General features: G+C 34.4%; 5 protein-coding genes across 10 annotated transcripts; 2 read left to right on the forward strand and 3 right to left on the reverse strand.

The window, feature by feature from the left end:
• Positions 1-6,334: 6,334 nt before the first annotated feature.
• LOC115991862 (pentatricopeptide repeat-containing protein At3g26782, mitochondrial-like) lies at positions 6,335-16,418 on the reverse strand. 3 transcript variants are annotated; one of them, XM_031115814.1, is made up of 7 exons: positions 16,211-16,418; positions 16,085-16,128; positions 13,570-13,614; positions 11,841-11,919; positions 8,986-11,195; positions 6,724-8,880; positions 6,335-6,630 (listed from the first exon to the last, which is right to left on the reverse strand). In XM_031115814.1, exons 4-5 carry the CDS (start codon positions 11,856-11,858, stop codon positions 9,093-9,095), a joined length of 2,121 nt encoding a protein of 706 aa, XP_030971674.1. In that variant the 5' UTR covers positions 11,859-11,919; positions 13,570-13,614; positions 16,085-16,128; positions 16,211-16,418; the 3' UTR covers positions 6,335-6,630; positions 6,724-8,880; positions 8,986-9,092. The 3 variants fall into 3 exon arrangements, with proteins under 3 accessions (XP_030971674.1, XP_030971673.1, XP_030971675.1); XM_031115813.1 differs by having other exon boundaries at positions 6,724-11,195; XM_031115815.1 differs by lacking the exon at positions 16,085-16,128 and having other exon boundaries at positions 6,724-11,195.
• Positions 16,419-31,747: 15,329 nt separating this feature from the next.
• On the forward strand, positions 31,748-45,907 carry LOC115991818 (pyrophosphate-energized vacuolar membrane proton pump). Of its 2 annotated transcripts, XM_031115759.1 has the most exons (9): positions 31,748-32,146; positions 34,391-34,965; positions 35,054-35,433; positions 36,255-36,341; positions 36,425-36,755; positions 37,149-37,559; positions 37,753-37,812; positions 37,923-37,992; positions 45,670-45,907. In XM_031115759.1, exons 1-9 carry the CDS (start codon positions 31,897-31,899, stop codon positions 45,852-45,854), a joined length of 2,349 nt encoding a protein of 782 aa, XP_030971619.1. In that variant the 5' UTR covers positions 31,748-31,896; the 3' UTR covers positions 45,855-45,907. The 2 variants fall into 2 exon arrangements, with proteins under 2 accessions (XP_030971619.1, XP_030971620.1); XM_031115760.1 differs by lacking the exon at positions 45,670-45,907 and having other exon boundaries at positions 31,749-32,146; positions 37,923-38,380.
• LOC115991819 (protein SRG1-like) lies at positions 39,406-42,487 on the reverse strand. Its single transcript, XM_031115761.1, has 4 exons — positions 41,980-42,487; positions 41,253-41,500; positions 40,400-40,724; positions 39,406-39,906 (listed from the first exon to the last, which is right to left on the reverse strand). The coding sequence occupies exons 1-4, from the start codon at positions 42,226-42,228 to the stop codon at positions 39,670-39,672; spliced, it is 1,059 nt and encodes a 352-aa protein (XP_030971621.1). The 5' UTR covers positions 42,229-42,487; the 3' UTR covers positions 39,406-39,669.
• On the reverse strand, positions 45,878-48,042 carry LOC115991820 (codeine O-demethylase-like). Of its 2 annotated transcripts, XM_031115763.1 has the most exons (4): positions 47,764-48,042; positions 46,857-47,181; positions 46,192-46,470; positions 45,878-45,967 (listed from the first exon to the last, which is right to left on the reverse strand). In XM_031115763.1, exons 1-3 carry the CDS (start codon positions 47,934-47,936, stop codon positions 46,234-46,236), a joined length of 735 nt encoding a protein of 244 aa, XP_030971623.1. In that variant the 5' UTR covers positions 47,937-48,042; the 3' UTR covers positions 45,878-45,967; positions 46,192-46,233. The 2 variants fall into 2 exon arrangements, with proteins under 2 accessions (XP_030971623.1, XP_030971622.1); XM_031115762.1 differs by lacking the exon at positions 45,878-45,967 and having other exon boundaries at positions 46,030-46,470.
• An 8,835-nt stretch (positions 48,043-56,877) lies between these two features.
• Positions 56,878-63,267, forward strand: LOC115988528 (calcineurin subunit B-like). Of its 2 annotated transcripts, none has more exons than XM_031112098.1 (7): positions 56,878-57,101; positions 57,474-57,563; positions 57,660-57,784; positions 57,912-58,008; positions 58,798-58,907; positions 60,744-60,818; positions 62,975-63,267. In XM_031112098.1, exons 2-7 carry the CDS (start codon positions 57,494-57,496, stop codon positions 63,023-63,025), a joined length of 528 nt encoding a protein of 175 aa, XP_030967958.1. In that variant the 5' UTR covers positions 56,878-57,101; positions 57,474-57,493; the 3' UTR covers positions 63,026-63,267. The 2 variants fall into 2 exon arrangements, with proteins under 2 accessions (XP_030967958.1, XP_030967957.1); XM_031112097.1 differs by having other exon boundaries at positions 57,483-57,563.
• The last annotated feature ends 8,603 nt before the right edge of the window (positions 63,268-71,870 follow it).

The following is a 71,870-nucleotide window of genomic DNA, read 5'->3' on the forward strand; positions in this document are numbered from 1 at the left end:
ATTAATTTATAATGTAACATCACTCTTAAATTTTTTTTTTTTTAATATAGACTTACAATTATTTTTAGTTTAATATTATCCTTAAGCACCTAAAACAAAATATTCTAAAAATATAAATACCTAAAACAAAACAAAACAAAAAATGAAACAAAATGTTTGAAATTGTGGAAAGATACCACTAGATGAAAATTGTCAAGTTTAAGAGAGGTTGATGGCTCTGTAGCCTTCAATGCTTGGATTATATAAGGTTTTTATTAAAATAATTAGGAAGCTTCTAATATCAATAATTATTTTATACATTTACTGTATACTGTACATCCTTCTTTTTATAGTACATGGATGTCATGGTCATGTGAAAACCTCTTCTAAGATTGATTTGAAACAGCTCCGTGAAGAATGCACTTTGGGCTTCTTGATAAATTGGGTATAGGCCCAGGATATAACATATATAGAGAATTCAAACTGAACTTACCCTGATTTCTAACGCCAATACTCTTTGATCGAAGTTCTATATGGATAGACACTCTCCACAACACCAAAAAAGAAAAGGAGTTCTATACAGATTATAGATAGATCTTCAGCAACAGAAAATTGTTTTGCGCAATTTATTCTTCAAGCCACTTGAAAGCTTAACCAAAAATGATAAAAATCTATGCTTCAAACTATATATCACTCTATTCAAATTTTTAAACCACAGAATTATTAATAGGAATTGAGTCAAACCTGTACAGAACCAGGTTAATTTAATTGAATTGTGATGCTGCTCTCTGGAAAGTAAATTCAGTTATAATTGTAGTGGCTAGAGATTGGAGAGGAACGCTTGGTGTTTGTTTTCAGCTGGTTGGATAGGCTGAGTCTCTACTTTTTGTTGTTATAATAAAATTATTCCTTTCATAATAATAATAATAATAATTTATCAAAATTCTTCTAACTATTATCATTATAACTATTGAATTCAAAATTATTGATAATAATTTTGATACATTATTGATAATAATGTGGTGAGTGATTATTGATACTACCGCTACAAACTATTTTACAACATTTTTACAACTGTTGATGTAGCTAATTTCTTATTGGTTTTCTTCTAGACTCACCATTAACATTACTTTTTTTATTTATCAATAATCACTCACCACATCGGCAATTTGTAAAAAAATTTGTATCTCTAGCATTAGTCTTCCCCCTAATGTCAGTGGAAACTTCAAGATTATTTTTTATGGGGATCAATAAAAAACACAAATTATACAAAATTTAAAACAAAAGAGAACTTGAATATATCGATGTAGGGACTGGGTTTGGGCACTTTCCTAAGGGACAAGTGAATTGAAGCCCAGCAAGCCCGTAGAGAGTGGATGGAAGAACTGGGTTATAATGAGTGTAACAATAATTAGAGATGATTTAAAGGATGAATAGGTAAAACAAATATGGGATTAAACAAGCAATTCAATCCTCGACACTGATCCGAGGAGCTTCAACTTATATATTTCTTGAGTGACAATGGTAATGGTTACAAAGTTAGTTCAGATCGCTACAATGTATCTTCTGGTCAAAAATCTAATCCCTTTCCTCAGTGCTCCTTCTTCCTTATATACTACTTTCCTTCCTTATCTTCACCGTACACGTGCAGGTCGGATCTGATGTTGTTGGTCTTTGTCACATCAACCTCCTCCCAAAGCTCTTAGGTAGTAGCTGTGAGTCTGAAAAGCCACTGCTCAGGTATCATTTCTACATTAATGCGGCCAGCGTGTTAGTTGTGGAGCATTTAATGTGGAGGCAGCAGCTTTTCCTAGAATTGCTCTACCGCCATGCTCCAATGTGCTTACTTTCTGTACTTATCTTTTCCTTGAGATGCTCTGGAAGATTGTCTTTGTCGGTAAATCAATTTTCTTCTACATCAACTTTTGCTAGCCGAGGACAGCATTGTCTTTGGCACAGTTTTCTAAGTCGTAATGATTACCACTGTCTTCTTCATACACGATTCTGGACCTCGGCATGGGCCTCAGGCCCAGTACGAAAGGTGGATGTGTGTCACTGGGCTTTATGACCCCACAATCGACATCACAAAAAAACAAAAAACTAAAATATAAAGCTAAAAACACATTGCTTTCTACAATGTTTCATATTTTGAAATCGTTGCATGACGTCTTCATTATTAATCCTATGAGTTATATCTCTTTCAATGTACACAGCTAAGTAATCATTCATTCATTCATTGATCTCTCATTTGATTGATTTATTTCAAATTTATTAAGATGTAAATGTGCTTTTTCTAAGGTTTAAGATTAGCAAATTTCCACTTTTGCTGTTAGGCTTATTAATTTTTTTAAAAGATTTTAGATCAAATTGGTTTGTTATTGGCCTTTTTTTGTGTTTAAAAAGACTAAGATATTGTTATGAGGATCATATTCAAACTTATTTTAACTAGGTTTAAAAAAAAAAAAATTAGGGTCAATGTATTCAAATTTTAATTTTAGGGGGTCAAAACCAACAAAAAAAAAAAAAAAAAGTAAAACATATTAGGATAAACTACAAATTTTTTCCCTATTCTTTTAGCTAAATGTCAATTTAGTCCTTAACCTTTTGTTATTGGGTCAAATTAGTCCTTACAATTAAGTTATAGATGAGAAATACTGACGTGGCTAATAGTTAAAATGAAAAATAATTTTTATGATAACTCAAATGCCAAGTATGCTTATTAAACTTTAAAAAATGAAAATAAAAACTAAAAGGTCTCACATTTGGATCAAAATCCCTAAATCAATCACGCTCCCAAACCCAATCTGTTTCACCCACACCAACAGTACCCATACCTTGTAGATAAAAATCCCATAAGGGCAAACATTTGAGTTGGAGATAAAAGAGTTTAATAGAGGGCTCTGATCATAACCATCCAAAGAAGTCATTTGCAACTTAATTCCCTTCTTTCATGTCCTAAATCTCTCCAAGCGTGAGCTTGTCTGGCATTGTTTGAGCATATCTACTAAATGTGTTTTCAAGATTCACGTTCTCCTCTCTGAACCAAAACGTGTAGCAAATTGGGGATGGGGTCATGGGCGTGATTGATTTAGGAATTTTGATCCCAACATGAAACCTTTATTAAGCTGGTTTTTTATATATATAAAAATAATAATAATAATCTTAGTAAGTCATACACGTGACAATCTGATTTGGCAAAAATTATTTTTTATTTTGGTTGTTAGCCATGTCAGCATTTTTCATCCATCACTTAACAATAGGAACCAATTTGACCCAATAACAAAATGTTAGAAACTAAATTCACACATTTGAAACATTAGGGAACAAATTGACATTTAGAGTGCGTTTAAGATTTTTTTTTTTTTTTTTTTTCAGCGAATGAACAGTAAAAGTACTGTTTATACACTGTGCGGGAGACAAATTTTACTGTTCATATATTGTTTTGCACACTGTTCATGGGACCCACAATCACTTTATTCAGAAAAAAAATATTAAAAATGGGTCCCACAGTACTATTTACACATTTAAAAATTATTTTGCTACAGTGTTTTTCAGTTTTCAGTTTCAGTTTTCAGTTTTCAGCTGTATCCAAACGGACCCTTAGTGAAAATGATAAGTACTAAACTTGAAATTTACCCAACATATTGAATATTAAAAAAAAAAGGGGGACAGTTCAGGAGGTTCATTTGAACCCCCTAGACTCCAAGTGGAGCCACTCTTGCCTAAAGTGGGTATCCAAAACTCTTCGAGAATTTTTTCAAGAATGTGTAGTCCTTTTGCCCAATATACATCAAATAGTTACATGGAGTGACCTCAAAATGCTAATTAAGAGTCCATTTAGAAACCACTAATTTAGTTAAAACTAAAAACTTTTTGTTGAAAGTACTGTAGAAAAACAAGCTAAAAGCTAGCTAATTGTTTTTTTGCTGGAAGTACTATAGAAAAAACAAATTATGTGTAATTTTAACCCTATTGTAATGCTTGGATATGCAAAATGACTTCCAAACATGAAAAATAAATATTTAACAACAACAATAATAATAATAACTTCTTTTTTTTTGGCTTAGCTATAATTTACTATCAAGTTTGTTATATCATAATTAAGATACATATTTTATCAAAATCATCAATTAGAGCTACCATAAAAATACCATAATGTTAATGGTAATTATAACAAGAAGTTTTTAGATTTTGACAAAAAAATAGCATAATATGAACAAAAATGAAGCTGGCTTTTTACACAATTCACGGGCCAACACTAACAGTGCAATGGGACTTATTTTAGGAGAAAAATAAGTTAAAAAATAAAATAAGTTAGCTTTTCATCAAATCTCAAACACAACCTACAACCTAAGACTTTAGATTTTTGAATCCAAACTCTCATTGGTCCTTGGTAACCATTAGACGAATCTCTTGGGGTTATTATTATTTTTTGTAAAATACTTGTTAAAGATAGGTGACAGAACACATGGATAATATTAAAATTGAAGGTACCACAGACGGTACCACATGCGTATCGCTCTTTAAAGGGAATTATACTTAGTTGCATGAAACACATGCCAAATATTTTAAGTTATCGTTTGAAAAGCCTTTTGGAGCAAATTTGGCCTGCTTGAATGAGCCTTCCCTAGTGGACAAGAAATACAAATTTAAGTTGTTGAAATGATAACTTCATCTTAACTAAAAAAATAAGATTGAGAAAGGTAAAATCAATATATCCTAATAGCTAGGGTCTTTTTTTCTGAATCAAAAAGTATCTACAAGTGGTCAAGTATAGATGCATGTTTCTTTCAGAGGATTTTCTTAATTTCTTAGTCAAGTACAGATGGTGGAGGGGACTTTGTGGATTGTGGATTCCAGTGTCTTTGGTCTCCTCAGCTCGGTTGTAGGACTCGTGGAGAATGGAGAGAGAGCAAGAGATAGATGAGAAGAGAGTGGTCCAGGAGTTGTATATCAAGTCTGCTTGGAAGAGTATGTATTAGTTTTGTGGGATTTGGTATGAGAGAATAGGCTTCTTCACTGCCCTCATCCTCCTCCTCTATATCTGGTGGTGGGGATGGATGGTCGGTGGTGATGGAAAAGAGTGGTAGATTCATGTAAAAGTGCTTCTCCACCACTCAACAAATTGTAACAAAAGTTGTGTCCATAAAAGAATTGTTTTACAGTATGCTCAAGCTTGAACTACTAGTACTCCTTTGGTGCTCTCAGCAAGAAAATCCCAAAAATGAATATAGTTTCTCCCCCAAAGATGAGGTGTTTTTTCCCCCAGGATCTATCAATTGGAGGAGCACAACCTGATTCAAACCCCAAATACAAGAGATGAGTAGCAAGGTATTATTCAGATAATTAGATATCACTTCAACCTTAGACTTATAAGTTCATGCCACAATTTGAAAAAGATCAAATGTGTGTTTGAATACTGCTTATTTTGCTGAAAACTGAAAACTTATTGCTGAAAACAATAAAAACAATAATTTCTAGGTTATCGTTCACTGCTAAAAACAGTATAACTTTGCCTTAATGCATTATTCATGTCCCATGCATGGTGCAAGAGGCGCTTGTCAAAAAAAAAAAAAAGGCAAAAAGGCTAAAACGCAGACGTGATCTAAATGGACACCAAAACTCCAATTTCTTAAGCACCCTAAAAATAAGAACATAAACAATGAAAATAGTACTTCTCGAAGATTTATGGACGAGCTTTCATGTAAGAAAAGGCATATGCCTGACATTTACTTGCTCAAAGATATGAAATATATATAAATTAAACAGACCCCTAATTCTTCTTTAAACAACATAATTTCCACGTAATGTCTTCAAGGGAATTACCATTCTGGCTTCCCTTCACACATGGAAGAAATATCTCGTACACATTGAGACCTGCTATATATGGCTGATGCATAATAGAATTATTGATTCACATTACAGAGTTGCAGTAATAGATCCTCAGCAAAGCAAGAATGAGTTCACGTATCAGAAATTCCATTAGGAACAGGAAGAAAAAAAATGATCTTGTTTAGGACCACATCACTGAACCAGTTCCTGTGCAAGCTGAACTAAAAATTTTTGATATTCCAATATAGTAGCTTATTAAGAAGGAAAAAATCATAGTTGTCAAATCGTGAATCGTATCGTGAATCGTTTTTTCATTTTTATGTATCGTGTATCGTATCGTATCGTGTATCGTAAGATACACAAACACTATATAAAATTTATAAAACATTATACATATACATATATTTATTATAAAATTGAAACATATGCAAATGATGACTACTTTAATTATCACTTATGTTAAAGTATTTGACTAAGCTAACCAAATAAACCAAATGGAAATATATTTTTAACATCCATATTCAAAAGATAAAAATATCCATATCCAAATTCATTAGAGTTCAAAGTCACTACATATTATATTAGTCAAAATATTTTTTTTCCTAATCATATTCATCACTACCTAATCAAAATCATCAAAATCATCTCCATAGTCCAAGTCAATGAAGTTATCATCTTCATCATCTTGCAAAATCATTTCATCATTGGCATCTTCTTGTACATATTCTTCATCATCTCCAACATCCACTATCTCTTCTGGTTCTTCAACTTCAAAAACTTTTTCTTTACTTTTCTTTTTGGCATTCAAATTTCTTGGACCTATAAAAATAATAACAAAAAATATATATTGTCAAAATTAGCATTTTATTCATAATATAGAAAAGAAAATTTCAATTTAATATAAATTTATACCTCCCTTTCTTTTTCTACTACATCCTTCCTCATTAACTTCAAAGCATTCATGAATGTCCATCCATGAAGTATCTTCTGGCAAGCAAGGTTCTTCCTTTTCGGTAATCCATTCATCATCAGATTCCATATCCGATAGACAAATTGGATAATATGAGTCACCATTCTCTTCTCTCTTTATTTGTCTCAACTCCAAATTAATATTATAGTTTACAAACACCAAAGCATTCACTCTTTATTGCTCAAGACGATTTCTTTTTTTAGTGTGTGCATGATCAAAAGTACTCCAATTTCTTTCACATCCCGTTGCACTACAAGTTAGGCTTAAGACACGTATAGCTAAGTTTTGAAACTCTTTGCAATGTATTCCATAACTTTCCCACCACAATGCTATATTACCAACAAAAGAAATTGTAAAGGGCTACAATATAATTATGATAACAACAAATAAAAAGCTACATTAAGATGATAATGATAATAACAATAGCACATACCTGGCTTTTGTATTAAGGCTAAAAAATAAAAAATAAAAAATAAATTAAGAAGGCTTTTGTATTGGACCAAACTACCAAAATAGCCCAACTTGCTTTTAAAAAAATGGAAAAACGTTTTGGGCTAAATTTGGGCTGAAATTTTGGTTAAAAAAGCCTATTTAAGCCAATTGTTTATGTATCGTCCGATACAACCAATACGTACGATACGTACGATACATACAACTGTATCGTCCGATTCATATGCACCTACGATACGTATCAACGATACAACACTTTTTTCAAACGATACGATACGTATCGTACGATACGTATCGCGTATCGTACGATACTGACAACTATGGAAAAAATTATCTGAGACCTTCAGGATAGTATCTTAAACCGACAGTTTATAAAATAAATAAATAATGGAAAATGTTAACAAATGGCTTAAAAACATTGGTTTAGAAACTATTTTTAGAAATATATTATGAAAAAATGATAAAGCAATTAATTTTTTTTGACAACTTTTTATACTTCCCATGAAAGTGGTCTTAAAACTTTCCTAATATAATTTATTAACAATTGTCCCAAGGGCACCCCGTTAACATGACCCATAAAAAATTTAATAGTTGGGAGTGGGGGTATTTGAACCCTAGACATCTCAATTGGAAACATCGGGAAGTACTAGTTGAGTTACAAGGCTTTTAGTTACAAAAACAAATGGTCAAATTCAGTCTATTTCAAGAAAATATCAAGCCATACAGCCCATACCTAATCAATTTAATTTTCTAATTTAGACTGTTTCAACTAAGAAATCCACTCAGTTATGCAGTTAGATCTTTTCCCTTAAAGTCTACCCAGGTTGGCCTTGATGACTTGAGTATATGCAAGAGAATCACCCAATACCAAACCACAACTAAAAGATCAAGCTTTTGGTAAAATATCCAGCATAATTCACTAGAAAATTTTATTATTTAGACATAGATCGGGCTTAAATAAAACATCTGGAGTATTTCACAAGATAATTTTTATTTCAAACAACGGTTTAAACAAGTGGGGTCACTTTCCCCTTTTTCTGAGAAGAGCTTAAAATAGATCATGGAGATTATGAACAAATCCATGATAAAAGACAGGTGCCTTGCATTTTTGTCTATACCTTGCTTCTTCTCCTTTTTTTCTTTTTTAATTCTTTTCAGTCTATACCTTGCTCCTACAACATAGTAAGAAGTGTTAAATGTCCTGACTCAAAAAGGAGGTCTAAAGAACCCACATGTACTATTCCAATTCCAAACATTATTGGGAAACAACAGGAGCAATCATATATTATATAACATTAATTAAAAGGAGGGGGAGTGGGGGACTTGTAGTACATAAGGAATACGTATAAGATATTGTTCTAAAACTGAGGTTGTTAGATACAAAAGATCTATAATTCAACTCAAGGGCAATCAAGCATTATCCCAACATGACCAACATCTCCTGGCATGAACGGAGATAAAAAAATAATTGATAATAATACCAACAAATTTGCAACTTTTTATGGAGTACGTATAAAAAAATTTATTTTAGTTAGCCCACGGAAAAAAATCTCTTAATAAGTGGTCATGTTAAACCTACATCATCACATCTTTAACATGGAGAATCCTGACCAGCCAGCATCCTAGGAAAGATGAGAGCTCTCTCTTTTCTGTTTTGAAAAATAAGGTATTTTATTCAAAAGAAGGAGAGCTCAAAATGGTAAGCTTCCTAAAGAATGTAACAAAAAGAGGGATGAGAGCTTTCTCAAAATTACCTAACATATTTATTGGTCATGCTTGTTTGAGTTCTCGCCTAATCTTAGCAGCATTTCTCATCTTCATTACAAAAAAATCCATCACTAGAAATCAGACTGAAATATCATCACCAATAATCTCCACAAGAGCATGCTCCTTCCTTAAAATGGTGAAATCGATGAGCATCTCTAACAATGATTTCCCTTTCTGTAACCTTAGAGATAAACTTGGTAGCCGTATGACAGTCCCCACAAACTCTAAGATTCTTCTTTATTCTAATGACACTATCAGGTCTTGTATTTAATAGCCCAAAAACAATTGCCAGCTTCTCACTATGCACATTTAACATCTTCTCCTTCATCTCTTCCTCCACATCGTGCAATACAAAGTTCAGATCAGGCATGTACCCAACTTCTCGAATTCTATTTATCATCTTCTCCAACTCTGTATAGATCAAACTAGTTTGGGGGTTTGACTGATCCCCAGCCACAAAAGTATAGACCTTGTTTTCAATCTCTATAATTGTATGGCCAGCAATTTTCCTCACCCCTCTTCGTTTCATTAGAGCTCTAACCCTATCAGCATCATTTCTTTTGCCTGATGATGAGTAAATATTGGACAAGAGAACATACCGACCAGGGTTATCTGCATCTAACTCAAATAAATATTTTGCAGCAACTTCAGCTAGTTCTACATTTAAATGAATTCTACATGCCCCAAGCAAGGCTCCCCAGACACCAGCATCTGGCCTTGTAGGCATTCTCTCAATAAAATCACGGGCTTCATTTAGTCGACCAGCTCGACCCAAGAGGTCAACCATACAGGCATAATGTTCAGGTCTTGGTGTAACCTGAAAATCTCTACTCATGGAATTGAAGCATTCCCATCCTTCGACAATCAATCCACCATGACTGCAAGCAGACAAGACCGACAAAAATGCAACATGGTCTGGCTTTATTGAGGCCTTCATCTGATCAAATAGGTAGAGCGCTTCTCTACCATTGCCATGTATTCCATATCCTGAAATTAACGTACTCCATGAGACTATATTTCTTTCCTGCATCTTATCAAAATATTTTCTAGCATATACCAAACTTCCACATTTTACATAGAGATCGATTAGAGAAGTTTCAAGTGCTATTTGGTTTTTGTAAAATCTACGAGTAATGATCCCATGAACGCAGCGTGCATGCTGGAAAAATGCTAAATTTGAACAAGCATGAATCACACTCAAAAGGGTCACCGAATCAAGTAAAATTCTTTGTAATATCATCTGTTTAAAGAGCTTTAAGGCTTCAAGAGACAAATCAGCTTGAGCATAAGCTTCAATCATGGATGCCCAAGACACCAAATCCTTCTCAAGGATTCCATCAAAGAATCTTCGAGCAATGTCAATTCTCCCACATCGTGCATACATTACCATTGCTGCATTTTGGACAGATCGATCAAAATCAAGTCCATTATCTATCACAACTCTACATATATCATCAGCCTCATTTCCTCTATTTACACATGCCATAACATTTAATATAACAGCCCTGTTTGGTCTGATTCCTCCACCCAACATCTGTGAGAACAGCAACACTCCTTCTTCATAATGCCCATTTTGCACATATGCACCAATCATTGAACTCCAAGAGACTATATTTTTTTGGGGCATTTTGTCAAAAACTAGCCGAGAAGTATCAAGATGCTCACACTTACCATACATGGAAATGAGTGAATTACCAACATAAACATCTGATACATAGCCAAATTCCATCACGTTGCCATGAACTATAACCCCAAATTTGACATCCTTAACACATCCACACGCCTTGAGAACAAAAGGAAAAGTAAAATTGTCAGGTTGAATTCCCAGTTCTCGCATTTGGCTGTATAGAAGCATGGAACGGTAATATAGGCCATTGTCAACAAAGCCTTGGATCATTACATTCCAAAGGAAGACATCATTGGATTGGAAGGTTGAGAAAAGGGTGTAGGCATGAGACATGGATCCTAGAGAGGAATATTGGGCAATGAGGTTGGTTGAAAAAAAGAGGTTTAGGTGAAGATGTGATTTGAGCATGGAAGTGTGGACAGATTGCAAAGATCGAAAGGTCCTGCATTGCTTGATCAATGAGACACATGTGTCCGGCTCAATTGGTTGGAGAAGGAACTTGGTTTGTGCTTCTGCATGGTAGAAGACAAAACGTAACTGACAGTGTGGAGGATTCAATGCAGCTAGCTTCTGCATAAAAATAAGGTCCTTAGGATCAATGATTTATATGTTCCTGTTATTTCTCCAGCATTAAGACTATCATATTCATTTATATTTTATTATCTTCACTTTAAAATTATCTTTAAGAGAACAAGATAATAATAGGGTTTTAGAAGGACGATGAAGCTTGCTAACAAAATAACAAGCATTGCTTTTCTTTCAGTGATCATGTTCAAGATTCAAATTGTGTATTAGGGACTTTCAATTAAGCACCATTTGTTCACGTGTTTTTCCAGAACTACTATCAATTTTTTTCTGAATTCATTACTTTATCTACTTTAATTAATTACTCAACTCCTGTATGACTTATTCATCCTTTCACTGCCCCAAGAGAAGGAATTGAAAGAACTGTGTTAAGGGATGCATTTGTCGAAAACCCAGACTATTTTATCCAATCTACCAAAACATTTTTTTTTTTTTTTTTGATAAGTAAGAATCTACCAAAACATTTATGCTATGATAATAATAGATTGGTGAGAGATGTGGGAATTATATGCCTTAGTAAATTTACAACTGCTCACCAATAGGCTTCATATACAACATGAGACTTATTGGCATAAGAAAGATACATAAAAGAGCAATTATACTATTAGTGTGCTCAAGAACCTCCCATACCTTTACACAAATTCGCATATAGAATTCTGGAAATGGTGGTCTATGCAGAAAATCCGCAATGTTAACACCAAAACATCCCCTAAAGACAAAGGAAGAAAAACATTTAAGACAATAAATATGTAACCACTCAGTCCCAAATTTAGGAAAGCAGTTGATCAATTATCTCACAATTCACTTTTAATTGGTGAGTAAGCTAATTCTATTGTCATAAAAACATGACTTTAAGCCCTATACACTTCTTTTTTCTTTTTCTTTTTTGAGAAGGAAGCCCTATGCACTTTAGTAAATACAACAGAACTAGCACCAAACCTCATAAACTATATAGATCACACCCAAACATGACATGAAAGACAAACAAATTCTTTTTTTGTTGCAATCCTTCTTATTAGAATTCTTTTTATTTTTAAAATCCTTATTACACTATCATTTCATTACTTAAATTATTCTCTTTTCTAGCTTCTTCTTTTTCTTCAACTTCATAAGTCATTGGAATCCAGTTCTTTTCTCTCCTCGTATTCAGTTTTTTCAAAGGTCATACCCTGTGCACAACACTCCTGCTTATGCCAAGTCTAGAAGAGGTGATTGGTATGCAGCCTTACCCTCAACTTTTAGAGAGGCTAATTCCCAAACTTGAGTCAGTACTTATATCTTGGTCCAAATTAGTAGCACTATAGCTAACTCATGATTAAGAATTATCACTCAACTTAAATTTTGAGGGAAGAAACTAATTAGTTTCAATATATCAAATTGTGAAAAAAAATAAATAAATAAAAAACAATAAATAAAAACCTCCATGCATTCCAATGCATCATTGAGCTTAGGTATTGGGGAAATAACACCTTGGGAAGCCTCAAACATATATGGACACCACCTTTGAGTTTGGGCCCAATTATGCTACATTAATCATTCACTCTTGTTATTCTTGTTCAATGTGAGACTTCACTCACACATGTATTCTCAACATTAGGTTATAATGAACATCTCAAGAACTTCTTGCACCACATCACCCTACAAATCAGCATGAATCCATGTTTTACTTCCCACTCTTCATGCAAGCTAAAGATAATACCCCCCCCCCCCAACAAGACAAAATACTCCATACAAGCAGACAATTGAAAAATGAGAACACATTAATTTCATTAACTACATAAATAAATAAAATTTAACAGAAACACAGAAATAATTAGACTTCCCAGTAATGGATACAAACAAAATTCAAATTTTAATAATTCATTTATTTCTTCTCTTTTTCCCCTCTTTTTGTTTTTCTAGGGAAAGTAACACAAATCATGGGCAACATATGTAAATAACTTAAACAAACACAAACAACTAGAAGAAAATTCAAAGGTTGAACTTTTCCTTTTTTTTTCTTATTCACTCCATTTGTTTTGATGTAAAATATTTGCAAAGGTAAAATATTTTACATGTAAAATATTTGCAGGAAAATATTTTCATTTTACAGTGTATGGTAGTGTATATGAAAATGTTGTATAAAATATTTTCCAGTGTTTGGCACAACGTAAAATAGAAATAAAAAAAACTAGTAAAACTTTAAAATTGTATTGAGACATCACCACCAATGGCTAAGGTTGAATCTACTTATACAAGTTCAAAATAATGAATAACATTGATTATGATCATTTAAGGGATACTATGATAAATTGTACTGAGACATCACCAATGGTTAAAAAGGTTAATCTACTTATAGTACCACTTCTTTGAGCTTTACCTGAAGCTTGTAAATCATCTTGTAAACTTCTTTTGTTGTAGAAAGCTGTGTAGAGAAAATGTGTAATTAGCTAGTGCACAGAATTTTGTGCAATAAGCAATTGACCAAAACAAGGAGACAAGCATACAATTATATTAAGCATATCACTAATTAAACTTTCAATGAATATATATATATATATATATATATTTAGGCAAAAATGTGTAAGTTTCAGGCTAGCATCCAAGTTGTATCTACAATCAAAACAACGACCACAAAATGACCATTAACTATTGGATCCTTGCATCATCATAATTCCAGCCACATTTTTTATTTGAGTGGTATAACAATAAGAAATTGGAGTTGACTGTATAAATTCTTTATTTATAAAAAATGAATAGTTCAGCTCAACTGATGCTGTAGCAATGGACTGGTCAGAGAAGAATTATGCACAATTGTACCCCAAAACTAGTCTTTTGGCCCCTACTCAATTCAATAAGACTATTTGGTCCAATAAACCTCCAAGGTAACTCACTATATGTGGTAGATAGATTATTGAGAATTGACAGCTCAGGATATCATATGATTTCCTGACCATCTCTCTATTACTCTGACTTGCCCCTTTAATCTTTCTCTCTCTCATCAATCTAAAGATTATATTAAATCAGATCTGTGAATAAATTATAAGTCAATTAAACTCTCAATTTGATTCCGGATAATTTCCAATAGCAAACTGTAATTGTCTCTAGCCCTTTCTATATCAGACCCAAACCCCGATTTCCCCAGATTAAAGGCGGAAGTGGTAGAGTTCAGCTGCTATTCTGCGTGATGAACTTAGCAAAATCATCACTTTGACATAATTCCAATACATGTAGCCTCTGGAACAATGTTTATTCCTACTGCTTTGGTAAGATAAGAGAAGATAGAAGGAAAAAGTTAAATCCCTTTGAGTTTTGACTCCCACCCTTAAGTCAAACTACTTCACTCATTCCATTCCAGTTTCGACCTTCACCCCCTACACCATAACAGTATTCAATACTAACTCTACAGTCTACAGACCATGAACCAGCAGAATTCAACTCAATATAATTGTTGCTTGCCAAAGGCATTCCATTCCAGGTACAAGCCCCTCCATAAAGGTTTCCTCCTACTACTTTTGTAGAAGGTAAGTGACAAATCACCAAAACCACAAAAATTAATAAAGCAGCAGTAAAGATGAGAAAGAGAATCTGTTAGTATTTTCATTTAACAATCACCCCATTGTTAAATGAAAGCTCAAAACACATATATCAGAATACTCTTCCAACTTCATAACTCAGCAAGTTGAGGTATAAAAATACTCTAACTGACCCTGCTGCTTTATTGTCAAGTAGCCCTAAACTAAGGAGTAACTAATTAACCAATAATTATGGTTGTATAAAATATAAACAGTGGATTAACTCAGACCCACCTGATTGATATGACCTATTTTGGATTATTTTAGCTAATGCTTTGGTTGGTATAAAATATAAACAACAGCCTTTAATCCAAGGAAAAAAGTGCAAACATGGCCTCAAAGGGAATCAAACATTGAATTCATATCAGATCTGCTACTTCAAATTCTAACAAGGAATCTTGGATCTCAAACATATATCATAAACTAGTATACAATAAGTTCATCACAAATTAGCATACTGCCTGCACACACACATTTTGCATTATCTCAGATAATGTTTTCAATCTTTGCTTAGACAGCCTATATCAATGTTTGTGATGACACAACCTATGCATGGCGTGCTAAGTCCCACAAGACTAGAGCAGTAGCTGCTATTATTCCAGCAATTACAACGGCTGGAATTTACCCAGGAGTGAACAATGGTGCTGTCATATTCATTATTTTGATGTAATCAATAGTTTTCACACCCTTGTGCATACATTCTGTAAAATAAATAAAACTAAACAAAAATAATTGACCAAGATAAGAACTATTAGTATTTTTTTACATAAACTGATTAACATGATTATGATCTCATATACAAATATACAGTGCTTCAGGGCCATTAGTTAAACATGGTTGTGGGGAATTGTTTTAAACAATCATCGAGTCCCTGTGTCCGACAATTCTAATCGGCATTTTTTTTGCTAATGTTAAAGTCACAGCTCCCAATGAATAGGCCAAGTATACGAGAACTCCTATCAATACATACATTGTGAGACAAAGTGCAAACATGGCCTCAAAGGGAATCAAACATTGAATTCATATCAGATCTGCTACTTCAAATTCTAACTAGGAATCTTGGATCTCAAACATATATCATAAACTAGTATACAATAAGTTCATCACAAATTATCATAATGCCACACATAAATAAAACCCCCCCAAAAAAAAACCCAGATCTGAAAATCATAAACCCTAACTCATATCAAACAACCAATGTCAAAATCATCAAAAATAAATAAATAAATCTCACACAACCAAATCAACACCGAAAAACCCTTATGAAAAATGATAAGAAATAAATTTGTGTAAAAAATTATGATTCATCAAAAATAAAACCTGAAACTTTGAGTTGTTTTTCCAGCAAGGAGTAGAAATCGAACCTAAGAAAAACCAGAGAAGGATTAGAGATGAAGAAAAACGAAAAGAAAAGGAGAAATCTAATCTAAAAAGGAAGAAAAGTACCTGGTTTTGCCGGCGTTGGGCGGCGCCGGCGGAAGTTGGAGCTGGCCGGTGGTGCCTTGGACCTTGGAACTGGAGATTGGCGGGAGAGGGGACCGGAGGTGGCTGGGTTTTTTTGAGAGAAGTCTGAGAGGGTGGCTGGATTTTTTTGGAAAGATATCCGAGAGGGAGAGTTTTAGCGCGAAAGTGCGAGAGTGATAAGCATCGGACTGTTGACCAAATGTAAAATGTTTTCCAAAAATTTTAAGCTTAAAATATTTTACGTAAATTTGTTTTAAGTTAATTTGATTAACTGAAAATATTTTATTTTTGCCTAAATATTTTAAGCGTAAATTATTTTATATAAATTTGTTTGGGTCGATTTAGTGTGGGTTTGGATAATGTCTGGCGTTTTGAGTCTTGTGTTTTTCTCTTTTTTTGGCACGCGATACAGGAGACAAATAGCTACTGTTTACGAACAATAGTAGCACTATTTGACTTTTCAACCCTTTTCAATAAATCAGTGAGTCTATGTACTGTTTACGGGGCCTATAAATCTCACTTTTCAGTAATTTTTTCTTTAAAAATGGGTCTCACGGTACTATTTACATATTTAAAAATTATTTTGTTACAGTGTTTTCAGTTTCAGCAAAATAAGTTCTATCCAAACGGACCCTTAGTTGACTAAAAATATTATAGACCCGTTTGGTACATGTGTTTAAACATATGTTTTTAGTTTTTAAACAACATTACACGTATTTTTACAAACTTTTTTACCCACAACATTACTAGAACAACGTTACCAAACGGGCCCTATATTTTTGACCAAATATTTTACTGCAAATATTATAAAATTGAAAAATATTTTTCTAAAAATATTTTATATTAAAACAAACAGAGCAGAGCAATAGTTCCCATCAACCCAAAAAAAAAAAAAAAAGTTTAAAGACTGAACAAACCGTTATTCAACAAGAAATATACGAATACCTGTCTGTGTCCGTTCGGCAATCTTTAAACTTTCTTCAGCAGCAAAGACTTTATGTTTGGTTGGGGGGAAGAGTAAAAAGGTGTTGTTTGCATTGAATTTTGTGAGGGGTAAAGTTCGCCAGTAAACTGTGGGCCGTAGTACCCATACAAAGCCCAACCATAATAGGAAGCGAAAACACAGATAGAGGACCCCCAACCCAACCATGTTGGGCCGGGCTTGTTTAAGGGGCGTCCGAGGAGGAGTACCTCCTCGGATGCACCAAACGGGAATCCAATTCACACCCTTTACATGGTGAAAGGTCATCTAAAATCAAAGGAAAATGCTAGATGTTCAGGGGGCAACCACAACTGCTGCATTAAATGCAAAGAAGCTACTTTTCCAACCGCATTAATGTGGAGAGGACAGGAGAACAGTATTATCTTGGCTAGTGCAACTCACAGAAAAGAGAGAGGATGTCCTATGGGACAGGCACTCAAGTAGAGGCCCAGATGATCAACAAGTGTAGGGTCATTATCATTCGAAGGATGCTATATAAGAGAAGAAAACCCCCATGATCAGGGGATCGGAAGCTGGAGAGCAAAAAGTAAGGAAAGGAAGAGAGAGAAAGAAAGGAATTCTGTAGACGAAACTTTGGGGTACAACCCTACGAACTGTTATCCCAGGAAACCTAATGAAGTATTCCCACGTTCAAATGGTTGCATGGCTTACTAACAATTATGTTTACTCTGTCAAGACCTAGTTCTACGTCCCACTCTCTACAAATTCATTGTTGAGGGTCTTTTGGGCCAGAATCGCTCGCTCGCTGGGCTTGGGCCCCAAAATCCGTCCCTTACAAATTTAATTAAATAGGTTTATATGCGGTATTGGTGGAACAGAAGGATTGATTTGCATTCAGAAAATAGTGAAGGCTGTTTGCATTCAAATCTTGGAGGAGGAAGAGGAATGCGGAGAGCAAACTGTGGATTTCTCAACAAAACGGCGCTTTGTTGAACTGCAAATCCGTTGGCTTCTTCTTCTCCGACTGCTCGCTCAGTATTCCACCTGGGATTAGCCCAGTCCCCTGTCATGCTCCCAAAGGCAAACACCCAGGTTTGTTTCCTTAATTTCCTAATATTTTATTTTCATGTAGCCTAGGTTTATGCGCGAGGTAGCTACGTTATTATTAGTATAAAATGCAAAACTGGCTGTCTAACTTTTTTTAGATTTCACTTCAGTCATGTAACTTTACTTTTATTCATTTCAATTCTCTAAGTTTCAGATTTTTTTTAGATTAATTAAGGTATTTCCGTTAACTTTTGTTAAAATTTTTTGAAAAAAAAAAGTCTGGAAAATATTTGTCTATCATTAATTGAATTTTTTTTAATTAAAAAATTTGAAGAAAAAATTATAAAATTGAAAAATTAACCACAACATATTACAAAAGTTGATGGAAAAGCCTTAATTGAATAAACTTGAAAGTTAGGGGACTGAAATGAATAAAAGCAAAGTTAAAGGACTAAAATAAAATCTGAAAAAACTTAGAGGATTAATTTTGCATTTTACCCTTATTATTATCAGCGAAGCACAAATGATATACTAACACTTTGTTTGGAAACGAGGGAAGAGGACACATTAAGAAGGGATTAGAGGGTTGAAATAGTGAAGTTAAAGGTAAAATTTTTACCTTCATTGCTACAGTGCACAGCCATAGCTGAGAGCTAAAAAGAAAAAATCATTTTTTATTTTCCAACCGATTAAAATAATATTTGTTCCTTTGTCGACGTCACCGACCCATTTCAGCTTATTCTCTTTCATTCAGAGACATAGAAACCCCTTTCTCTCTCAACGTCTCTCTCGCTCCTTTCTCCAACGATGTCTCCACGGTCTCTTGAACCCTACCCATCGACTTGCTAGTTTCACAAAGCCCGCACCACAGTCCACAGCAGAACACACTTCTCTCTCGTATGCACCATTCTTCTATATCCATTTTTTTTTCCTTCTTGCTAATTTGATGAAGGATGTTAGCTGAGATCTAAGAATCCTAGCCTGCATTAGTTTATTTCATATGGGTTTCTTCTCTTTTTATGATTTAGTGGTTTTGGAGTGTTCTTTGTTGTACATTTGCTGAATTTCGATTGGGTCCTTTTTTTTTTTCTTTTTGGTTTCCATTTCATGATTTGTCAATTTTTTAAGCTACATTGAATTCATTTGCTAATTGCTAATCCGGGTCTGCTTCATATAGAATAATTTATGATTGGTATATATATATATATGTGTGTGTGTGTGTGTGTGTGTGTGTCATGTTCTATAAATAAATACTTCAAAAACTAAAATATAAAAATGAGGGCAAGTTGTAGAATTGGTCAAATAGTTTGTGCATTTATTCATTTTCCGTGAAAGAGTCAATGGCGGCGGTAGTGGAAGAGTTGATGGCGATAGTGGTCGTGGTAGCGGTTGCGGTGGTTGTGATTGTTGTTTATTGTAGTAGATATATTATTTTATTGTGATGTTTATATTATTTTATTGTGTTGAAAGCTAAAATAAATCCACTGCTACTAGATGTTTTGTAAAGTGAGTAGATAAAATAGATAAAGTAACTTTTTGTAGTGCTAAATAGCTAAATTTTTAGCTCTAATGCTGTAGATGCTCTTAAGAAAAGAAATAACAACCCAATAAAGTGAATGAATTTAATTTACTGAAATACCCTTTACCTTTTTAGAAGCAAATTTCAAAATTCAAACACTACTATGTACTCTCTATGGAAATTCAAATGAGGTAAAAGTACACCAACTTTCTTTCACTTCCTTTTCTAAACCAAACAAATTCTATATAGGAAATTATTTTCTTTTTTAGTAAGAAGTGAAAAAGTGGGAGAATAGAAGAGATTTTAGTTTCCCTTATTTGTGTTTAGTTAGGAGGATGGAAAAATTAAGGGATAAATTTTTTTTTTTTTTTTTATCTGGTTGAAAAGAAAAATGGGAAATTACACTTTACCTGCCTATGATTTAAAAATTAGCACTTTACCTATCTGAAACTAGTTCTGTTTGTCTCCCATTACCCACCTCTATTAAAAATAAGGATAAATTTGTATTTTTGTTATCTTTTTATGTCCCTCCTCTCTCAAAACATAAAAAAACTAAAAAATTAAGGAAAAAGAAGATCTTAAAACTAGGTTTTGTAAAAAAAAATAAAACCTAACTTTTACATTTTCTTTTCATATATCAACTTTTAAATCTTTTATTTTAATACATTAAAAATTGAAATTATGCATTTCCTCACCTGAACCAGAGAAAGGAAAAAATCAGTTAAGTTCACCGCAATTTTTAATGTTAAGGCGTGACTTAATAAATGATGGATGGGATGATTGTCTGCTGTACCCATTGAGTTTAAATATAAGGCTTGTTGGGTGTATCATATGGCAGATGTGGTGCCTCAGGACATTCTAAAATGCAATAATATATGAAGTAAAAAATCATTTCTAAATTTTTTTCTTGAAGGTAGAATCCATAGGTATTTACGTTTTTGTGCAGCCGGACTTTTCTGTCAATTATTGGCGGGTTCACTGCTGGAATTATGGGGTCGAGGGTTCACATGCTTGACTGGATTTATTTTTTATTTACTAATAATGGCAATTACTTCAGTTGGGCTACTAGCGTAGGCAAGGTTTACAGTTCATTCATACTTTGGAAAAATTATTAGGTACTTCCGGAATATCATAAATACGTACTCCCTCTTCTCACATGAATGGTGGGTCCTACCATGAATTCCCACCATAAATTTAATTAGTGGAACTCACCATTCATGTGAGAGGAAGAAGTACACATTTATGGTACTCTAAGAGTACACAATAATTTCCCCATACTTTGATAGCTGGAACCGGGTTTTACTTGATGGCCTTTTGGGCGGGCTTATGGTATGGCTCTTTATTATTAGTTCTTGTCCATAATTTCAATTTTTAATGCGTGAAAAGAATATGTAAAAGTTAGGTTTTAATTTTTACAAAACCTAGCTTTTAAATCTTCTTTTCTCTTGATTTGTTTTTTTTTATTTTTTTTTATTTATTTATTTTTTTATGTTTTGAAAATAGAGAGACATAAAAGGGTAACAAAAATACAAATTTACTCATGTTTTTAACAAATGTGGATAATGGGAGGCCTACCCATTTCGTTTTCAACAAAAAAAATATGACATTATTGTATAATTTTCTAATCATGACAGTTATAGGACTATGCAAGTCTCGAATAGTGCCGACCCAACCGACTGGCGTCGACAATTTTGTCCTGACATTGGCACCAACTGACTAAGCTGATGCTGGTAAGCGGAAGGCAAAGCCCATTCTGATGCCAGTGTGGTGCTGACATCGGACCAGTGATCCTTCACCGATGAACACCCGAATCGAACCGATGAGGAATAAAAGATTTGGTTTTTATTTTTTAAAATGAAACGCATCATTTCACTTAAAGGTTCAAATTATATATATAAAAAAAAAAAAAAAAAAAAAAAAAAAAAAAAAACCACACACACACACAAAACACAAAACAGCGTCATTTTAAGCTAGGTTTTGTAGAATATAAATATGTTCTTTTCTCTCCAAACACCCTAACTCTCTTATACGGTCAGGCCTCAATCTCTCTCTTAGCTCGCCGCTCTCGGAACGACTGGCTCTTTGCCTCATCAGTCACTATAGCTCCTACAAACTCTCTCTCTCTCTCTCTCTCTCTCTCTCTCTCTCTCTCTCTCTCTCTCTCTCTCTCTCTCTCTCCAAACAATGAGTCTAGTAGTCTTCTAAAACTTTTTTTTTTTTCAGCCTTTTGATTTTTTAGGTAGATTGAGTTGAGAGAGTTCTCACTCTTCTTCAATCCTTCACCAAGAGGTAATCACTGAGCACTAATCACTCTCTCTCTCTCTCTCTGAAAAGTACTCATTTTTTTTCCTGTATTTTAATTTTTTAGGGAGATTGAGACTGAGGGAGTTCTCACTCTTCTTCAATCCTTCTCCGAGAGGTAATCTCTAATCACTCATTATTCATAATTGTTAGTTTAATATTTGGCTGATTGTGAAAAAATAAATTTGATCTTGAGAAGAAATTGATTGACTATTATTATTGTTTTTAGATGGGTGTAGATGCTCCACCTGGATTTGGTGCACCTAAAGACCCCCCCCTTCTCCTGGTGGTGCTAACTCACCTGAACCTGTAGCACCTATTGGACTTGGTGCATCACTTCCCCTACTACCACCTAAATAGGGTGGTAAGGACTCATCTATAGTATAGAAGCATTTCACTAAGTTACCCGGTGGTGATCCTGAGAAACCAAAGTCACAATGCAATTATTGTAAAAATCAATATAATTGTCACGGTAAGAAAAATGATACTTTAGGAATGTTGCACCATATGGATGTTTGTAAGAAGTGGCCTTTTCCCTGTGATGATAAGTAAAAAACTTTGTCTTTCCAAGCTAAGAAGGAAGGGGAAAGTGGTTCAAACGTGCTAGTGGTTGCAAACTATAGTGAAGAGAGGATAAGAATAGTGTTGGCAAGGATGATCATCAGTGATGAACTACATTTTAAATTTGTGGAGCGTTAAGGCTTTCAAGAATTTATGGAAATAGTTGAGCCTAGATTTCCTATTCCCTATCCCACTACTATTACAAGGGCTTGTATGAAAATTTATTTTAGTGAGGTGGATATTTTGAGAAGGGCTTTTGTTGGGCAATGATTTTGTGTGACAACGAATACTTGGACCTTCATACAAAACTTGAACTACATGGTAGTCACCGCACACTTCATTGAAAGTGATTGGACTTATCAAAAGAAAATCTTGAACTTTTGCCCTATAGTTAATCACAAAGGGGACACCATAGGTAGGATGGTTGAGTCATGTTTGTTGAAGTGGGGTATAGACCATTTGTTTACAATTACTGCGGACAATGTTAGTTCTAATGATGTGACAATTGATTATGTAAAGAAGAAACAAAAGAAATAGATAATAGCATATGAGTTCATCCATATGCGTTGCTGTGCATATATCTTGAATTTAATAGTGCAAAGTGGGTTGAAGTCCATTCATGAATCAATTGCCAAGGTTTTCGGAATGTGGTGCAATACATGAGAGCCTCCCTTGCAATGTTTAAGAAGTCTCAAGAATGTGTTGATAAGGAGAAAATTGAAGCAAAATGTTTGTTGTCCCTTAACCCTTGATGTGCCAACAAGATGGAATTCGACTTATCTCATGTTAGATTGTGCTTTGAAATTTGTGAGAGCATTTGATAGGTTGGAAGAGGATGATGGGCATTACAAACTTTATTTTTATGAAGCGAATGGAAATGGAAAAAAGCCCATTGGTCCACCTAGCTATCTTGATTGAGAAAATGTCAAGACCTTTGTGAAATTTCTTAGCATATTTTATGAAATGACACTAAATTCTCTAGGTCCTTATTTATCACTTCCAATACATACTTTCATAAACTAATTAGCATTGAAGTTCACGTGATAAATGGACAAGTTTTCTAGGCTTGGGCGAAGTGTTTTTGTCCATTTATGTTCATGTTCATGTCATAAATGGACATGTTTAAGTGTACTCATGTCTTGAATAGGTTGTGTACATTGGGCTTGAAAACCCAATTTTTAGATTAAAATAAATAAAAAAATAGTTTTTTTTTTTAAACTGATTAAACCAACCACAAAAAACCGCATCACTATAGGTCGAAAAACTGACCTTAGGCGGTGTGCATCGGTTTCAATTATGAAAAAACCGATCTCTATTAGTTCGGTGATAAATTTAGAAAAAAACTGATGTAGCTGAACTGCACGCACCCCTAGAGAGTTATGCTCTCCCCTTTGTTTTTTTCCAACAATTCTCTTGCATTTCAAAAGGGAATATTCCATTCATGGATGGGAATCTTCCCTTTCTCCTCTTGGGGTTGTCGATGAAATCCATCTTCTGCACACATAAGGCATGAAATAATTAAATAAAGGCATTTACTGGCTAACTGCTTTGCCTCACCCAAAATAGAAATTTATTCGAACAATATTTAGGTAGGGTTGGCATTTTCACTTATTGTTGATGAGCTCCTATAATTGAAGTCATGGCGTATTAATTAAAACCGATGCTTCGAATGAGCCGACAGCAAGGTTCAGTGGAACTGAAATAATTATGGAAAAGCTTGTCAAAATATAGTTTTTTTTTACAATGATTAGCATATTTATTCATGGTCACATGGTTACTTTGATACGATACCTATAAAATATAATAGAGTGCATGAGTGATAATAATTATTTATTGAACTAACAATGTGAACCATGATGATCTAAATGACAAAAAAAATAATGACAACAACTATTTTTATATAATTATTATAGTTTGTGGGTTGTCACGTAATAGCAGGTAGAAAAAGCCTATAAGAAATAAGCAAATTTGCAAGATTGGATATCATATCATTAACAAGAACTGTTTAGTTATTTTTAAGTATATAGTTACTACTTAATACTTATTAGCGTACTAACGTAATAGATTAAATTCTGGCATTAGTTGAATGCCTTCTTTTAACCTCCAAAGAAAAAGAAAAAGAAAAAATGAAAGCCATAATAAGAATCACATAAACCACCATATATCTTTGGTGCGATAATCACTCTATAAGTATAAGTACTTGTAGGGTATGGAGGGAAAGGCTGAGATTCAAATCTCCATTAGAAAATTTCACACATATATATACTTAGATTAGACTAGAGTAGAATAGGTCAAAAAAAAAAAATCACAAAAGAAAACATTGAAAAAGGAAAAGAAATAAAGAATAAAGCCCTATACGAAAAGAACAACAAAGCAGATAAGAATCCAAGAAACTGTATGCTTTCCAACTTAATTTCCCTCATTAAATAATTCCAAAAATTATACATGCACCAGCAAAAACTCATAGGATTCTAGAACAGATGAAAGATGGATCAAAAGTTTTATAGTTGTATACACGTATTGAATGCAAATCTTCTTTCACACTTTTTGTGTTAACATAACACCCTCCACTAATCATGCATCATGTACATATCTCCAAAAGAAGAAAGAAAGATGGGGTCATATTAATTGATTAGTACGTTGTATGATTTAAATTACAAGCAGGTTTTGGAGATGTTTGGTATAAGATATCATGGTCCCAGACTCCCAGTGGTTCAAAAACTTAGAGTTGTAGCTAGCTAGGAAGTGGGAAATCCAATCAGCAAAGCTAGGAGGTGCAGAAGTAAGGTGGGGAGTCCTGGTTTAAGTTAGGTTAAAAAGGCAAAGCTGAAAGCTGAAATGTTGGAGTTGAGTGACCCAATCGAGATCGCTGATGGGTCCTCACTCCTCACTAGGCCTCAGCTGATGAGTTATATGTGTAGATTGTAGAGTGGGGGGGGACCAGCCTTGAATCTTGAGCCTTGAGAGGCGAGTCTTAACCTTCACTTCTCCTAATAAGTCTTAACTTTGAACGTCCCACACTTCTTTAATTTGTTGGGTTGTGCTTTGTGACTCCTCACTTCATCATAAAGCAAAAAACCTCCCGCTATTATTTATTATATATTATGTTCAAGCTTCCAAAAAGGTCTCACTACCGCTTTCACTTTTGCTACTTCCACCCCGACTCCATTCCAACTTTCCACGCATTTAAAATAAAAGGTCTTTTTTATTATTATTAATTTTTTTTATATAAGACTTTATGATATATATTAAGAGAACGACACCAATCGATTTTTAGTATAAATGGAGATTGAATTCTAGATCTCTTATTTAATTATTAAAAATTTTACAAGTTAAGTAAATTAGAATTTACATGTTTTTTTATATTATATAATTAAGTATACTAAACATGCACTAAACATTTCCAATATTATACTTGTACAAAAATGCTCCAATTTAATTGAACTTCAATGCTTTTATAATGAGCATAATTGTTTATTTTGTTAAGATGATTCACTATATATAACAATTAAATACCATCGCGCACCCAGTGGTCACTTTATAAGTATAAATGCTTATGGGGTGTGGGAGGTAAGGGCTGAGGTTCAAGTCTCTAAGAGAGAGTTTCACACACATATATACTTAGATTATGTTAGAGTAGAAATTCTATCTTGTATAAAAAAAAACAATTAAATTATCCAAATTAATATTTTTAGTTCCTTGTTAATTATTATTTATATTAAACATCAACCTTTTCATGTTTTTGTTATAATCTTGAAATTTTTTTCATCTATTAATATTTTTGTATAATTTGAATTATTTGATTTTAATTCCATATATAATCTATATACTTTTTTTTATACTTGATTTAAAACAAATAAAATAAAATCATTTGAAATGATAATTACACAAGACAATAAATACTTTTTTTTTTTTGGACTAAGTAAGTGAATGAAAGAATATACTAAGCATTATTCCATTCATTAACTTGTTATAATTTTTTCCTTAAAAACACAACTAAATTTGAAGAAAAATATATACTAAATTCATTAATCTCTTAATTAGTTGAATTTTTATAATATCTTTAATCTTATAAAATTACATTAAGATAATATAAGCATGTTACTAAATTGAAAATTTTTATTCAAATTCGTAATATATGCATGCAATACATTTGTTTATGGTTTTTTCATTTCTGTTTTTTATGTTGTATATTTATAATTTCCTTTTTTTTTTTTTTAATCTTGAGCTGAATGAAACGTGCAATTATTCCATACTATATATATATATATATATATTTATATTTAATCCCCTACATTACCAACTATGGTCTTGTACATATGTGTATATTTGGATAAACTTATATTATTAATTAGTGTTGTTTATTTTGCAACCAATTATATCATTAATTTATTTAATTTATTTTGCAAAAATATAATTATAACTTGAAATGGATTAACGCTTTTTAAATACTGTATATTCTGTTTTAAGAAGAAGATAAACTTAATCAAATGAACATGAATAAGCAAGAAGAAAATTACTATATGAGAGATCGCTATAACCAACTATGATTAGAAATTTATAAAATTCAGGAAATTTTTTTATAAAAACTCATCGAGCAAGAGAATGTGAAGCTACATGTTCCCTCTTGAATACAAATTCTCTATTCCATTTTTTGTAATCTCCAATCATATTATGTCATGTCTTTAATTTTTTTTTCCATTTTAAAATTTGGTTAATTTATAATGAAAGTAAAATAAATATATGACAAGTTGTAATTGATGGAGTATAAAATGGAACACAAAAAATGGTACATAGAATTTATATTTTTTGCCTTCCAAGTAGTACAAAAAATAGGAAACTTTTTTTTTCAAATAAAAATGATTGAAATGCCTTATTTCCAATAAAAATTATTGAAATACCTTAATTGAACATAACCAATTAAACATTGCAATGTTCAGTATCTAAGAAACTGATGTCTGGAAGAATATGGAGTTGTTTTTGTTGGCACTCAAAATATAATAAGTCAATTAAAAAAATGTTTAAAAGATAGTTTTTGCACTTTGTGTACACTCAAAATGTTCAATCAATTTTTTTTTTTTTTAATTACACAAACTTTTCTTTAACATTATCAAAGTGACACTTACGTACTTTTTTTTTAATAATGTAAATCAAAATTTTTTTACTGAAACGACAAAAACTGAACAAATTACACTAAATTTCTAACTAACTCATGCTCAATTACGACTACATCAAAAAAAACGTGAGAGCAGTCTAAAACAAAAGAACCAGCCAGCTTGTTGGACAAAGACCTGCCAATACCCTCCATCACTCTAACATAATATTTAACTTTTAGGAAACAAGATTACTATTTTGTACACCTCAAGAAAGAGTGTAAAAATGGAATATTTTAGATGAAATGAAGAAATCAATCTGTTAATAGGTTTAGTTTACTTTTTGTATTTTTTTAACTAAAACTTCATTTTATTTTAATAAGAGATTGTTATATCATCCACTAACTAAATAAAATATGAAAATTAAAATTTACTACTAATTATCATTATATATTTAAAATAAGAAAATATATCCAATTAAAAAGTACCAAAAATAAGCTAGACCTTTTGTTAATAGTCTATAAAATCTCCAGAAAAATGATTGATCGGATAAATGAAAAACCACAAAATTAAGAATTGTATTTTCATATTTTATTGTTGAGTATTATACTATTATCCCCCAACATAATTGGAAACTGGAGTGGGAGAAGATAATATATACTAGTTGAGAGTGGTGGTTGTCCAAAAAAAAAGGGAAAAAAGAAAAAAGAATAAAAAAAATGAAGTCGTATTATCCGATTGGAGGCTTTTGCACGCCATTCAACACGATTCAAAAGACGACCCACAAACACAATATCCTCTACTGTGATGTGAATATGTGACATAGAGCCATCATCCCCTGCTCCATGTAACACCACCCAACACACCCCATGCTCCCCCTTTACTTGTCCACGGACGGTCATGATTGCTTCAATCGTTGGCCCCACGTTAGCTATTTTTTTCCAATTCATTACGCAGAAGATATTATCAACGTATAATTTTAGTCATTTGATCGTAGTGACTTATTTAACTCATTTAAATGTTACATAGAAAAATTTGAAGGCAACAACCTTTTATGCCACAATTTTGTTATAATTCATTAATTTTGATGTGGCATACAATAAGCGATGAGTTCGCGTGTAAGTGACAAACAATAATCACAATCTACCATATAAGATAATTATGAAAAATAATATGGAGTAATTTAGAATAATGCTAGAGATATAAATTATTTTACAAAAAATCTTGTAAACTGCTGATGTGGTAAACAATTATTGGTAAATGAAAAAGTGATATTAATTGTGAACTTAGATAAAAATGAATAAAAGATTGATCATATCAATATTTTGTAAAATAATTTGTTACGGTAACTTTAGTAGTTAGTTTATCCCTAAAATAACTTTCTAAATTGCAAGTTGCGACATAGTGGATTGTTTGAGATCAATTCAAACGTTTTGGATCTGCGCTTTGTCCAAACTTTTTAAACTACAGGTAAATACAAAGTTATTCCTGTTTCTTACAATGGCACGAGCTGTCAGTGCTCTAAAAGTTTTACTCCTTGCAAAATGATAAGGATCTCAATAAATCATATGTGTTTGGAAATTGGAATTGTTTCTTATTTACCAGAAAATATTTTGCACACCCAATACATTATGCATAATGTAATGAATAATTTCACTGTATTTTTATATAATTTCTATATATTAAGAAGATTCAGAAAGTTAGTTATGACTTAAGAAAAAGTCAAAAATACTCCTAATATAATTAGTAATCTTTATTCATAAAAAATAAAAAATAGGGTTAAAATTGTAATTCAACAAAATTCAAAAAAAAAAAAAACACCAGATAAAATTTTTTCCTAAAAATTAGCACACTCTTTATTTGAATATATCTCAATCGCGTGTGATGAGGCTAGTTATTTTTAATCTTTTGCACATTATAAAAACATTAAAATGATTTTGCTTTAAAATAAATATTTGTTTTGATTATATGGCCAAAAAATTATACTTCAATTATGGATTTCAGTCTTAAAAAATTAATTGTGAATTTTAAAACTAGTACTACTAAATCCAACAGTTTACTCATTTTTAAATCCTAAATTTTAGTTTTTTAAAAGTTTATTTTTGTGTAACCTTACTAATAATAGATAAGGTCTTTTATGGTTGATTTATTATTATTTTTTTTTTAAATTTATGAACATATTAATTTGATGATAAAGAAAAATCATACAACATTCTTAATTTTTTTTTTTTTTTTTGAAAAAGAAGTTATTGCCTACAAAATTTCTAATACTAAAAAAATAATAATTTAATTATTTTGCTGAAGATAATTTGATAATGGGTTACCTAAAACAATTTATCTACACTGTTAAGAAGCTACTATTCAGTTAGGAAATTTCACTCCTCAACCTGATATGTCCGGTTTATTAACTATTAATCTTGGATAAAAATTAGTAATATTTATTAGGAGTTTCAAAAAAAAAAAAAAAGTAATAATATTTATTAGGACCCAGTCACAGCTTTACAAGGACAAGAGACAAGACATATACATATATCTGTGAGTTGATGGCGCATCATATCTAGACTCTAGTAGTGGTGCGGTGCAGGGAATATATTCCATAAAAAAAGGCATCAAAAGCGAATAATCGAGAGTAAAATAAAAGCGATTCCGACATAGATGCTTCGAATAATCTGGGTAAAATGAAAGGGTTTTCTTAACCGGATTAGGATCCGGTGCAATACCTAGGGTATTGCACCGGGTGCAATTCACCTCCCCCACTCTCACAATTTTTTTTACATTTTACTTTTTAAATTTTTACTTTTTACTTTTGTTAACTTTTTTTTTTAATTTTTTTTAATCAATGGTTGAGATTGAAAGTTGCTTTTTGCAACTATCAATCTCAACCATTGATAGCAATTGCACCCGGTGCAATACCCTAGGTATTGCACCAGATCCAAATCCTTCTTAACCAATTCCTCGGTCCCACATCTCGCATCTAGATATGATAATCACCACTCACCAACCGTACGATCCTTTCAAATCTCACATAATAAACCTCAATCCAACGGCCACTATCATAAATCGAAAACTCACATTTTTAGGCAAAAATTCCTTCTTGTCCTTACATTTTGACTTTATTTTAATTTTGATCCTCAAGTTTTCGTGCATTTTATTTAAATCTTATCATTTTAGTCATAACCGTCATTTCACTTTAGAAAAAGACTATTTTTTTTTTAATAAAGGAAGAGATTAATTTTAAATAGAAAAGTTAATGAATGTTATAAAAAAATTGATTTATGAAATATTTTTAAAAACATTTTATAAAAAAAAACTAATGTTTTTGACCATTTTTTATATTTTCAATAAAAATGATATCAAAACTTTCTTAAAATGATCTATTAACAATTGATTTAAGGTTATCCGTTAACTGTCCCATTTTTTAATTAGCAATTTGTGTTTTAAAATATTTTTAAATTTAAATTTTATTTTATGTATGATGAAATTTTAACTTATCATCAGGTTAAAACACCAATCAATTTTTGATAATTGATACATCAATTGATTTTTGATGTAAGTGAGATTTGAACTTCGATGATAAAAGTTTTTACTAATTAAGTTATTTGGAACACACAAAAAAATTTATTTAAAAGTTTGGAGTTTAATGTGTCCCAATAATAAGATTTTTATTTATTTTTTAACCTTCTCTTTCAATATAGAAGGATCGAAACAAAAATGATGAAAACTTGAATACTAAGAGCCAATTTAAATATCGTTTATTTTATTAAAAATTAAAAATTAAAAACATTGTAATAAGATAATTTTAAAATATAAATAGTAAAAAGATACGGTAGCAAATAATCCGCTGTAGGTTTTCATATGATATGGCTGAAACTGCTATAGTGCCGTGGAAACTAATTTTAAAATCCAAAACGCTGCAAACGGCAAACGCACGCTAAAATTAAAAATAATTCCAAACACGAGGACCAAAAATATTTTATTTTAACACCTTCAAACAACAAAACACACGTAAGCAATTTTTATCCTTAACCCTCTTATTATAAAACCACTTGAACCTTAGCCCAAAGAGCTTCACTCACTGATTTTCACTCTCTGTGTGACTCTCTTTCTCTCTCTCACAGTGTGTGCGTGTGTACTGTATTTAGCTTAGGCTTTTCATTTTCCGGCGCGTGGGGACACGCGAGTGGAGCTAGGGTTCCGGCTAAGGATGGCATTGCTCTCGGAGCTGGCGACGGAGATCGTGATCCCAGTCTGCGCTGTGATCGGGATCGCCTTCTCGTTCGTGCAGTTTATACTAGTCTCGCGCGTGAAGGTCACGCCCGAGCGCCACGCGCCGCCTCAGTCCGGAAACAACAACAAGAACGGTTACGGCGAGTACTTGATCGAAGAGGAGGACGGCATCAACGACCAAAACGTCGTCGTTAAGTGCGCTGAGATTCAGAACGCCATTTCCGAAGGTGAGAGAGCTTAGATCTAACGGTTCTTGCAGTGTTTTGACAGAAAATTATGAGCTTTTGGATTTCGTTTGGCAACTAAGAAAATGAAGGAAAGTTAAAAAAAGAAAAGAAAAGTCAGATTTTGAGCTTACTAAATAATATTCTTGACTTGTTTTTGTTAAGAAAACGAGCAAAAGAAAGTGTAATTTCGAACTTGAATTTTTTTTAATGGTTTTTCAGCTGAACTGGTAGTTTTTTCTGTTTTCTAAAAAAAAAAAAAAAAAAACTAAAAAAGTTGTGAACTTTACGCTTTGGAAATTCGCAACCAAACAAGGTGTATTATAGGGTTTCACACGTCAACAAAAGTTGACGAAACCTTCGCGTTTTTTGAATTTTTCTACGTATGAGATAGAGTACCCTTTTATGGACTTTTTCTTTCTTTACGTTAAGCTTTTACTATTGGATCTGCTTTTTTTTAGCTTTTGGGTTTGACGTATTTTTATTTGTTATTACTAATTAGTAAATGTTTTTAATTATTTTGCCGTGTTTACTTTAGATCTAGAAGATAATGTATATTTTCAAGTTTCAATTTTTATTACCGGGATGGATGTTAATGATTTTTGTCTTTTTCTATGTAAATACGTTTGGCTTTTTGGGTATTACCATTGTTTACTAGATGTGTACTGCTCGTGTGGTGCACGTGAATGCTGTCATTCAATGTATGTGGCTTTATTTACCGTGTTGTTGCATCTTTGGGGATCAAAGATATTATTGTGTATTAATTATAAAAAGAGAAAAAACATTTAAAACAATTTTGTTTTATTCTTTGTTGTTTTCTTTCTTTTTTTTGTTTCGATTTTCATGTTGTTGTTTGGGAAAGTAAATGTTATTCGTGTTTACCTTGTCGTTACTTGGAGGAGTTAATTTTTTTTGTCCTATGTAAATGAAGGATTTCAGGAGTATTTCTTAATTATTTAAAAAAAAAGAAAAAAACTGAGAATATGGCATGTGGAAATGGATCTACGTTCTGACTTCTGAGTATTTTGAACAAGTGATTTTAGTGGTAGTATAAGAATGGTGTCAGTATAAGAAATGGTTCGACTTACCTAGGAAAAAAAAGAAGAAGATATAGTTTTGTGGCTGAAAAGAATATTCCTAATGCGATGCCACAGGGATAAAATGCCCCTTGCTTTTTGCAAAACATCATGGGCATGGCATTCTGTCTAATGCTAATGAAGTTTGTTTGAGAAAGTAGGATTCTCTTGTGTGTGTGTGTGTGTGTGTGTGTGTGTATATACACACATTTGTCAATAACCCTTGGTAATATAATATATATATATATATATATATATTTTTAATATGAAATTTGATAATTATGATAGTTATTAATAGATATTCATTATGATTGCATTTGTATAGGGAACTATGTATTTTAACATGATATGCTAAGATTTTAATGGAGATTTTAAATATAGAATAGAAATTTAAATTTAATTAAAAATATATATTAAAATAATTATGTATAAAATTGTGACATAATATTATGAGGTCAACTAAAAGTCAGGCTTGGTTATATATATATATATAGGCTCTTACAACCAGTGCTCATTTTCCCCCTTTTTTTTTGTCAAGTTAGGGCTATTACAAGGTTAAACGATCTCATCATAATGTATTAATTTTCCAATAGTCTTGGATGAACCAGTGCTCATGTCCCATTTGTTGATTATTTGTCAGGTTAGGGCTATTACAAATTTACTACATAAATCTTACAAACTTATGTGTCAACTTTTAAACATAAAACAAAAAAGTAATCAAGAAATTTATTTATTATGTTGTTGATGTGGCATTGGGTATAACCTTTTTTGGTTGTTGATGAAAGTCATTGCCACACAATTTTGAAAGCTTTTTGTACTAAAATTGGTAGTAGCTTTAGCATTGATGATAATTTTTTTTTATTACACCAGTCTTTTCAATCCCTGAATTTTCTTCATCTTTAGATTTCCTACCACTGCACTGCATAATTCTATGTTACAATGGGTATCTGTTTGCAACTTGATATTGCCAGATTTGCTACTTTATTGGTAATGGCCAAATAATTATGATCCCTGATTTATTTGGAGCAGTTTATAGTCTTTGCTTGCAGTCTCATATGGTTTAGGCACTTCTCTTATAAGCTAATTGTGTATATGTTCAGATTTTAAGCTGCAGTTTATCACCAGATATGGTTGTATTTTATTAAAATTATTGTTTGCATTCATGTAAAAGGTGCGACATCCTTCCTCTTTACCGAATATCAGTATGTTGGGGTCTTTATGGTTGCTTTTGCAATTTTGATCTTCCTCTTCTTGGGGTCTGTCAAGGGCTTCAGCACAAAAAACCAGCCCTGCACTTATGATGCAGAAAAGTTATGCAAGCCAGCACTTGCAACTGCAATCTTTAGCACTGTCTCTTTTGTGCTTGGTGCTTTAACCTCAGTTTTGTCTGGTTACCTTGGAATGAAAATTGCTACTTATGCCAATGCAAGGACAACTCTGGAAGCAAGAAAGGGTGTTGGGAAGGCCTTCATTACCGCATTCAGATCTGGTGCAGTGATGGGTTTTCTACTTGCTGCAAACGGTCTTTTGGTTCTTTACATTACTATCAATCTCTTTAAGCTGTACTATGGTGATGATTGGGAAGGCCTTTTTGAGGCTATAACTGGTTATGGTCTTGGTGGATCTTCCATGGCACTCTTTGGAAGAGTTGGTGGCGGTATTTATACTAAGGCTGCAGATGTTGGTGCTGACCTTGTAGGAAAGGTTGAAAGAAACATTCCAGAAGATGACCCTAGAAACCCAGCTGTAAGCCATGTCTCTTTTCTAAAATTAACTGTTTTAGCCACTGTTATTGTGGGTTTGTAATGATTAAGGTACGTTGTCATTCATTCAGGTAATTGCAGACAATGTTGGTGATAATGTTGGGGATATTGCTGGAATGGGATCTGATCTTTTTGGCTCGTATGCTGAATCATCTTGTGCTGCCCTTGTTGTTGCTTCCATCTCCTCCTTTGGTATCAACCATGAATTCACTGCAATGTGCTATCCACTTCTCATCAGTTCTATGGGTATCCTTGTCTGTTTAATCACAACCCTCTTTGCAACTGATTTCTTTGAAATCAAGGCTGTCAAGGAAATTGAACCAGCACTGAAAAAGCAACTAATCATCTCCACTGTTCTCATGACTGTGGGGATTGCGATTGTTAGCTGGGTTGCTCTGCCATCATCCTTCACAATTTACAATTTTGGGGTTCAAAAAGTTGTGAAGAACTGGTAAGATTTACTCGTTTTTCCTTTCAAATGTGTTATGTAGAAAGGTGCTGTTTTAAGTATATTGTTTTCCACACATATAAGTTCTTATTCTACACTAACTGGTAACCATGCATATAATCTTCAGGAACATTCTAGATATGTTTCTCTCTCTCTCTCTCTCTCTCTCTCTCATATTCGATAGTTGCAATAGGGGAGGGGGGACTTGAACTCTAGATGTCTCCGTTCGAAACATCAAGAGGTGCCAATTGAGCTACAAGGCTCTTGGCTTTAGATATGTTTTCAAACATATTACTCATGCACTTTTAATTTAAAGATCTGATTATCATTTCTAATTTTGATTTATGTTCATTTTTTCGTTGGGGGAGGGTGGTCTTTAGTTGTTAGGTTCCAGGTGTAATACATTCTTGCTTGCACTATACTTTTGCACATTATTTAAGGTTCACAAAGGAAGGTCTTTTTCTTTACATGGAGTTGTTTAACATTGGGTCAGAGATTTTCCTAACACAAGCTATCTATAACCCATATTCTTCTGTTAGTTGACTTTATATCCTCCGGAGGTGCTTTCCAGTCTATTATATGCTGTGTAAAGTAATTAGATTGTAAAATGAACATCGATAATGGATTATGAGCTACAAAAGACCATGTACTTACTGGTGATGTGCTCAGTGATTTGATCAATTACTGAGTCGACACATTGTTTGAATTCATCCTGCTTTAACCCACTTGAATTTCATTAATTGGCTCCCCTAAGTTTTCAGATATATGAAATAATGAACATGTCATTATTGATATGCAACTACTGACATCAAACATGCTTACAGGGAGCTCTTCTTGTGCGTGGGTGTTGGTCTTTGGGCTGGACTTGTTATTGGGTTTGTTACAGAGTACTATACTAGCAATGCCTACAGGTATTAAAATTATTAACATGACAATGATTCTTTCTTTTTGCTTATTAATTGCATATACTTACCCACAAAGTTCCTTATTGCAGCCCCGTGCAAGATGTTGCTGATTCCTGCAGGACTGGAGCTGCCACTAATGTTATATTTGGCCTTGCTCTAGGATACAAATCAGTCATCATTCCAATCTTTGCCATTGCAGTTAGCATTTTTGTTAGTTTCAGCTTTGCTGCAATGTATGGAATTGCAGTGGCTGCTCTTGGGATGCTGAGCACCATTGCTACTGGGTTGGCTATCGATGCTTATGGACCCATCAGTGACAATGCTGGAGGTATTGCTGAGATGGCGGGCATGAGCCACCGAATCCGTGAAAGAACTGATGCCCTAGATGCTGCTGGTAACACCACTGCTGCCATTGGCAAGGTATTGTGATACCCGCCTGTTCTTGAGTTTTGTTATCGTTTTGATTTTGCAAATGATGATTTGTTAGTATAGAGTTTTGCAGATTCATTTTTTATGGAACTAGTCTTATATAGTCTGGGAAGATGCCTCAGTGTGACTTCCAACATGACTATAGAAACATAATTTAAGCTGCTTCCTGCCTCCCACAAGCCTTGAACCCCCTGTTTGTTTCTCGTAACCAACTGTGCCAGCTTGTCTGTGCCGGTTTCCTTTTACCTTGATTAGTTTTTTTTTTTTTCACCCAACAAAAAAAAAAAAGATCATTTTTTTTTTTTTAAACTACAAATTACATGTCTTCTACAAAGTTTTATTCCTTATGGATTTCACTGAGCTTCAATTCTCATATGTTTGTAGGGATTTGCAATTGGATCTGCTGCACTTGTGTCTTTGGCTCTATTTGGTGCTTTTGTGAGCCGTGCTGCTATTTCAACCGTTGATGTATTGACCCCCAAGGTTTTCATTGGACTGATTGTGGGTGCCATGCTTCCTTACTGGTTCTCTGCCATGACCATGAAGAGTGTGGGAAGTGCAGCCTTGAAAATGGTTGAGGAGGTACGTAGGCAATTCAACACTATTCCAGGTCTCATGGAGGGTCTTGCCAAGCCCGACTATGCTACCTGTGTGAAGATCTCCACTGATGCATCCATCAAAGAGATGATTCCTCCTGGTGCCCTTGTCATGCTTACACCTCTTATTGTTGGAATCTTCTTTGGCGTGGAGACCCTATCTGGTGTTCTGGCTGGTTCCCTTGTTTCTGGTGTGCAGGTAATGTTAAATTATTGAAACATTGCAGTAACTGTGCTTCTCAAATTATATACTATAGTAGTAACTAATATAAATTTGTAATTTAGTCAAAGAAATGTTATGAATGCCCAATAGGTCTTCACGTTGCATATGATTAGTGTAATTGTTTGCTGACTTTACTTTGCATTTTGGCTTTGGGTTTGTGCTTTTACAGATAGCAATATCTGCATCTAATACCGGTGGAGCTTGGGATAATGCTAAGAAGTATATTGAGGTAAAAATCAAGTAGCTAATTTGTTCTCTCTACATCAAGTTCCTGGTCATCATTATTTGACCAATTCAGGGTACTGATGAGTTTTTTTTTTCCTGGGATTGAATTGTCAGGCTGGTGCTTCAGAGCATGCAAGGAGCCTTGGCCCGAAGGGGTCTGACCCACACAAGGCAGCTGTGATTGGTGACACCATTGGAGACCCACTCAAGGACACCTCCGGCCCATCACTCAACATCCTTATTAAGCTCATGGCAGTTGAGTCGCTTGTGTTTGCTCCTTTCTTCGCCACACATGGTGGCCTTCTTTTCAAGATCTTCTGAGAATTGACAAAAAAGAACACTGCGGGCAAGAAGTTTATTTCAATTTTATCTTAATTTTGTCCGCCAGAAGAGGTTTATTAACTTGTTTTTTTCTTGTATCATTATCCTTCTCTGCCCTTAGGTAGTGTTTGATTCAATCATGAACTTTGAGAATTAACTTTGCGAAATGATTTTTCCAAATATGAGGATAACATTTGAAAATTGCGCTTGACATAGGCCGCAAGTTTCATATTGACTACATATTTGCATTATGCAGTAAGCTTACTACAAAAATCTTGTGGAAAATGATTTTATTGAAGGGTTCGTACTTCATAGAAATTGAAAACGCATTCAACTCGTGCCTTTTCAAGTTTCCTTCCTAAGACTTGAGTGCATCAGGCCTTCAAGGAATTTCACTGGGAAAACGCTTTCAACTTGGATGCACTTCACATGATCAGACATGGATTGACGATCTATTGAGTTTCTGCAATCATTTAGTTTGAAACCTTTTTTCCCGAAAAAAAGCAGGGTTTAGCAAAGATTTTAGACCATGATGTCTATCCCGGCATTCATTATAGGCTGTATTTTTAGCACTCTGCTGTGGGGTTTTATTCAAAAAACCTATCTTTTTAAATTCATCAATGTCCTTTAGAAGTTTGTTTAAAAAACTGGGGGAACTCAATTTTTCCACCGTTTAAAAGGATAATCACATGGAATCTAAAGAAACATTACAAAAGTTGGCCGTTAGAACTTCAGAATTTTACCCAAATAAATGAGGGAAATAAGATAGATCATGAATGCGGTAATGTAACTCCTGGTAGAGAGGAAAGAAAATGTAAGAAAGATGAAACAAATAGAGGGGAGAGGAGATTATTAATTTTCTTGAATTGTGTTTGGTAGGAGGGATAAAAGAAAAGCAAAGCACAGAGTATTAAATTCCTATTATGTTTTTGTATTAAATTGATAAGATGATCAAATCAACTATATTAGACATTTTCCCCTTCAAAAAACTATATTAGACATGATCTCCTATTTTCGAAAGATTAGAAATTGTGGATTTTTTTTTTGTCCTTCCACTTGTCTACTTTACCATACAAGAGAGAATATTAATCTATCTTGTATTTTCTCTCTTACCATTTTCTATCAATCTTACTTTCCACCCTAACAAACACACTCTTTTTAAGTCCCACAACCCACTGGCCAAGTTCATAGCAGCTCCCCTTTTGATACATGGAAATAATACTCCCTTCCTTTGGTGCCTAGGATTCAATTCCTCAGTTACCTGTAACCTGATATCTGCACAAAACAAATACTGAAAATATATTGTTGTAACCATAATTGTACGAAGAAACAACATGACGTTGTTCCACACTAGTTTACAATTATCCAGATCAAAGTTCTAAGTATTAACATTAAGCATATCTCCAACGTGCAGCCAAGCCATAAGTAGGAATAAGGAGTCTACAAATTGTTTACATAAAGGACAGAGATTACCATTGAAGTAACATAGGTGAAATGCCTTATCTGTTCATAAAGCACGCAAGACTAAGATAGTACAATTCTAGACTTTTGCGACATGAAGAGCTCTCACTCCTCGCTGGTAATATTCCCAGTGTGTATCAGCATAGCCTTTCACCTTCTTGAATAACTTTGGCCTTTCCTGGTTGACCAATCCTTCTTCAGGTCCAATCTCTTTTTTCGGTTCAGGCGTATAGAACATAGCCACAGAAATCCTCTCCCTCTCAGAGTTGGTCAGTACCCTATGTACAGGGCTCTTGAACATTCCATTAGTAATTATCTGCCATTATAGTAAACAACCAATTATAAAATGCTACCATGTATTACACTTCTACATAAAATGCTACCATGTATATTTTCAACTGTTCAAACTTCTTATTATGCAAATTGCAGTGATATAGAAGTAGATTTTCTTTCATTAATAGGCCTTCCTATGCGATTTATAACCATTTTTCTAGTATGGTATTTTTGTCCCTTTTTGGAAATGTATGACGCTGTCTTCTTTGGAAAGGTCCATGATGATACTGCCACTGCTTAAGTTATTTTATTGATAGTTAAATGTGAATGGCTAGAGATGTTTAGATAGCTTCCACAGTCTTCACATGTCAGTGCTCAATAGATGCTGCAAACTTCTGCCTAAGCAAAATCCAGCTCTAGCAATAATAGTTTTCATATAGAAGATCTCTATGAGAATTTCGTTTTGTTGTAGCGTATGCAAATTCATGAGTATGCCTTTTAGATTACACAATAATTTAGCTGCACATATACCGTACCTCCATTTGATCACCCATGAGGACAAGGAGAGCATGAGAGATTGTCGGAACGGTAAACCACTTCCCATCTTTGTGGACTTGAAGGCCTTCTACATCATCTTGCAAAATGATGGTGTATCCTGATCCATCTGCATGGGGCTTTAGGCCTAAAATAAGATCAGGCCTTTCACAACATGAGTAGTAGTTGAAACGTGCTTGCAGAAGTCCTCTTTCACCAAACTGATTCAGGAAGCAATTTTCTTCTAAACTCAATGATTTTGCCATGGCTTTGGAAACAATCTCTGTGAATGTCTTCATGTTGACTGTGTATTCTTCTAGAACATCTCTGCACAATTGCAAGTACCTCAAGCATATTTATATTGTCAATTTTTTCTCAGTGTAATTACAAAACCCATTTAAGAGGGGACTGGGGTGGGGGGTTGGGGATGCTAATCTGCATGCTCTTTATCTGTTCAGCATCCCTTAATTTTGTTTGTTTGCTATATCTACTGGCACTTTTGATGATTGAGATGATATATTTACATTGCTTTGAAGCTTTGTGGGTACGCACATGGTTGGTAAATATTTAATTCCTATGATGCCAAGCAGTCTAGTGTTATGCAGAAATTAATGACTTTAAGAGGTGCATTTCAGCTACTAATTAAAAAAATCTATGATGCAAGTTTTCTACAAGTTTTTGAGTATTTTTGTCTATTTGACTAATTAGTTAATCATTTCCAATGATTTATAAACAACTATTATACTAAAACAATTGATGTGTGTGCTTTCAGGATTTGATTTCTCTTACTACATTTTAGGTTTATTCAACCATATCTTGGTCTCTTTTGAAATAAGAAGGGCAAGGTGGAAGAACCTGAAGGCTGCTGGGCTTTCTGGCCAAAATTTGCTCTTCCTTGTATCTTCTGGGTACACATCAACAAACAAGCGATCGGACCAGTCAAGAGACTGACCTTCTTCTGGGACAGGATCAGCTCCGTACCCTTCAAAGTCTTTAACTCCTTTAGCAATCTTATTCTTCTCTTCCATTGGCTGCTGGAAGAAATCCCTTGTTACTTGACGTATCTCGTCTAGAAACGAAGTTGAAATGCCATGTCCTATTGCCTACAAAACCAGAAGAAAACCTGTATGTAACACTGAGAGCTTAAAATATATGGCCTGGAACACAAATATTTCAAACCGAACATAAAACAGAAACCAGGTTTCAGATTATGTTTATATGTTGTATTTTACAATACATTCAGATGTATGATCTTCTAAGTGACACTTTTCCTGTTGCAGGGTATTCCTTAGCATCTATAGCATCCCCATCAAACAAGAGCTTATGATAACTAGCTATCACACATTCAATTGCAAAAAATGTAGATCATTATAGTTTCTATTAGGATTAATTTGTGAGAGGAACCACAAAATGGTTCTTGATAACTAGTTCTAGGGGATTCTCATGCACTCCTAAATTCTAAATCCCACGAGGCCATAAGAGTTCCTAATACTACTACTCTTTATTATACTAGTAATCTAGATTAAGAAGAAGTGGTCACTAGAACGTCTAAATACACACACACACAAAGCTGAGTTTAGACCTGAAAGCAGCCCCATGAACACAGTGCTGATTTAAGTTTCTGTAGTTCTTCTTCTTGTTCAAAGATTGTTGCCGAAGATGAGAGGAGACTGAGGTCGATGACAGGGATTGAAGATAAGGCAGAAGAAACATCTTCAGTATCATCGTCTCTGCAAATATAGAGTGGTGGTGGCTCTTCACCTTTGAGAACCATTTCCTGGACACGCCTTGATAGCAATACATCCGCGGTTGGAATGGAAACTCCGGCCATTTTGTCAGCTCCTCAATAGGATTCAGGCTGGAAGGATCTCTCTGAGAACTTGATAATGTTATATAGTGATTTATGGTGGATAGTGATTAGTGAATGATTGGAGCACATGTGAACTCTTTGCTGCTTATGGCCAATTTAAACCAACCACTTGTTTTCTAGTTACAAGCTTACAATATTTTAAGTGCAATTTTAGACTTGTCAATGGGCAAACTGACGTGGCTTAGGAAGATGTTGGGATTTGGTTTGCCTATTTTTCAGCCAATTGTTGTTGGTCATGTGTCTCATATACAAATCGCATCAGAATGCAGCTAATTGCAACTCAAATGCAGACAAGGAGTAAACATGTTTTAGCAAATTGAATATCTATATGGACTGTGTGTATTGTGCTGTTCTATTAACCAGAGATATATAATCTGCTGAACTGAGTTGTAGGTTGATCAAGCTCAGCTTTGTGGATTTTAATTGACTTTAAGCTCGAATTGAATCGCCTCGCCTGAGCCTGGTGTAAACCTATAACTAATAAGCTAGACAAGCCTCACTATCAGACCACTTCTAATTTTTTTAAAAAAGAAAATTACAATAACGTCCTACTTATGTGAGATGGAAATCGAATTCAATTATCAAGATTCTTTTGCTCATGTTCTTTGGAAACGTGACTGAAGTTGTTCAATTGACAACAATCAAGTCTTTGTTCTCAAATTTGGGACCGATTAGTGGTGGAGTTAGGATTTTGGTTCAGGGACAAGATCAAGATAAAATATTGAAAACAAAATTAGTTAATTTTTTTTTAATCAATATAAGAATAATCAATTACACAAAATATTTTATTAATATAAAAAGATATAATGTAAATATAAGTTATAATTATTTTTGTGCTTGTTTCAATTATTTTTGCAAGCCTATTTTTAGAGTTAGTATGATAAATCAAGTTGATTATAACTACATATCTCAAACAAGTAAAAATAAATAAATAAATAAATAAAAATAATCAATAAATAGTCATTAATATATGTAGCTAAAAGATTAATCTAAATATAAGATATTCCAAACAATTATTTGAATACTTTTTTTTTTTTTTTGGGAGAGTCAAAATTGAGTATTATTATTAAGTTGTTGGAAAATCAGAAATAACAACATAACTGATGTTTGTTGGAACATGCTCTATCTAAACTAGTAAAGGAAAAGAAATAATTGATCTCTTGGCAAGTATGGGCCGCACAATTATCCTGCCGCCTAGTATGAGAGAAAGAAAAAGTTCTAAGTGAACCTATAATAGACATCGTGTCTTTGATAATCTCACCAATGGATGAGTAAGCTCCATCCGCTGCCCTCAAAGCCCTCCACACCACCTCGGAATCACCTTCAAATTCAGAAACAGATAAGCCCAATTCCACGACAATATGATTATATAATTAAACGTTTTAAAACATTCTATATATATCTTGATTTTTCAAAAACATTGTATGAATTTTTTATTTTGAATTAACGGAAAAAAATATCAATGTTTTTTTTAATCTTAAATTTCATTTATAATGACTTGATTGTGAATGACCTTAAAAAGTATATATATAAATGATTTTTATATAATTTGGCAAATTGGTTGGGAGATATTTTTAATACATCATGTTAAGATTTTTTTTTCCATGACTACATTATGAGGGTGTGGGAGCATAAATTCACATCATATATAATATCTTTGTTCTTATAGTTTCTGCTCAACAACATCCCAGTGTGTATCTCTAGCTACTAGATCCATTCTTAATAATTAATAAGTGAATGAATTTTAGTATATTCTTTATTCTTAGTGTCATATATTATTTTGTTGGCAGTGAATCACAAATCCAAAAAAAGAGAGAGCGTTACGGACTTACGGGTGTAATATACCCACCAATAGTTTGGCAGCCAAGTTAGTTCTGAGCTCAAACTATGGTAGCAAATTATTTACCCATCCCTAATTATTGGGATGAAAGATATTTTAAGCAGGCAAGTGTGTAAATGATGAGTGATGATAATTTAGTAACTCATTATTTGAAATTGACAAAGGTGATTTCGCATATCTGACTCAGCAATCCATTAGAGAACAACAACATCATTTGGATTCTTTTGCTTGGTTTATGGGGATAATGGTTTCCTTGATTTAAGATTCTTTTTTGTGATCATTGGTTTCGACTTTAATGTCATTTTTGGAAGCACGAGGTGGTATGTATGTGAATCTCCCATGTGAGTGGCATAGGAAGCGTGCTATCTATGATCATTAAAAATGTCGTGGCAGGGCTTGATTGTCGCTTGTTTGGTGTTTCTAAGTAACCTAGGTCCAGATTTCGTTAACTTTTAGCATTGAATAGGTAATAAATTTCAACTAACAAAAAAAAAAAAAAAGAAAAAGAAAAGAGAAGAAATTAAATGACTTCATTGCCCATGAAATGGAGGCCTACCTGAGAAGTGAGAAGTCCCTGTCACCTTCAAGAGGTTGACGTGCAAAATGCATTACGGCCCAATCGGAGAAGGGGGATTTGAACTCTGGATGTCTCTGTTGGAAACATCAAGAGGTACTAGTTGAACTACAAGACTCTTGGCTCTAGATACGTTTTCAAACATATTACTCATGCACTTTTAATTTAAAGATCTGATTATCATTTCTAATTTTGATTTATGTTCATTTTTTCGTTGGGGGAGGGTGGTCTATAGTTGTTAGGTTCCAGGTGTAATACATTCTTGGTTGCACCATACTTTTGCACATTATTTAAGGTTCACAAAGGAAGGTCTTTTTCTTTACATGGAGTTGTTTAACATTGGGTCAGAGATTTTCCTAACACAAGCTATCTATAACCCATATTCTACTGTTAGTTGACTTTATATCCTCCGGAGGTGCTTTCCAGTCTATTATATGCTGTATAAGTAATTAGATTGTAAAATGAACATCGATAATGGATTATGAGCTACAAAAGACCATGTACTTCCTGGTGATGTGCTCAATGATTTGATTAATTACTGAGTTGACACATTGTTTGAATTCATCCTGCTTTAATCCACTTGAATTTCATTAATTGGCTACCCTAAGTTTTCAGATATATGAAATAATGAACATGTCATTATTGATATGCAACTACTGACATCGAACATGCTTACAGGGAGCTCTTCTTGTGCGTGGGTGTTGTCTTTGGGCAGGACTTGTTATTGGGTTTGTTACGGAGTACTATACTAGCAATGCCTACAGGTATTAAAATTATTAACATGACAATGATTCTTTCTTTTTGCTTATTACTTGCATATACTTACCCACAAAGTTCCTTATTGCAGCCCCGTGCAAGATGTTGCCGATTCCTGCAGGACTGGAGCTGCCACTAATGTTATATTTGGCCTTGCTCTAGGATACAAATCTGTCATCATTCCAATCTTTGCCATTGCAGTTAGCATTTTTGTTAGTTTCAGCTGTGATTGGTGACACCATTGGAGACCCACTCAAGGACACCTCCGGCCCATCACTCAACATCCTTATTAAGCTCATGGCAGTTGAGTCGCTCGTGTTTGCTCCTTTCTTCGCCACACATGGTGGCCTTCTTGTATTTTCTCTCTACCATTTTCTATCAATCTTACTTTCCACCCTACCAAACACACTCTTGTAAGTCCCACAGCCCACTGGCCAAGTACATAGCAGCTCCCCTTTTGATACATGGAAATAATACTCCCTTCGTTTGGTGCATAGGATTCAATTCCTTAGTTACCTGTAACCTGATATCTGCACAAAACAAATACTGAAAAATATATTGTTGTAACCATAATTGTACAAAGAAACAACACGACTTTGTTCCACACTAGTTTACAATTATCCAGATCAAAGTTCAAAGTATTAACATCAAGCATATCTCCAACGTGCAGCCAAGCCATAAGTAGGAAAAAGGAGTCTACAAATTGTTTATATAAAGAACAGAGTTTACCACTGAAGTAACATAGGTGAAATACCTTATTTGTTCATAAACCACGCAAGACTAAGATAGTACAATTCTAGACTTTTGCCACATGAAGAGCTCTCATTCCTCGCTGGTAATATTCCCAGTGTGTAACAGCATAGCCTTTCACCTTCTTGAATAACTTTGGCCTTTCCTGGTTGACCAATCCTTCTTCAGGTCCAATCTCTTTTTTTGGTTCAGGGTGATAGAACATAGCCACAGAAATCCTCTCCCTCTCAGTGTTGGTCAGTACCCTATGTACAGGGCTCTTGAACATTCCATTAGTCATTATCTGCCATTATAGTAAACAAACAATTATGAAATGCTACCATGTATTACACTTCTACATAAAATGCTACCATGTATATTTTCAACTGTTCAAACTTCTTATTATGCAAATTGCAGTGATATAGAGGTAAATTTTCTTTCATTAAAGGAAAGATCCATGATGATACTGCCACTGCTTAAGTTATTTTATTGATAGTTAAATGTGAATCGCTAGAGATTGTTTCAGTGCTCAATAGATGCTGCAAACTTCTGCCTAAGCAAAATCCAGCTCTAGCAATAATAGTTTTCACATAGAAGATCTCTATGAGAATTTTGTTTTGTTGTAGCGCATGCAAATTCATGAGTATGCCTTTTAGATTACACAATAATTTAGCTGCACATATACCGTACCTCCATTTGATCACCCATGAGGACAAGGAGAGCATGAGAGATTGTGGGAACGGTAAACCACTTCCCATCTTTGTGGACTTGAAGGCCTTCTACATCATCTTGCAAAATGATGGTGTATCCTGAATTATCTGCATGGGGCTTTAGGCCTAAAACAAGATCAGGCCTTTCACAACATGAGTAGTAGTTGAAACGTGCTTTCAGAAGTCCTCTTTCACCAAACTGATTCAGGAAGCAATTTTCTTCTAAACTCAATGATTTTGCCATGGCTTTGGAAACAATCTCTGTGAATGTCTTCATCTTGACTGTGTATTCTTCTAGAACATCTCTGCACAATTGCAAGTACCTCAAGCATATTTATATTGTCAATTTTTTCTCAGTGTAATTACAAAACCCATTTAAGAGGGGACTGGGTGGGGGGTGGGTTGGGGGGGGGGGTGGTGTGTTGGGGGGTTATGAGAGTGAAACAACATAGAGCACTGATGCTAAAGTGCATGCTCTTTATCTGTTCAGAATCCCTTCATTTTGTTTGTTTGCTATGTCTACTGGCACTTTTGCTGATTAAGATGATATATTTACATTGCTTTGATACTTTGTGTGTACACGCATGGTTGGTAAATATTTAATTCCTATGATGCCAAGCAGTCTAGTGTTATGCAGAAATTAATGACCTTAAGAGGTTGCATTTTAGTTACTAATTAAAAAAATCTATGATGCAAGTTTTCTACAAGTTTTTGAGTATTTTTGTCTATTTGACTAATTAGTTAATCATTTTCAATGATTTATAAAAAACTATTATACCAAAACAATTGATGTGTGTGCTTTCAGGATTTAATTTCTCTTACTACATTTTAGGTTTATTCAACCATATCTTGGTCTCTTTGCAATAAGAAGGGCAAGGTTGAAGCACCTGAAGGCTGCTGGGCTTTCTGGCCAAAATTTGCTCTTCCTTGTATCTTCTGGGTACACATTAACAAACAAGCGATCAGACCAGTCAAGAGACTGACCTTCTTCTGGGACAGGATCAGCTCCATACCCTTCAAAGTCTTTAACTCCTTTAGCAATCTTATTCTTCTCTTCCATTGGCTGCTGGAAGAAATCCCTTGTTACTTGACGTATCTCGTCTAGAAATGAAGTTGAAATGCCATGTCCTATTGCCTACAAAACCAGAAGAAAACCTGTATGTTATACTGAGAGCTTAAAATATATGGCCTGGAACACAAATATTTCAAACCGAACATAAAACAGAAACCACGTTTCAGATTATGTTTATATGTTGTATTTTACAATACATTCAGATGTATGATCTTCTAAGTGACACCTTTCCTGTTGCAGGGTATTCCTTAGCATCTATAGCATCCCCATCAAACAAGAGCTTATGATAACTAGCTATCACACATTCAATTGCAAAAAATGTAGATCATTATAGTTTCTATTAGGATTAATTTGTGAGAGGAACCACAAAATGGTTTTTGATAACTAGTTCTAGGGGATTCTTATGCACTCTTAAATTCTAAATCTCACGGGGCCATAAGAGTTCCTAATACTTGTACTCTTTATAATACTAGAAATCTAGATTAAGAAGAAGTGGTCACTAGAACGTCTAAATTCTTTTGCTCATGTTCTTTGGAAACGTGACTGAAGTTGTTCAATTGACAACAATCAAGTCTTTGTTCTCAAATTTTGGGACCGGTTAGTGGTGGAACTAGAATTTTGATTCAGGGACACGATCAAGATAAAATATTGAAAACAAAATTAGTTAATTTTTTTTTTATCAATACAAGAATAATCAATTAAACAAAATATTTTATTAATATAAAAAGATATAATGTAAATATAAGTTATAATTATTTTTTGTGCTTGTTTCAATTATTTTTGCAAGCCTATTTTTAGAGTTAGCATGATCATTGTTACGCTTAAACTACTTCATAAATCAAGTTAATTATAACTATATATTTCAAACAAGTATAAATAAATAAATAAAAATAATCAATCAATAGTCATTAATATATGTAGCTAAAAGATTAATCTAAATATAAGATATTCCAAACAATTATTTGAATACTTAAATGTAAAACTCAAAAATAAATTAGCTTAGAAGTATTAACAATATGATTATATACTTAAACGTTTTAAAATATTCTATATATATCTTGATTTTTCAAAAACATTGTATGAATTTTTTTATTTTGAATTAACTGAAAAAATATCAATGTTTTTTTTTTTTAATCTTAAATTTCATTTATAATTATTAAAGAACTAATTGATTGTGAATGACCTTAAAAATTATATAAATGATTTATATATAATTTGGCAAATTGGTTGGGAGATATTTTTATAATACATCATGATCATACTACCGCATCAATGTGATTGTCAGATGAAGACTGGACATCTAACTGAATATCTTCTTTCCAAAGTAAGGCCAAGCCGCCTCCTTGGTTTGGGTGAGGAACAACAAACTTATGAGCAAACTGAATTTTCCTGTGAACTTTCTCAATACCTTCATTATTAGACTTAGTTTCCATGAGGAATACCACCGTGGGATCTTTTTTAACAACTACGGCAACCAGTTTGTCAATTGTCTGTGGGTTCCCAAGCACACGACAGTTCCAGCTTAAGCAGCTCATTGGCCCTGGCGGAGCTGCCAAACAGCATCCGCCTTACAATAGTCCTTCATAACCACCTCTCTAATCTGCATGCGCCTCTTTTTCACTGGTTGTGGCTCATCCAATTCCATCAATGGTTTGCACTCAAAGCTAGTAGGGCTGTTAACATTTTCCTGTTGGGTATTAACCTCACAGGCTATTTTCTTCCAAGTCTTGAGGGTAGCATTGTTAGGTAGGTTGATTTGAGAGTCGGTCATGTCTTGTAACAGGGTTCTGTCTCTCTGAAGCAATATTTCTCCCTTTTTACTGGCTGACACACCACCACCCTGTTTCGGTTCAGCTTGAGCATTGTAATCATATAATTGCTTTTGAGTTTCACGACCTAGCTTGGCTACTCCTTCAGACAAACCCGCAATCACTCTTTCCTTCTCATGACTTAGTTTCGACTCCCCACATGTAATGGATGACGTATGACTAGTATCTTCATATTGCACTGGTGGCTCGGTCTCCATTATTGATTCTTGGAAGTTTGTTGATGGATTAGAGCTCACTGCCATGGGATTGACCGCTTTGTCCTTGGGCATAGAAGGACCTTTCTTCCACTTTGAAGAGCCACGGGTACTACCTGCTATCACAACTACAAATTTATGGAATGGTTTGAATTGCTCAGCTCGCATTCAGTCACCAAACTGTTGATCATCTTTTCCAAATTTCTCTCTATTTGTAAGCCAAATCTCACAATCTTTTTCAACATGATTTACCCTTCCACACCAGTAACAGAAGTTTGGGAGGCGTTCGAATTTTAAAAGGGCCCAACCAATATGTTGACCTTCACTCCTGAGTTTGCAGCACCGAGGTAAAGGTTTAGTGATGTTCATAGCCATCTTAACCTGAAGAAATTCGCAGCCTTCACCATCATCCTCTGGGTCGGCTACTCTAATAGTGGATCGTATGATATTACCTACTACTTCTCCGGTTTCTTAAGTTAGGCTTTTCTCAGGTACATTATGCAGTTGCACCCAAAAAGATGTCACCGAAAAATCTAGGGATGGGGCTGATTCCACAGATTCAATTTTTTGGAAAATCACTAGACTTTTGTCGTATGACCAAGGTTCAAACTCCAACACCCTTTCGAGATCTAGGGCATCATCAAACTCAAACACCAAAACATTCCTTCCAACATCCCGTATTTTCAGTTCACCCACAGGTTTCCATAAAGGCTTGAAGGTTTGTGCTACGGCTTCTGCGTTAATGATATGTTTGGTAAGGAATTTACCTGCAAGACGATGGACATTTGCTTCTTTGCTGCTTGGGACGTCCACCCCTTGCACTTCTTCTTCAGACAGAGTAAAACGTGACCACATATCGTCCAAGGTTGCCATTGTCGACCTGTTAAAACATAGTAAAAATAAATAAATATATAAAGTCATAAAAAATTCCTTGTCCACTTTACTCCACTGCACTCCACTCTCCACTTCACTCCTCAATTATTGTAGTGAATTAAATGTTTTTTTTTTTTAACCATTACTCTCTCCCCAAGTCCTACCACCACCATCACCATCACCTCTCTAAATCCTAAAAATTTTCAATTCAAATCATTAATCCTAAATTTCAAAATCCACAAGTTTGGAAGTTTGGTTTCTAACTCTACTCACTTTTTCCTTGTCCCCTTTTTGCATTTCATATTTGTATATTTTGGTTTTTGGTGTGTAAGTAGGGCTTTGTGTGTGTGTGTGTGTGTGTAGCGAAGATGGTTGTGTAGATGCCACCCATAGGAATACAAATACAAATGATGAAGTGTATGAACATAAAGGTGTTGATGTGTGAAATCCTACAATCATTTGTATTTTCTATTACAAATACAAATTATGTGTTAGACCTTAAGGATGTTGATGGTGTATGAAATATCCTTAGGAACAATCACAGATTGACCAGGAAGCTGCAAAATTAAGGAAGTGGGTTTTAACTCACCTAGACCTAATTGTTCATACACTGAATACGACAAAAGATTCACACTTGCCCCAAGATCAAGCAAAACTTTCTCTATTTTAGAATTACCAATCACACATGAAATAGTGGGATAACCTGGATCTTTAAACTTAGAAGGTCTATTGTTTTGAATTATTGCACTAACTTGTTTAGTAAAAAATGCCTTATGTACATTACGCTTATACTTAATGGTACACAAATATTTCAAAATTTTAGCATATGATGGAATTTGCTTTATGGCATCCAAAAGAGTAATATTTACTTTAACTTGCTTATGCACTTCAAGAATTTCAAAATTTTGATTCAATTTTTGAGTGGGAATTAACCTTTGGGGAAAATGAGCAGGGATAGGACCTCTCAATTTCATTAGATTCAAGCTCAAGGACCTCATCACTACTTTTTACTTTAGAAGATTCATCTTGTTCATTACTTTTAAAAATATTCTTTTCAATGATTTTGCTAATATGAAGAGTAGTTATAGACTTAACATGACTCACTCTATTCTCAGAGGAACTACAATCATCAAGACAAAACTGACATTGGGAGTTTTGTTGTGGTTGAGATGGATGCTTACAATTTTTTATTGTGTTCAAGGATGTGGTTAATTTAGTGAGAGTGCTCCTAATGTCATTTACGGCTTGTGAGTTATAATTATTAATGGTGGATTTAGTTTGCATGAATTGTTACAAAAGTGTCTTCAAGACTCTTCTTTGGAGGGGGAACAAAATTAGAAGAATGATGTATATGAGGTACAACCATATTATCATTCCTCTAACTAAAATTTGGGTGATTCCTCCACCCTGGATTGCAAGTATCTGAATAGGTGGAAGGATATGATATTTTCACCATGTTCATGGCATGTGCTTGAAGTCCTATGAATTGGAAAATTTTTCTTTAAAAACTTAGTTTACATCTCCTGCCAAGTACCAATTGACCTAGGTCTCAAAGAATTAAGCCAAATTTTTGCCTTGTCTTTAAGAGAAAAAGGAAACATTATCAACCTAATGGTCTCTTCATTACATGATTGGTCATGGAAGGTAGCACATACCTCCTCAAATTCCTTAAAGTGTAGGGTAGGGATTTTCATAGTCTAAGCCACGAAATTTAGAAAGAAATGGAACCGGGCTTTAAATTAAAATTATTTGCACAAGTTGGAAAAATGATGCATGATGGTGCACTACTCCTAGTAGATTTCAAATATTCCTTGAGAGTTTGGTGATCATGTAAATCTTGAATATTTAGATTATTTTCATCACTATGATTACTTTGTAGTTCCACCATGATATCAAGTGTGTTTGAATGTGTGGGAGAATCAAATAAATTGCCAAAAAAATTATTGGACTCAATCTTAACCATTTGATTATCACTATCACGACACCAAACACGTGCAATAGTTAAAACAAGAAAGAAAGAATTATATTGAATTAAACACTTTTCTAGTTAGATGATTGAATAATAAGAACTCAAGAATTAATTGTTTAAGGGAGTTTCATGTATTGATTTTAGGCAAAACAAAACTAGTGAATTAATAAACAAAGAATATAAAGAATTTAAAGTTACTGGGGTCTATGCTAAATCAAAGAATTATACTGAACTAAACATTTTTCTAGATAAGTAAATCAATCATAATACAAGAATATAAACATTAAAATCATAAAATAATTGTTAAGAACATACCAATAAATGGTTGGGTTTCATCTCTTGCCTTGGCATGGCTTCTAGCAAGCCATTATACCAAATAAAGCTCTAAATATTGTAAAGAAATTTTAAGAAAACCTAAGTTTGGAGAAATCCTTTTGAATTTTCCTTAAAGAGCCTTAAAATAGGTTAAGAAATCCTATTATAAGTTGGATTCCTGTTTCGAGAAAATCCCAGATTTTCAGGCTTCACTTAATCAAAGTTTTTGGCCAATTTAAAGACATAATTTGGACTTTTGGTAAACTACAAAGTTGTAGCCGTTTAATCTATCTTTCCAACCCAACTTGAATCATCTCAATTGGATATTGAAGTCAAAATTTATTCCTAAAATACTAATGTGTATGCACTAATCCAAATTGGACTTGAATTTGGTGCAAATTTCCTTTGATTCCTTACTCCAATTGGACTCAAATTTAATTGGGTTTACCTTCTTTTACTTCATTATGGCCCTTGTACAAATAAAGTCCATTAGCCTTCTTCTTTGCACAAATCCGCTCATTTAATTCAATTCTCCTAAAAAAAAAATGCATGCATTAAAATTTATTTAAGCACAAAATTAATTATTCAACTTTATTCCAAAACCTAATATAAAATGTATGAATTAATTCAAAATAAGTATGATAATGTTTTCTAATATATATATATATATGTAAAGTTAAGCTATTATCATGTGTGGGTGAGCTTAAGTCATATGGGAAAAAAATTGTTTATTTGTTTAAGCTTTTGATTTAGCTAGTGAATCAAGTGAACTCTATAGAGGGGCAATTGGGAACACTCCATTTTGTACATCTTACGAATTAAGCCCTCGTTCTCCTATGACAATACTTATAAATAACATTACTTAGAGGTCTTGCTCAAGTGCATAAAAGAGAACTCAAAATGTTTTCAAAAATGTCAAAAACCCTTTGGAACCTTAGTTCTGCATGTGTAAACTAGTAAGCTTGTGCATGTAGGTTATATTTTAAATGCATGATGGAATTTTCCATTAGGGGGGTCCTTGATAGACCTAGGCTATGGAATATATGAGTGGAGGCCAACTCATTTGGCTGGACAAGTTTGGGTGCCTAAGACATTGCTAAACTCATATCCTAACTCCAAACTCAAATGTTGCATAATAAGTGGTTTGGTACCTAAACCTAAACCCGGTGATGACTCCCATTTTTTCCACCGCAACCCACTCGGTTGGTAGCGTACTCCTCAAGCAAACCATATATAGGATGGCACACCCACAAAATCATTAGTTTTTTTAGCCCATGTCATGTAATCTTCCGAGGAGCCAAATAATGGGCTTTGAGCCCAATTTGTTTGGCTAAAAGATTATTTAGGGCTTTTTGGTCTTTTATAGTATAACATATATTTTAGCTTATTTTGCATAGGGATGATTGTAGGTCCAAATTCTTAAGTGATGTAGGGACAATGTTAGGCATAGCTTAGCCTCTACAGTGTCAGAATTGTTTTGCTAAGCCCATTTATAATCTCCCTCCCTATCTTTTTGTTATTAGGACACATATCACCCAATGAGAACATGCCATGTGGCAAGTGAAAAGTCCCTAAACATGGTTAAAAGACAATTTGAAATAATATAAAATATCAAAAGCACAAAGCAAAAAAAAGTCAGGGTTAGGTCCAGTGTCTAGTAGTATTGGATCTATTGAGATGATGACATGTGTCTACTTTTGAACACGTGTTATCATCTGATTGGATCCAGTGCACTAGATGCACTGGACCTAAACTAAGTCTACCAAAAAATCACTTAAAAATATTTAACTTTATATCCAACTTTTTATCCATAAAATCTTTAAGCACAAACAAAAATTTACAATAGCAAGTTAGCCACCATGGATTTTGAGTGAAGTTTATTGCGTGCCAGCACCTGTGTAACTGTGTTGGAATTTCATTACCTCTCCTTGTGTGCATGTGTTTTATTTATTTATTTATAAATAATAGCATATAAGCACAAGGGTATGGCAAAGCTTAATTGGAGGTTCCATTCAGAAAAGGAAACTTTATGGGCTAGAGTTCTTAGGAACAAATACTGCACTCACCAGAGGATAAACTTGGTTGATAGCGACAAACTTCCTTGTTCTCGAGTATGGAAAGGTATGAGGAAAGGCCAAGAGGTTTTTAATGCTGGGACGAAATGGGTCATTGGAAGAAATAGCAACCTAAGGTTCTGGTCAGATAATTGGTCCTTTCAAGGACCAATCAGAAACTTAATTCAGGGTCCTTTGACCAAGGAGGAAGGTGACATGAAAGTAAAGGAAGTGATATCAGCTAATGGTTGGAATTGGTCGAAAATTTCTTTTGAGCTCCCTTTGAGTATTAAGTTGGAAATTTAGGCCACTCCATATGTCGTAGCTGCCAGGTGTGAGGATAGATTGTCTTGGGCAGCTAATTCCCATGGGAATTTTGATCTTAAGAGTGCGTATAAGTTGGCAACAGTAGAAAATGACAATTATGAGTTTAGGGGGCAATGGATATGGAAAATAAAATTTCTTCCAAAAATTCAGTTTTTTGTTTGGAAATGTCTACATAATAGCATTGGTGTTAAGGATTGCTTAGTAACAAGAGGGGTAAGAATTCAGCAAAAAAAAAAAAAAAAAAAAAACAAGAGGGGTAAGCTTTGATCCTACTTGCCCTCGGTGTAGAGAAGACTCGGAAACCATTATCCACTTGCTGAGGGATTGTTGGAGTAGCAAAGATCTTTGGAAACAGCTAGGCATCTCTGAGGCGGATAGGAACTTCTTCACCAGTGATATTCACACCTGGCTGTCCACTAATGCAATGAATGATCAAACAATTTGTCATAGCCAACCTCCATGGAATTTAGTTTTTCTCTTTGCCATTTGGATGATATGGAAACAAAGGAACAAGGTGATTTTCCAAAAGAGCAACCCCAACCCAAATTTGGCAGCCCATATAATTAGTCAAGCTGGTGATTATTATTGGTGTGCTGCGGATTGGAAGAAAAACAACAGTTTTACAATGAAGGGTATTAGATGGGAGAGACCTTGGAGCGATTGGAAGAAGCTAAACACGGATGGGTCCTCCTCAAGTAACCTAGGATTAGCTGGTGGAGGAGGTGTGATCAGAGATGACACCGACAATTGGGTGGTAGGATTTTCAAGAAGGATCGGTGTAACTTCGAGTTTTGAAGCGGAGTTATGAGCTTTAAGGGATGACCTTACCATCTTTGTGGACAGAAACTTTCAAGCCATTGAAGTTGATATGGATGCAAAAGCCATTATAGATATTCTGCAAAAAACCAATCAGACAAATCCTTTTATCTCTCCCCTCCTAGATGATTGCAGACAGCTGGCTTCTCAGGTCCAGCGGATTCATTTCAGTCATTGCTACTGAGAGGCTAATAGATGCGCTGACCTTCTTGCAAGAAAGGGTGCAGCACAGAATGAAGATTTTTGTTTTTTTTGACCATCCCCCTATGTAGCTTCTTCCTTCTCTAAGTCATGACTTGGCTGGACTGTATGTCAGTAGGCGCTGCCCTACTGAGTCCTTGCTTGTGTAGTTTTCTCTGTTTTTATCCCCTTTACCAAAAAAAAAGAAAAAAAAAAAAGCAGCCCACTGCAAATTGATTGGGCCAAAGTCTGCCCATTCCGGGTCCAACACGTCAACTTGCAAATATCCAAAACTCTTGGTTTTGGCCCACCAATAAAAATACATCGGCTTTGACGGCAGAGAAAAGCATTATAAAGTCGAATACTGCAGCAAAGCATGTGAATGTGATCCTCGAAATTGTTTCTGGGCTGGGGTTTTGAAGTCATAAACATAATTACACTAATAAATAAATCAATAAAAAGGGTTCAGCGGCCACCGCCTCCTCTCTCCTATTCCTAGTTCTTATAAGCCCCCATAACCCAACGACGTTTTGCACTTCGATGATGACAACGTAAATTCCATCTCCAACAATCCAGGTCACACCTTGGGTTCTCAGGTACCTTTTCTTTCTTTCTTCTACTTCTCTGTTTTCCTCACTTAGAAAATCCAGGATAAAACAAATATGCCCATATTGATTCCTTTGTTTTTGGCTGTATTGTTTCACAAGAATTGAATAAATCAAGCTAAACTAAGCCACATGGTTTTATTGGCTTTAGTTGAGTGAAGCACTTTTTGGGTCTTAATTATTAATGTGAGTTTAGAGATTTGAATGGAATTTTTGGTTTCTTTTTTTTTCTTTGTTAAGGTTTCTCTGCAACCAAACAGGCCTGGGTTTTTTAGTTATTGCCTGTAATTTTGGTTTTTGAATTATGGGTTCTGGCTTGCTTGGGTAATTGATTGATGGGTAATTTTTGTTTTTTGGAATTAGTTGTTATAGAGTGAGAGCCAATGGGGAGTGCATCATCTGTGTTGACTCAATATGATATCGAGGAAGTGCAAGAACACTGCAGTAATCTATGTGGGTTATCTTTACGCTTGTTCATAAGTTCTGTAGTTCTTTTATATTGTTGTTTTTAGTTCTCAATTTGATGCGTTTGGTGTGTAAAAATTTTAGTTTCCCAGCAAGAAATAGTATCATTATATCAAAGATTTTGCCAACTTGATCGGAATGCGAAGGGTTTTATCTCTGCTGATGAGTTCTTATCAGTCCCTGAGTTTGCAATGAATCCGCTTTCTCAGGTAGTCCATTTGGATCTTTAAAAGTAATTGATGGACGATTTGTATTTAGTACTTGTGATGTTTGTAGTGTTTTTTTGGTGATGCATGATAATTTCACAGCTTTGCTTTGTGGTAATTTCCATTGCAGAGGCTACTTAAGATGGTGGATGGTTTGAATTTTAAGGACTTTGTGGCTTTCTTGTCTGCATTTAGTGGTAAAGCTACTACACAGCAAAAAATTGAGTGTAAGTATGGTTGCTTAGCAATTTAACAGGATTATTTATGCTTCTGATTCAATTTCATAATAAAAGTTGGATGAACCATAAGGATTGTAGTAATTGCATGATAATCACTTATTTAGGGATAATGTGTACATTTACTTAAATGCATTACATTTGTTATTCCTTTTGGTTTGCAACCTTTTCCTGAAAAATGAAGTTTGAGAATTTGGCATTGGGGACAATTTGGAAACCTGTTATCTATCACTCAACATGTAAAGAAGGCTATGAGTGGAAAGCATTTTATCTTAGTTAAGAATAGTGATAGACTTGGAACAAATCCAAAAATTAACAGAGAGGCATAAGCTTTTAGTGTAAGATTGTTTAGACCTTTGATGTTGTAAAGAATTTTGTTAGTCATTGAATAAAAAAAATAATGTTGTAAACAATTGGATGACACTCTGAACAGTTTGTGAAATGCCTACGTATATGCAATAGTTCTGGTAATGTGTGCATCTTTAATAATAAAGTTACAAACAGGATTTTTAAAAAAAAGAAGAAGCTAAATAGATTGAATAAATTTAATACATAGGACATGTTATTTAACAAACAACTTTTTTTTTTTTTTTTTTTTTGTGTGGTTGTTTCTGTTGAATGTTATTACTCTTATAATTTTGCTTATCTTTCTTATTGTAAATCATTTTGGTACTGTCTTAACTTCAATGCTGCATAACTATTATACTTTTTAATATAGCTTACTAAGGAAGTGAAAATTTTGGGTTATATATTGATATTGTTGTTTGTCTCTTTGTCCAGTTATTTTCAAAGTATATGATTCAGACAATAACGGGAAGGTGTCTTTCAATGACATATTAGAAGTGCTTCGGGATTTGTCTGGTTCATTCATGTCTGATGAGCAAAGAGAGGTATTAACGAGGATCTGGCATTCTACCTTTTTGTTCAATCATTTAGTCATGCCATCAAAGCTAAAGGTTGATGATTTTGAAGAGGAACATGAAAGAAGTGAAGTTATTCATAGTGCATAACTGTGAATCATTTAGTGAAGTCATTAATGCAAAGACATCATAATCGAGTAAAAAATGACTGCTAGGAAGGTGTTAAAAACTTTTTATCAAGGGATGAAGTGAACCAGTTTGGTGTCCTTTTAGTGGAGGAAAATATTCTCGAAAAAATTTCTGGATAAGGGGGATTGACTAGTGATATTTGAACTGCCAAAATGTTGAGGTTGTCTTATAAAATTTCTTGGCTATTTCGCATGTTCTTACCCTACAGTAATTATCTATAATCAGTAATATTTAAACCATCTGCTAACTTGTGTTGAGTTTTGTATTCAAACTGTATGTTGTGTGCTATGTTATGTATGTGTGTGTTTGGGTGCAGCCACATGCCTAGATGTGGGATCCATCTGATCCTATGATATTTATGAGACTGATGGATTAAGTATTGTAGTCTACTTTTCTACCCTCCTAATGTAGGGATGGTGGTTTCATTTAGCCTTTTTTTTTTTTTTCCTCATTTGGATTTATTCTTTGTGGATTTACTCATTTAAAATATACGACGTTATGGAGGAACAGATGAATAGCTTCTAGAAACTAGGAATGTTTTCATCTGAATATGTTGAACACTTTTATTGAGTATGCATTCTGCACTGGGTTATTGAGGAAGCTTGTGTTGGACATTTGCAACACAGGTAGCTGACATATTTTATGTCCTAAATACTCTTTTGTTGCTTTCAAATAAAAGCCAAAATGTGACCCTATTTTTCCATGCATGGTTATTAGTCAGATAACCTATAATAGTAGCAATTTTTATATGGGAAAAACTTATGTATAGTTCCTTAGATTCTGTATGCTAGGTTTTCTAGGTAAATTCTAACACATGGTTGTATTGACCAATAAATCACAAACAACATTATCTTTTTCAAGGACAATTAAATTCAATGCACCTATGTATTTGAATTTAATTGGGGAACCTAAAGTACTACACCTAAGGAACTATGCCGAAGTGTTACCCTTTTTATATTTTCATTAAACAGAGGAATGGCCTGGACATAAGTGAAACAGGGGAATGGCATGGATAAAAGTAAAGTATGTTATATTGGAAAAGACAGAAAAAGAGAGGTTCATGCCATGGATTAATGTGATTGTCATTTGGAGTAGCTACAAAGGTCAAGATGTACAATGATAATTCCAATTGAGAATGTTAATGAATGGGGAACCTCTATATGGCTTAATTTGATGTCAATTACTTGGAATTTCTAAATATGGCTTACATCTTCTGGGCACTTGCGAATTTTGATACCAAATCTATGACTTGTGAAACTGTTCCACTTCTTCCTGCTTTGAAATGGCTATAACTATTTCTCCCTTGAGGTTAAAATTCACATTCTAAATTAATTATTTGATTGGTAAAATTGGGTGGTTCCTTATCATTTCAGCCTATGATTTTAAGTTTCTGCTAGAAGATTTTTTAATAATAAGATACATGTCCTAAAATTGAATGAGATATTCTTCATTTTCTTCGATTACCCCCCCCCCCCCCCCAAAAAAAAAAATAGACACTGAAAATCCCAACGTTTAGTTCTCTTCTTTTATTTTTCCCCTTTCTTTTTTAGTTATCACTTGTATAGTTTGCAATAGCATGGCTTGATTATCTGTTTTCAAATCTAAAAGATTACTATTTGGTTCAAGTTTTTACTAAAGCATATCAATGGCTTGCACCCTTTGTTCTTTGGTTTGCAGAAAGTCTTGAGACAGGTTTTGCAAGAAGCAGGTTACTCAAAGGAGTCTTATTTGATGTTGGATGACTTCATTAAGGTAATTTACGTTTTCTTACATAATTCTAGTAACAGTTAAATTCTTTGTAACATAGGAAAGAAGAAAATTGAGGAAAACAAATACACTTGAGTGATTTGATTACATCTGCCTTAGCACTTTCTGAGGCTACAGGCGAGGGTTTAAATTATGTAACTTTTTTTGGGTGAAGTTGGAGGGAAAAAAGAAAAAGATTGTTGGAGGAATGGATGTGTATATACATGGAATTTGATCATCCTGCAATATACTAAAAGAGGACAGCAATTCTTAAGCCTATTGAGACATCATTGAGTACATAAAGGGCTATTTTTGCCAGAGAAATATTCCATTGAGAATCTTCTTAATGTTCATCTGAGTCAATAATCATTGTTATAGCTTTAGAACTTGGAAGGATAGTGAAATGTATCTGCATTGTCTAGTTGCATCAGATGTACATTGATGGCATTCTCTTTATAACCCAAAGTGATTTTCAACGTGTTTATCCTAGATAACCATTAAATGACCATTGGCATTAGGATTGTATTCATATTCTTCTGCTAACAGATATTTTACAATGTCTCAAATATTCAATGCATCTTACACTTACAGTAAGCATCCTTGAAACTCCATGTGATACCTTTGCTCCATTTCCAACAAATGTTATGGACAAGTCTGAGCAATAATAACAATAACCTTCTTTTCTCTTAAAATGCTGTTCAGAATTTATGATGGGCCCTAATTTCATTGGATATGAAATGTGTAGTTACTGTAGTATCAACCCCAAAAGATGTTGATCAGTCTTCGGAAATTGTTGCTGTTGCCCATCTATCTTCAGAAGGAGAATCAACAGTTCACAGTTACCAACACAAACATGCAGAGAATTTTTTTTTTCATCCTTCTAAACATTGTAAGAGGTGAAGAAGGAATTTCATATTTTTTCTTTTCTGGACCATTTCACAAAATTTACTAACACAAGGCCTGATCTCCAAAATAGACTAAAAAATTGTTGAATTGATACTAGATTGTCCCCTGCTATTATATTACTTTTACCTTAAATCTATTTAGTGACCTAAAGCATCCTATTACGTAATTCCCTGCCACAACTAGTGAATAGTTTTTAGAAAAGGGGAAAAAAACCTTTAGAAGTTGCAGCTACACTCCTCATTTACAATGAACAATGGAAGCCTGAAGGAAAATAAATAAAATAAAAATTAGTTATGCTTAATAAATCTTCCTCTGCTGCAGTCCACAGCCATATTGTCAAGCTCTAGAGGGCCATAGGTAATCTGGAAAGTAAACTAAACAATTATGATTTTCTTGGCCACCCCTCAGAGGACCTCACATATATGGGGCCAGCACTGAATAGTGGACCTAATTAAGATTTCCTCATTCATACTCACCATCTACTTTTTTAGCTCTTTCTTTCTTTCTTGTACTATTCATTTTACATTTGATGGGGAATAGGTCTTGAACTCTTTGTTTGGCACCCAATCTAGGCCACCACATCTTGCTTGCTAATCAATAAACGCTTTTTAAAGCATGGCAATTTTTTAATGTCTCAGTTTGTTTGATGGGTTCTTTTTCTTTAATCATGGAGGATTGTATAGTAGAGGCCACAGTTGTTAGTGCAATAGTTTTTTCTATTGTGAGTTCCTCTGCTTTGTTTCCTGTATCTTTAGGCTCTTTTGTGAATGAGTTTCATTATCAAATGAAAAAGAGATAAGATCGAGATTAGATGATGTAAAGGGATGGGACATTCTGTAATTTCTGATAGATGGAATGAGTTCATTTATTCATTTATCTTTGGTTTAGATTCAGTATGTGCTGTCACATGATTTTCTCAACTGCTCACTCTATTGTCTTTTTAAGAAATCAGTGAATTAGATAGATGCAGAGGTGGGATCACAATTAGGCTAGTTTTAGATGCAAAAACCCTTTTTCTCATCTTCTACTTCTCATTCGTAAGTTGGCTCATCTGCATTTGATTTGAAGCTTAATGGGGACACTGGCTTGCTGACAAAAAGCTTTTTCTTGTGTTAAAATCTATTTGGCAAAAGAGCCGCTGCAAGATGAATATACCATGAACATTTGATATGGATTTGAATAGTTATGCTTGATTATTGAGTCTGCGTGAAATATTTTTGGCCATGTGTAACATCATTGCTTCATATCTGTTACAGGTTCTTGGCAGGTCGGGACTAAAAATGGAGGTTGAAGTTCCAGTTGACTAATTTATGTTCTCCCCTGTGATTTCTTTGCTACAATTCAAGATGAAAATCTGGAGTGGATACTCATCTGCATCCCTGTAGAATGTTCATGACAAGTTGGAACCACCACACGCCTGTATTAAGATAACCTCTTTTTTTTTTTTTTTCAAAAAAGAAAATAATAAAAATAAGCAACCAGTGTATTTTAGTTTATTACAATAAGATTTCAAATGGTTGATCAATATTTTGTCATTGATTTTTTTTTTTTTTCTTTTTTGGGTGCTAGATTTACCATGATATTTCTATGAGATATGTGATTGTTCATTGATAGGATTGCCGAGTTTTCTCCACAGGAAGAATTTGGGTTTGAATTCCCCACCCTCACTTATTTTAAGGGGAAAAGAAGTGATATTGTTTTTTTTTTTTTTTTTTTTTTGAGAAAGAAAATGATATTGTTGATGTAAAAGATACTGTTCAATTTCATAGCTCTTGGACCTATTTGTCTGACTTAGAAATTTTATCAATTTGGCTTCGGCCTTCCCTTGATTGAAAGCAATCTTTGATTCACCAAATTCTGTTGGACGGTTAAGATGGTACCTGCAATGCAAGAAACATGCAAGAAATTGGAATGCAAGAAAATAAGAAAACTGTTTTTATTTTTATTTTCCTTAAAAAAAAGAAAAAGAAAAAACCAAAGACGACCTAAATGTTTTCCTGGTGTTATTCCATCAGTTCTGCTTCATTTCACAGGGAAGAATTGAAAAATGAAAAGTTAAGGCCTTAGAGCACTTACAACAGTATGTGAATAATAGACTAAGAGTATTTGTATCAGTTCATGCAAAATTTTTGTAAATTTACACATCTAAAACCTACTTTTTCTATTTTACACACTCATTTTTACAAAACTCCCACATCAATTTATCTACTATACACATTTATTTAATAAAATATTCATTTTTTCCCCATTCTCATCTCTCTCACAGAACCAAGACATCCCACACAGCCACCGTCAAACAACAAGATCGAACCCACAGATCAAACAATGAGATCAACGGTGAAGCACTGTGATGGATCAAACCCATTGATCGAACCCATTGATCGACGGTGAACACTGTGATGGATCGAACCCATTGATTGACGGTGAAGCACTGTGAAGCTTGACAGAGAGATCGAACCCATTGATTAAACAACGAGATCGACGGTGAAGCACTGTGATGGATCAAACCCATTGATTGAACCCATTTATCGACGGTGAAGCAGTGTGAAGCTTGACAGAGAGATCGAACCCATTGATCAAACAACGAGATCGACAGTGAAGCTGGCAGAGAAATTGGACGGATGGCGAAGCACTGTGATGGATCGATGGTGACCCTAGTAGTGAAAGCTAGGTGACCGGCAAAGCATTGTGGTGGATTGATGGAGGAGGCTGGACTGAGGGATCGGAGAGAGAGAGGTTAGAGTAGAAGCTGAAGGAGAGATTGAGGTGAGGAGAGAGAAACAAATAATAAAGTAATGTATAAACGAGCTACAGTAACCGTGTATATTTACACGGTTACTGTAGCTCATGGAAATGTTTATATGATTTTACACAACTATACACCCACTGATGTGGGTGTTTTTTTGACCAAAATGTGTAAAATAGAAGAGTTTTTGTATTTTAGAAGATTATCCACTACCTGATGTGGATGCTCTAAGGACTGAATTTTGCACATCCAATGTAAAATGTGTAAATTTAGAAAAGTTATAGTACTATTTAGATATACATGGCTATTGTAACTGTGTAAATGAGGGTTTATTTTATTTTATTTTATTTTTATAATTTTATATTTTATATATTTTTATATTTTTTTATAAGTGATTGGAACACCAAACTCACCCTCTCTCATCTCAGAATCTCTTTGGCTAGACCAAGCTTAGCTACAGCTACAAGCAAACCCACCACAACCTCTAGCAATTTATGGTAGCGCCACCATGTCGCCATTTTCTTTCATAATTTTTTTTTTCTTTCTATTTTCTCTTTGTTTGGTTTGTGGGTTTGGGAATTTTGATTTGGCTTGTTGTTAAGATCTGGTGTTTCTTGCATGTGCTTGGTTTGAATTTTGATTTCAAATGTATTTGGGATTTATGAATCTCAAGGAAAATTTGAATGGGGGTTCTAGTATGTGAATTTGGGTTTTTTCAAATTTGTTTTTTATGCTACTATAGGTGTGAGTTATGATTTGGGTGGACGTAGCAGACGTGGTAGCGGTGGCTGTGGCAGTGAATAAGATATGCTAGATGTGATGGTAGCTAAGAGAGGGAGAGAGTTTTGGTTTGGGTGGTTATAGTGGTGGTAGTTTCAGACCTCTCTCTGGCTCTCTCTTCTCATTTCCTCTCTTACTTATGGCAGTTGACCATTTCCTCTCTCTTCTCTCTTCTTTGTTTCAGGCCTCTTTGGCTCTCTCTTCTCTTTCTGTCTCTTACCCACAGCGGTTGAAACAACCTCTCTCATGCTTTTGGTGTTCCTTAGCCATGGAAGAGAAGGTTTATATATATATTTTTTTCCTTGGGTGTGGGTTTGGGTTTATGTTGGAAGCGTCTAAGGTACATTCGGCAGAGACCCACAAGCTCTACCACCACCATAGGCAGCGCCACCACTAGTGGCTGCCAATCTTTCTCTTCTATCTCCATTATATTTTCTTTTATTTATTTATTTTTCTTTTGGTTTGGTTCTTTGTTGGTTTGGATCCTGGTAGATTTAAGGATTGGATTTTCTTATGTTGAAGGATTTGGTGATTTTTTATTTGGGTTTGAAAGGTGGGGTTTTAGGTATAGTTAGTTGCAAATCTGTGGTTATTTTTTGATTTGGGTTTGTCTCAAAATGGGTCTAATAAGATGTTTTTGTTGGAGTATGCTTTGTAATTTGGGATGTACAACTCATATTTCTCTGTATATTTTTTTTTTCTTTTTTGGATTTCTGCATTGGTTTCATTTGGTTTGTGCATTGATGGATGTGAGGGTCCCTTTTTGGACAATGTTCAGGCCCAAGTTGAAGTAAGGACTCTGGGCCTTGTTGTTGTGGGCTTGGTTCACCGCAGCTAAATGGGCTGTTTTACAAACCAAGTGGTGCACAAAACAAGGATCCTATAATACATACATACTAGCAAACAAGAATATATGTATTGAACAGCAAGAAACTGTAAAGGAAATAATAATATAATAAAGAAAGACACAAAATAACTGTTAGAGATTCTCAAATCAATATGAAATATTTCATTATTTTCCTTAATTGTGGATTACAAGGTGCTCTCTGAGACGCATTACAAGGTCCAAATAAGCTCAAAAATTACAAACTTAGATGGCTATCTAAGCCTCTAAGACTTGCAAAGTTTAAAAGTTTAAACCCCCTTTGAATCCAAGTATATTCTATAGTGGCTGTGTTAGGATACCGGGGAATATTTCTCTTTCTTTTACTATTTTCTCTGAGTTTTGACAGAGTTTTCTCAATGATTCTGTTATGATTCACTATTAATCCATGCCTTCCATGTTGGCTGTCTTCCCCTTTTATAGTGTCATTCTAAGGTTCTGGGATACCACTGATTCCTCTCTTTTGCTCCCTTGGGTATCAGAGCCCGTGCTGTGCCAGTCACTCAGAGGGCTGGTCCTTTCCTTTTTTCTCATAATTTTCTCCTTTTGGTGTTGTCTCCTTGAAAGTCCCTTGCTGACTTTCCATTCTGAGGTGTCCTTAGGGAGTTGACCTTAGCTTTTGGCTTTTTACCTTTCCCGACTCAGCTTTTGGCTATGCTTCTTCTTGTCATTCTTCCCAAGTAAGTGGAATCCATTCCTGTTGGATTGAAGGTTGTAAAGTTGTGATTTACAAAGTTGTATTGTGTTGGCTTTTATTCCGTGCCAAATTTAGTTGTAATTTTATTCAATCTTTTGTACCCTGTATTTGTTGTGAGAATTTATTGTAAGGGTTGTGTGATAGTGAGAGAGAGTGTGAAGACTCAATCTATTGAAGAATGAAGTGTTTTCGCGAGTATTTCGTGACTAACCTCTTCTTGCGAAATGGTTTTTTGGCAAAAACTAAATTTTTCTCAAAATCACACAGAAGCTATCGCGACTGTCTTGCTACTGTCTCGCGACTTAAAGCTTCTTGCGAAAGGTTTTAAGCTTCAGTGGCCCTTCTCGTGACTGTCTCGCGACCGCTTCGCCACTACCTAATCCATGAAAAACGCATGTTTTCAGTCTAAATGTAGCAGATGTGACAGGTTTTCAAACATTTTTCTTTTCCCTCGCATAAGTCTTTCGAACCCCTTTCAACCCAAATCACTATTTCATTCAAACCCCATCATTTTCAAGCAAATTTCTACAAAATCCTTTCAAGGTATGTATTTCTTACACTTTTCTCATCTTTTAGTTTCGGATTATGCAGAATTTATGCTTAGGGTTTTGAAAATTGGGGATTTTCGAAAATTGGGTTGGGTTTTCTTTTCTAGTGAATATTTTTCAAAATCTTTGATTGGGCTGTGTTCCATATGCTGTTTGTGCACCTGTGTTGGCCCCATGTGGCATTTTTAAGCATGTATTGAGGCATTTTTCCAAATGTTCATGCATTTTTCATAACTGTTGTGCATTGGCGCATGTCATGTGTTTGACAGATTGTTTAAGTGACAGTTTTGTGTTGTTTTGGACTCAACTGAGTTCTAATCCTCTGTGTTGGTCTTGTTTGACCATTTGTACCATTTTTTTATCATCTTGTGTGTGTTTTACACACTTTGTTAATTTTATGCCTCAATGCCATGCGATGCACACCTTAGGCACCCTCTGGGCACACTATCATGCATCAGCACACGCACCCATATGCACACACATGCACACCTATTTAACATCATGCATTGTGTCTATGTGTTCTTAGTTTGACTATTTTAGCATGTTGGTTTAAGTTATTTGTACTCCGTTTAAGTTAGTTTTTACCCTATTTTGAACTAACTTGAATCTAATCAAGTTTTTGTGCTTTGTTTTGTGTTTTTGCACATGTTTGTCTGTATGTATTCATTTGTACAGATGGCACCTACTAAGCATGCAGCCACCAAGAAAACATCCAAACGTGCACGCACTGATTCTGACAACTTCAAGTCAGCAGAAGCAGATATGAAATACAATGATTGCTACAAGGGCGCAACCATTATCATGGAAAGGGTAGTACAATTGGAATCACTTGAGGACACTTTCATCCTTGAGGTGTTCAAAGAAAGAATTTGGACCAAATTGTTAAACCCGGTTAGGGTTGTGTATTTAGAGATTATCAATGAGTTTTTCTCCAATGCTGTTGTTGACGGGGATCGTATTGAGTGCTAGGTGAGGCACAAAGAATTTGTAATCACAAGGGAAATCATCCAAGATTTTTTAGAGGTTCATTCTCCCTCACAGCCAATTATAGTGCAATATGAGGATAGATTAGGGTCTACTGATGAGATGATACGGACACTTGGTGGCACATTGAAAAATTCATCCATGAACACAATACCATTCTCACTAGAGATGAGTGCTTTGGCATATGTGATGATTCACAACTTGTATCCGGTCACCAACCTCACTACACTGTCTACTCCAAGAACAAGATTTCTGTATGATCTCTTTACCCATAAAGAGATAGATATTTGTGGGCATATCATCCATGTATTGATAAAGAGCATTGAGAAGCAGAATTCAAGGACTGTAATGCCTTTTCCTTCATTGATTATGGGATTGCTTGTTAAGGCAAAACTAAAACTCTCGAGTGGTCTGACAGTAGTCCAGAGGGACTATCTTATTGGTGCACACACAGTAAATAGGAGCACAGCTCACATCAAGGGCTCTAAAACAGGTGTGCATACGATACCATGGGATTGAGTTGAGGACGAGGGTGGTGATATTGAGAAGGAGATTGATAGATTTACTTCTGCTCCAGAGTCTTCAGCACAGCCATCCTCTTCTGCACCAGCATAAGGACCAGATAGACTCGATCGTTTGCTAGATAGAGTGGATTAGATGTTCGCCATGCTAGACTCCCATGTGCAGCACACAGCAACCCAATTTGCGTACGTCCAGGGACAGATCACTGCACTGTCTTCTCAGATTGAGGATTTGTCCATGGTGCGGGGATCGGATTCAGAGTCAGATCAGTTCTAGCCCTTTGGCCATTCCGGTCAAAAAGGGGGAGAAAATTTTGAGGGGGAGTTGAGGAAGAGCTTGCACAGTGTTAGGGGGAGCATAGGTTCAGACTTAGAAACATTGGTTTATTAGTTATCGGTTTATCTGGGGTTATTTTTTCTTGCTTCTTTAACTACTAGTTTATGTTTATACTTTTATTGCTTTGGTTTAAAACCTCAGCATATGTTATTTTGGTTATTTTCAGTGCTTATTCAGTATATTGTGTTTGTGACTTTCTCAATGCTTGTGTAGCATTTTTTGTGTACTTCTAGATATTGCTAATATGTCTTGAGTACTTCACACTTGTGCCTTTAGTAGGATTGTTCCTAGATGCATATATACTTCGTGTATTTTGCTTTGGTTGTGCCATTGGACATGCAAGTAATCATAAGTGATTGCTTTGTTGTACATGTCCGGATGAACATTTACTTGTTATATGTTCATTGGAGTCATTCTTTAATGACTGCCCTTATTTGATCAAGTGTTTGTTTGCATGATATCTATTGTTTACATACTTGATCAAACTATGCTTGCTCTTGTTCATACCTTGTGTTCAACTTGTCATAAGCTTAATGAAAGTTTTATTTATGTGCGAGTGTTTCAGGTTACAGGTATAAACTGCAAGTACTTCACAGTTTCTAGATTAGGTGTGAGTGAGTTCTGCCATTGTTCCCAAACTCACGTTTAAGTCTAGAGTCTGTTGTTAGGGGTTTTGTCACGGAATAGCCAAAGGGGGATATTGTAAAGTTGTGATTTACAAAGTTGTATTGTGTTGGCTTTTATTCCTTGCCAAATTTAATTGTAATATTATTCAATCTTTTGTACCCTGTATTTGTTGTGGGAATTTATTGTAAGAGTTGTGTGATAGTGAGAGAGAGTGTGAAGACTCAAGCTATTGAAGAATGAAGTGTTTTCGCGGGTAGCTCGCGACTTAGCATCCCGTGAAGTAACTTATGTGTCTTGCACATGCTGGAATGCGAAGAGTCAGACCAGATGGAGACAGCTGTGTTTCGAGAGTATCTCACGGGTAAGGCCTTCCCGTGAGACACTCGCGAGATATTCTGTTCTGCCAGCTTGTCTAGTCTGATACACACTTTTTGTACCTACACTATTTATACTCACATTAACCACAAATGTAAGAGAGAGCTTCAGAGAGAAAACCCTAGTTAAAACACTTGAGAGTTAGAAATTGTTAATCCAACAATTCTCTACACCTTTGTTTGTGGATTTTCCTCATCTCCTACCTCTCCATTTCCATACCATTGAGAAGTCAATAGCCCAAACACTTACTACACCTTTTGAGAGTGTCCAGTGAGGTTTTGGTGCTGCTGGGAAACATTGGAAGAAGCCAAAGATGGCAGATGCAACATGGAACTTGTTGCGGGATCCGAAGAGCTAGACAAGACACGGTTCCGAGAAGCCTTGTTGGAGTAGGAGCTTGGAGGGCTTAGGTACAGAGGGTAGATTAGGCTTGGAGGGTCTCTTGCTTAGCCATGTATCCAAACTGATTATCTAGTGGATCGATTACCGCTTAGAGGGCGGTGGAGAGGTTTTTCACTGAGTTCTTCGGTTTCCTCTTCGATAACACGTCTCGGTGTTATCTGTGTTTGCATCTCTCTTCCCTACTCTTGTTCATTTCATTTTACTGCTGTGTTGCTTTAAATATGAATTAGAATAGCTCTCTTGCATGTTTGCTTGCGTTTATACTATTCCGCACTTAGTATTAAGTTAGTGTAAAAACAACCAAGCCGTAATTTGAATTGGGTGTCTAAACGAGCTCTAGTGTTTTCACACATTTCGAGCTTTCAATGGTTTTCCTAGCCACTTTCCCTTATAGTTCTTCATTCTGGGTTCCCTGAGATACCACCCCCTTTGTTCATGAATGGTTACTCTAAGCCTTCTGGTTCCTTGCTGCGTTATTGGGTGCTTGAGAAGGACACAATTGTCCTTCGTTCCTTGTGTTTTTTTGGTACTCCCTTTTGAGCTGTCTCAATCCCACCTCAGCTGTGCTGCACGTCTCGAGGATCTTGAGTCATTGGCAGCCTCTGGGGATCCCGGCCCAGTTCTTTCGATTGGACTCTCTTTGATCCTTTGATCTTGGTAGGCTAGGCCTTTTCTTTTTTTCCTTTGTTTCATGGGCCTTAAGGCCTGTCCTTTTATGGATTTTGGGCTTCAAATCTTTTGGGCTTACCATTCTTTTCCCTTGTGGTGAGCTCAACCCTTTTATCATTACCTTCCATGGGATTGGCCCATTGTGCTATTTCTTTGGGCCTCGGTGTTATGATTTTTTAGACCTCAAAAATGGGTTCATTTGGTTTTGTACAAGAGAAGAATTTTTTGTTCTAGTTGTCTTGAATCTGTGTGAATAATTGAGAAAAGAGAAAAGAGAAAAGAGGGACTATTGAGTTTGAGTCTCTAACGAGAGAAAGAGAGGAGGGGGGAGAGAGTGTTCAAAATGACCAACGGTGTTTAGGGACCAAGTTGGGTTTAGGGATCAAATTGACCAGTTTTAAAATCTCTTGGACCTACTTAATATTAGCCCAAACCTCAAGATAATTTATTGGAATTTACCTTATTATTAAAGACACGGTGTGTCTTATAACCATACTATTTAGATTATCAAAAAAAAACTCTTACCATTTAGTGTTTAATGAAGTATCCTTATTAACCCAAAAGAAAAGAAGATTAAAAAAAT

This window comes from Quercus lobata, chromosome 5 (assembly GCF_001633185.2).
Source record: "Quercus lobata isolate SW786 chromosome 5, ValleyOak3.0 Primary Assembly, whole genome shotgun sequence".
Taxonomy (NCBI): Eukaryota; Viridiplantae; Streptophyta; class Magnoliopsida; order Fagales; family Fagaceae; genus Quercus; species Quercus lobata.

Coding starts and splice junctions, on each gene's coding strand:
- LOC115991818 (XM_031115759.1), top strand. CDS start 31,897: ATGGCATTGCTCTCGGAGCTGGCGACGGAGATCGTGATCCCAGTCTGC. Junction 36,756..37,148: donor CCACTGCTGCCATTGGCAAG/GTATTGTGATAC, acceptor ATATGTTTGTAG/GGATTTGCAATTGGATCTGC. Junction 37,993..45,669: donor ACACAAGGCAGCTGTGATTG/GTGACACCATTG, acceptor CAGCTGTGATTG/GTGACACCATTGGAGACCCA.
- LOC115991819 (XM_031115761.1), bottom strand. CDS start 42,228: ATGGCCGGAGTTTCCATTCCAACCGCGGATGTATTGCTATCAAGGCGT. Junction 41,501..41,979: donor GTTCATGGGGCTGCTTTCAG/GTCTAAACTCAG, acceptor CTGGTTTTGTAG/GCAATAGGACATGGCATTTC. Junction 39,907..40,399: donor TCATGGGTGATCAAATGGAG/GTACGGTATATG, acceptor CTATAATGGCAG/ATAATTACTAATGGAATGTT.
- LOC115991820 (XM_031115763.1), bottom strand. CDS start 47,936: ATGGAAGAGAAGAATAAGATTGCTAAAGGAGTTAAAGACTTTGAAGGG. Junction 47,182..47,763: donor GAAAGCCCAGCAGCCTTCAG/GTGCTTCAACCT, acceptor GCAATTGTGCAG/AGATGTTCTAGAAGAATACA. Junction 46,471..46,856: donor TCATGGGTGATCAAATGGAG/GTACGGTATATG, acceptor CTATAATGGCAG/ATAATGACTAATGGAATGTT.
- LOC115988528 (XM_031112098.1), top strand. CDS start 57,494: ATGGGGAGTGCATCATCTGTGTTGACTCAATATGATATCGAGGAAGTG. Junction 58,009..58,797: donor TACACAGCAAAAAATTGAGT/GTAAGTATGGTT, acceptor CTCTTTGTCCAG/TTATTTTCAAAGTATATGAT. Junction 58,908..60,743: donor TGTCTGATGAGCAAAGAGAG/GTATTAACGAGG, acceptor TTTGGTTTGCAG/AAAGTCTTGAGACAGGTTTT.